The following is a 72,089-nucleotide window of genomic DNA, read 5'->3' on the forward strand; positions in this document are numbered from 1 at the left end:
CTCTGGACCCAGAAAAGGAGGATTGCAAATCGATAGTGTGTATACTATTATGGGAAAATCTTATTGGGCAAACCAGACTAATTTATATTGAAATTGCTAAAATAGTAACTAATTTATAGTGGAATGGCTAAAAGAGTACCTTAATCTTATAGGGACAACTTGTAGGCGCGTATTTCCTTGTAGTGCATTTCATGAGTACAGGCTCATAGTACTGAAAAATAGTAGTACATCACAGGTCAATCCTTGTATTTAGTTTGTTCTTTCCCTTTCCGTATGGAATTTGCAAAACAAAAATGTTTGTTCTATCCATATTTCATACATATAATAGGCAGAATAGAACTTGTTCCTGACTTTTAGTGCGGAATAGTAACCAAAAAAATACATCTAGAGAAGCACCGTGTCCTGAACTAATGATAACCACAATACCAATATCCTTCTTAGTTGAAAAAGGCAAACTTCTAATACAAAAATATTTCCCATGATTTTTTAAATAGGATACATGGAGATACCATGTTACCACAAAGGCAGTAAAAAAGATAATACAATTATGCTTTATTTGGTGTGAGAGTGCATACGAGTATAGAATATAATTTGTATTGGCCACTATACTGGGATAACAATACATCAGCTCCCAACTGTAACAGAAGTACCTATATTATTTTTGGGAAGTAAGGGAAATCATCTAACTTACCGCCAAATAGTGGTTGAAATATTCATCATTTGGTACTAAAAACACCTTGTTGACGATATAGTCATACATAATAATCATATCTGACAATCAGAACTTGAAGATCAGCTTTTATTTCAGAAGGGAAAAGACAACAATCTGTAAATATAAATCAATGAGTAACCATTAAAAAGGAAAATAAATAATTCTGCTCAGTTTCAAAGCCAACATGATATTACATAAGAAACCATATACATACCCTGCCTGCAGTATGTGTACTGCAAGCCATGTATACTAAGTTAAGATGTACAATTGTAAAAGCCATGTATATATAGTGCGTGATATTCAACTTGAATTACAATCGCTTATATGTTGTGTTAAATTAATTGGTGCACTTTATTGTTGTTTAAAGCATATCAATTTGCATAGTATAGAGAGGCTCGATCATTACCCCTGCCGAAAATGTTATTGGACGAAAACGACATCAGAAAGGCAGGAAGGCACATGAATGAATCAGCATTCGTGTGCGTACTTTGCTGAAACTGGGCACCTCCGGAAAGCGATGAATTGCCATCAGTCACCAAAGAGCTAACACCAATGCTTGGGGTAGAGGAATTTGTAGTACTAACTGGAAAGCTACCATTCATGTCCCTGGGAACAAGTCCAGGGTTGGAGCATGGGGCGCCGGACATGGAGGTCAGCAGTGTTGAACTGAACCACCACCTTGAAGACTGTTGCTTAATAGGATAGAACGTCACTGGAAACTAGCAAGGATCTTCCAATATTTTTGCTAGAAGCTGCAAAGTGTAATTATCATTAAGACTTTGACGTAATGCAAGCGAATCAAGAAAATAGTCACCACAAAATTTCTTAACCAATGAGCTTATGAACCAACAGTCCCAGGACGCCTAATTCTAAGTTACTAACTTCTACGTAAGTCTCAAAAATCAACAGGACTCGTTTCAGGACATCAGAGATAAAAATAACCATCATCAAAAAGCAAGTGTCAATCCGATCTAGATAACACAAATAGAGAGGAAACGGGGCAAGAGAAGTAGACAGGGACAAGATATTTCATTTGTATTACATACTAGCACATGGATACAACCAAGGCAAAGAACGTGCAGGCTTGGTGGGCAGGTTTGAGCCTGTTCATGGCCTTACCTTGGATTCACCGTTGGCCGCAGGGGAGCGGTGTCGAGGGGCGGCGCCCCGGGATCCAGGGCCGCATGGGAGTGGTGATAAGGGATTGCACGCCGGGATGGAGGGTCATAGGGGAGTGGTGAGGGGCAGCGCGCTGGCATGTAGGTCGCTGCCGCGCAAAGGAGTCGCAATGCGTGATGAGGGCCGGCGGCCGGTGTGGGAGGACTGGAGAGGAATAGCGGAGGCTGGGGATAGGGAGGAAAGACCTAGACTAATCCTGAAAGCCAACTTGGGCCGGGCTAGACAAAAGGCTGGGTTAGTGTGTTGGGCTGGGAGTATGTACAAAGATGTCTACAACGCATATTCTACAATGCTTATATGCGTATCTCTTGTGAATTTTGCAACATACACTCAAAACGTTGTACAATATGTGTTGCTTTATAAAGGGTATCCTTGTAGTGTAACTATGCTCAATTCTATCAATTGCTCGACAGTAATTCGTTTACCCACCGTACTACTTATGCTCTTGAGAAAATCCACTAGTGAAACCTATGGCCCCCAGGTCCATCTTCCATCATATTAATCTTCCAACACTTAGCTATTTCTATTACCGTTTATTTTACTTTGCATCTTTATTTCTCTTTATCATAAAAATACCAAAAATATTATCTTATCATGTCTATCATATCTCACTCTCGTAAGTGACCGTGCAGGGATTGACAACCCCTTTATTGTGTTGGTTGCGAGGTTCTTATTTGTTTGTGTAGGTGCATGGGACTCGATCGTGATCTCCTACTGGATTGATACCTTGCTTCTCAAAAACTAAGGAAAATACTTATGCTACTTTACTGCATCACCCTTTCCTCTTCAAGGGAAACCCAACGTAGTGCTCAAGAGTTAGCAAGAAGGATTTTTGGCGCCGTTGCCGGGGAGATTCGCGCCAAGTCAAGTCAAGATTTGACTCCCGACAACGAGCAATTTCCGGCGCCATTCCCGGGGAGTCTACACAGAAGTCAAGACATACCAAGTACCCATCACAAACTCTTATCCCTGGCATTACATTATTTGCCATTTTCCTCTCGTTTTCCTCTCACCCACTTCACCCTTGCCGTTTTATTCGCCCTCTCTTTTTCCGTTCGCCTCTTTTTCGCTTGCTTCTTGTTTGCTCTGTATTGGATTGCTTGCTTGTCACGATGGCTCAAGACAATACTAAATTGTGTGAGTTGCCAATACTAACAACAATAATTTTCTTAGCACTCCGGTTGCTCCTCTTACCGATGCTGAATCTTGTGAAATTGATGCTGCTTTGTTGAATCTTGTCATGAAAGATCAATTCGCCGGCCTTCCTAGTGAAGATGCCACTACCCATCGAAATAGCTTTGTTGATTTGTGTGATATGCAAAAGAAGAAAGATGTGGACAATGATATTGTTAAATTGAAGATATTTCCTTTTCCCCTTAGAGATCGTGCTAAAGCTTGGTTTTCGTATTTGCCTAAAAATTGTATTGATTCATGGGATAAGTGCAAAGATGCTTTTATCTCCAAGTATTTCCTCCCGCTAAAATCATCTCTCTTAGAAACGATATTATGAATTTTAAGCAACTTGATCATGAACATGTTGCACAAGCTTGGGAGAGGATGAAATTAATGATACGTAATTGCCCTACACATGATTTGAATCTTTGGATGATTATACAAAACTTTTATGCCGAATTGAATTTTGCTTCTAGAAATCTTTTAGATTCGGCCGTGGGAGGCACATTTACTGAAATCACTTTAGGAGAAGCTACTATACTCCTAGATAATATCATGGTTAATTATTCTCAATGGCACACCGAAAGATCTACCAATAAAAAAGTGTGTGCGATAGAAGAAATTAATGTTTTGAGTGGAAAGATGGATGAACTTATGAAATTGTTTGCTAATAAGAGTGTTTCCTCTAATCCTAATGATGTGCCTTTATCTACCTTGATTAAGAATAATGATGAATCTATGGATGTGAATTCTGTTGGCAGGAATAATTTTGGTAATGATGTCTACTACACAACCTTCTTCTTGTAGACGTTGTAGGGCCTCCAAGTGCAGAGGTTTGTAGGACAGTAGCAAATTTCCCTCAAGTGGATGACCTAAGGTTTATCAATCCGTAGGAGGTGTAGGATGAACATGGTCTCTCTCAAGCAACCCTGCAACCAAATAACAAAGAGTCTCTTGTGTCCCCAACACACCCAATACAATGGTAAATTGTATAGGTGCACTATTTCGGCGAAGAGATGGTGATACAAGTGGTATATGGATGGTAGATAAAGGTTTTTGTAATATGAAAATATAAAAACAGCAAGGTAACTAATGATAAAAGTGAGCACAAACGGTATTGCAATGCGTTGAAACAAGGCCTAGGGTTCATACGTTCATTAGTGCAAGTCCTCTCAACAATAATAACATAATTGGATCATATAACTATCCCTCAACATGCAACAAAGAGTCACTCCAAAGTCACTAATAGCGGAGAACAAACAAAGAGATTATGGTAGGGTACGAAACCACCTCAAAGTTATTCTTTCCAATCAATCCGTTGGGCTATTCCTATAAGTGTCACAAACGGCCCTAGAGTTCATACTAGAATAACACCTTAAGACACAAATCAACCAAAACCCTAATGTCACCTAGATACTCCAATGTCACCTCAAGTATCCGTGGGTATGATTATACGATATGCATCACACAATCTCATATTCATCTATTCAACCAACACATAGAACCACAAAGAGTGCCCCAAAGATTCTACCGGAGAGTCAAGACGAAAACGTGTGCCAACCCCTATGCATAGGTTCATGGGCGGAACCCGCAAGTTGATCACCAAAACATACATCAAGTGGATCAATAGAATACCCCATTGTCACCACAGGTATCCCACGCAAGACATACATCAAGTGTTCTCAAATCCTTAAAGACTCAATCCGATAAGATAACTTCAAAGGGAAAACTTGTTGGAAATATGCCCTAGAGGCAATAATAAAAGCATTATTATTATATTTCCTTGTTCATGATAATTGTGTTTATTCATGCTATAATTGTGTTATCCGGAAATCGTAATACATGCATCAATAATAGACACCAACATGTCCCTAGTAAGCCTCTAGTTGACTAGCTCGTTGATCAACAGATAGTCATGGTTTCCTGACTATGGACATTGGATGTCATTGATAACGAGATCACATCATTAGGAGAATGATGTGATGGACAAGACCCAATCCTAAACATAGCACAAGATCGTATAGTTCGTTATCTAGAGTTTTCCAATGTCAAGTATCCTTTCCTTAGACCATGAGATCGTGTAACTCCCGGATACCGTAGGAGTGCTTTGGGTGTACCAAACGTCACAACGTAACTGGGTGACTATAAAGGTATACTACGGGTATCTCCGAGAGTGTCTGTTGGGTTGACACGGATCAAGACTGGGATTTGTCACTCCGTATGACGGAGAGGTATCACTGGGCCCACTCGGTAATGCATCATCATTATGAGCTCAAAGTGACCAAGTGTCTGGTCACAGGATCATGCATTACGATACGAGTAAAGTGACTTGCCGGTAACGAGATTGAACGAGGTATTGGGATACCGACGATCGAATCTCGGGCAAGTAACATACCGATTGACGAAGGGAATTGTATACGGGGTTGCTTGAATCCTCGACATCGTGGTTCATCCGATGAGATCATCGAGGAGCATGTGGGAGCCGACATGGGTATCCAGATCCCGCTGTTGGTTATTGGCCGGAGAGCGATCTCGGTCATGTCTACATGTCTCCTGAACCCGTAGGGTCTACACACTTAAGGTTCGATGACGCTAGGGTTGTAGGGATATGTATATGCAGTAACACGAATGTTTTTCGGAGTCCCGGATGAGATCCCGGACGTCACGAGGAGTTCCGAAATGGTCCGGAGGTAAAGAATTATATATAGGAAGTGCTATTTCGGCCATCGGGACAAGTTTCGGGGTCACTGGTATTGTACCGGGACCACCGGAAGGGTCCCGGGGGTCCACCGGGTGGGGCCACCTGCCCCGGGGGGCCACATGGGCTGTAGGGGGTGCGCCTTGGCCTACATGGGCCAAGGGCACCAGCCCCAAGAGGCCCATGCGCCTAGGGTTCAAGAAGGGAAGAGTCCCAAAGGGGGAAGGCACCCCCTAGGTGCCTTGGGGGGGAGGGATTCCTCCCTTGGCCGCACCCCCCTAGGAGATTGGATCTCCTAGGGCCGGCGCCCCCCCTTGGACTCCCTATATATAGTGGGCAAAGGAGGGCCTCTCATAACACATCTTTGGTGCCTCCCTCTCCCTCTCCAACACATCCTCCTCCTCCATAGTGCTTGGCTAAGCCCTGCCGGAGTACTGCAGCTCCACCACCACCACGCCGTCATGCTGCTGCTGGATCCATCTTCCTCAACCTCTCCTTCCCCTTGCTGGATCAAGAAGAAGGAGACGTTACGCTGACCGTACGTGTGTTGAAGGCGGAGGTGCCGTCCGTTCGGTGCTAGGATCTCCGGTGATTTGGATCACGTCGAGTACGCCTTCCTCATCCCCGTTCTTTGAACGCTTCCGCGCGTGATCTTCAAAGGTATGTAGATGCAATCCAATCACTCGTTGCTAGATGAACTCCTAGATGGATCTTGGTGAAACCGTAGAAAATTTTTTGTTTTCTGCAACGTTCACAACAGTGGCATCATGAGCTAGGTCTATGCGTAGTTCTCTTGCACGAGTAGAACACAATTTGTTGTGGGCGTTGATGTTGTCAACTTTCTTGCCGCTACTAGTCTTATCTTGCTTCAACGGTATTGTGGGATGAAGCGGTCCGGACCAACCTTACACGTACGCTTACGTGAGACCGGTTCCACCGACTAACATGCACAAGGTGCATAAGGTGGCTGGCGGGTGTCTGTCTCTCCTACTTTAGTTGGAGCGGATTCGATGAAAAGGGTCCTTATGAAGGGTAAATAGAAGTTGACAAATCACGTTGTGGCTTTCATGTAGGTAAGAAAACGTTCTTGCTAGAACCCTACTTCAGCCACGTAAAACAAGCAACAATAATTAGAGGACGTCTAACTTGTTTTTGCAGCAAGTGCTTTGTGATATGATATGGCCAAAGTTGTGATGAATGATGAATGATATATATGTGATGTATGAGATGTTCATGCTATTGTAATAGGAATCACGACTTGCATGTCGATGAGTATGACAACCGGCAGGAGCCATAGGAGTTGTCTTTATTTTTTGTATGACCTGCGTGTCATTGAGAAATGCCATGTAAATTACTTTACTTTATTGCTAAACGCGTTAGCCATAGTAGTAGAAGTAATAGTTTGCGAGAAACTTCATGGAGACACGATGATGGAGATCATGATGATGGAGATCATGGTGTCATGCCGGTGACAAGATGATCATGGAGCCCCAAGATCGAGATCAAAGGAGCTATGTGATATTGGCCATATCATGTCACTTTTATTATTTGATTGCATGTGATGTTTATCATATTTATGCATCTTGTTTACTTAGAACAACGGTAGTAAATAAGATGATCCCTCATAATAATTTCAAGAAAGTGTTCCCCCTAACTGTGCACCGTTGCGACAGTTTGTTGTTTCGAAGCACCACGTGATGATTGGGTGTGATAGATTCTAACGTTCACATACAACGGGTGTAAGACAGATTTACGCATGCAAAACACTTAGGTTGACTTGACGAGCCTAGCATGTACAGACATGGCCTCGGAACACAGAAGACCGAAAGGTCGAGCATGAGTCGTATAGAAGATACGATCAACATGAAGATGTTCACCGACGTTGACTAGTCCGTCTCACGTGATGATCGGACACGGCCTAGTTAACTCGGATCATGTTATACTTAGATGACTGGAGGGATGTCTATCTGAGTGGGAGTTCATTGAATAATTTGATTAGATGAACTTAATTATCATGAACTTAGTCTAAAATTTTACAATATGTCTTGTAGATCAAATGGCCAACGTAGTCCTCAACTTCAACGCGTTCCTAGAGAAAACCAAGCTGAAAGACGATGGCAGCAACTACACGGACTGGGTCCGGAACCTGAGGATCATCCTCATAGCTGCCAAGAAAGATTATGTCCTACAAGCTCCGCTAGGTGACGCACCTGTTCTCCCTGCAGAACAAGACGTTATGAACGCTTGGCAGGCACGTACCGGTGACTACCCCCTCATTCAGTGCGGCATGCTTTACAGCTTAGAGCCGGGGCTCCAAAAGCGTTTTGAGAGACACGGAGCATATGAGATGTTCGAAGAGCTGAAAATGGTTTTCCAAGCTCATGCCCGGGTCGAGAGATATCAAGTCTCCGACAAGTTCTTCAGCTGTAAGATGGAGGAAAACAGTTCTGTCAGTGAGCACATACTCACTATGTCTGGGTTGCATAACCGCTTGACTCAGCTGGGAGTTAATCTCCCGGATGACGCGGTCATTGACAGAATCCTCCATTCGCTTCCACCGAGCTACAAGAGCTTTGTGATGAACTTCAATATGCAGGGGATGGAAAAAAACCATTCCTGAGGTATTTGCAATGCTGAAATCAGCAGAGGTAGAAGTCAAAAAGGAACATCAAGTGTTGACGGTGAATAAAACCACTAAGTTCAAGAAAGGCAAGGGTAAGAAAACCTTCAATAAGGACGGCAAGGGAGTTGCCGCGCCCGGCAAGCAAGCTGCCGGGAAGAAACCAAAGAATGGACCCAAGCCTGAGACTGAGTGCTTTTATTGCAAGGAAAGTGGTCACTGGAAGCGGAACGGCCCCAAATACTTAGCGGACAAGAAGGCCGGCAAAACAAAAGGTATATGTGATATACATGTAATTGATGTGTACCTTACCAGTACTCGTAGTAGCTCCTTGGTATTTGATACCGGTGCAGTTGCTCACATTTGTAACTCAAAACAGGAGCTGCGGAATAAGCGGAGACTGGCGAAGGACGAGGTGACGATGCGCGTCGGGAATGGTTCCAAGGTCGATGTGATCGCCGTCGGCACGCTACCTCTACATTTACCTACGAGATTAGTTTTGAACCTCAATAATTGTTATTTAGTGCCAAGTTTGAGCATGAACATTGTATCAGGATCTCGTTTAATTCGAGATGGCTACTCATTTAAATCCGAGAATAATGGTTGTTCTATTTATATGAGAGATATGTTTTATGGTCATGCTCCGATGGTGAATGGTTTATTGTTAATGAATCTCAAGCGTAATGCTACACATATTCATAGTGTCAATACCAAAAGATGTAAGATTGATAATGATAGTCCCACCTACTTGTCGCACTGCCGCCTTGGTCACATAGGTGTCAAACGCATGAAGAAGCTCCATGCTGATGGACTTTTAGAGTCTCTTGATTACGAATCATTTGACACGTGCGAACCATACCTCATGGGTAAAATGACCAAGACTCTGTTCTCAGGAACAATGGAGCGAGCAACCAACTTATTGGGAATCATACATACTGATGTGTGCGGTCCAATGAGTGTTGAGGCTCGCGGTGGCTATCGTTATGTTCTCACCCTCACTGATGACTTGAGTAGATATGGGTATGTCTACTTAATGAAACACAAGTCTGAGACCTTTGAAAAGTTCAAGGAATTTCAGAGTGAGGTTGAGAATCAACGTGACAGGAAAATCAAGTTCCTGCGATCAGATCGTGGAGGAGAATACTTGAGTCATGAGTTTGGCACACACTTAAGAAAATGTGGAATAGTTTCACAGCTCACGCTGCCTGGAACACCTCAGCGTAATGGTGTGTCCGAACGTCGTAATCGCACTCTAGTAGATATGGTCCGATCTATGATGTCTCTTGCCGATTTACCGCTATCTTTTTGGGGGTATGCTTTAGAGACTGCCGCATTCACTTTAAATAGGGCTCCGTCAAAATCCGTTGAGACGACACCGTTTGAATTATGGTTTGGGAAGAAACCTAAGCTGTCGTTTCTAAAAGTTTGGGGATGCGATGCTTATGTCAGGAAACTTCAACCTGAAAAGCTTGAACCCAAGTCGGAAAAATGCGTCTTCATAGGATACCCTAAAGAAACTATTGGGTATACCTTCTACCTCAGATCCGAAGGCAAGATCTTTGTTGCCAAGAATGGGTCCTTTCTAGAGAAAGAGTTTCTCTCTAAAGAAGTAAGTGGGAGGAAAGTAGAACTTGATGAAGTATTATCTCTTGAACCGGAAAATGGCGCAACTCAAGAAAATGTTCCTGAGGTGCCTGCACCGACTAGAGAGGAAGTTAATGATGATGATCAAGATACTTCTGATCAAGCTCCTACTGAAATTCAAAGGTCCACAAGGACACGTTTCGCACCAGAGTGGTACGACAACCCTGTCTTGGAAATCATGTTGTTAGACAACGGTGAACCTTCGAACTATGAAGAAGCGATGGCGGGCCCGGATTCCGACAAATGGTTAGAAGCCATGAAATCCGAGATAGGATCTATGTATGAAAATGAAGTATTGACTTTGACTGACTTGCCCGTTGAGCGGCGAGCCATACAAAATAAATGGATCTTTAAGAAGAAGACAAACACGGATGGTAATGTGACCATCTATAAAGCTCGGCTTGTCGCTAAGGGTTATCGACAAGTTCAAGGGGTTGACTACGATGAGACTTTCTCACCGGTAGCGAAGCTGAAGTCCGTCCGAATCATGTTAGCGATTGCCGCATTCTATGATTATGAAATATGGCAAATGGACGTCAAAACAACATTCCTTAATGGTTTCCTTAAGGAAGAATTGTATATGATGCATCCAGAAGGTTTTTTCGATCCTAAGAATGCTGACAAGGTGTGCAAGCTCCAACGCTCGATTTATGGGCTGGTGCAAGCATCTCGGAGTTGGAACATTCGCTTTGATGAGATGATCAAAGCGTTTGGGTTTTCGCAGACTTATGGAGAAGCCTGTGTTTACAAGGAAGTGAGTGGGAGCTCTGTAGCATTTCTCATATTATATGTAGATGACATACTTTTGATGGGAAATGATATAGAACTCTTGGACAGCATAAAGGTCTACTTGAATAAGAGTTTTTCAATGAAGGACCTTGGAGAAGCTGCTTATATATTAGGCATCAAGATCTACAGAGATAGATCAAGACGCCTCATAGGTCTTTCACAAAGCACATACCTTGATAAGATATTGAAGAAGTTCAATATGGATCAGTCTAAGAAGGGGTTCTTGCCTGTGTTGCAAGGTGTGAAATTGAGCTCAGCTCAATGTCCGACCACGGCAGAAGATATAGAAGAGATGAGTGTCATCCCCTATGCCTCAGCCATAGGTTCTATTATGTATGCCATGCTATGTACCAGACCTGATGTAAACCTTGTAGTAAGTTTGGTAGGAAGTTACCAAAGTAATCCCGGCGAGGAACACTGGACAACGGTCAAGAATATCCTGAAGTACCTGAAAAGGACTAAGGAAATGTTTCTCGTTTATGGAGGTGACGAAGAGCTCGTCGTAAAGGGTTACGTTGACGCTAGCTTCAACACAGATCTGGATGACTCAAAGTCACAAACCGGATACGTGTATATTTTTAATGGTGGGGCAGTAAGCTGGTGCAGTTGCAAGCAGAGCGTCATGGTGGGATCTACATGTGAAGCGGAGTACATGGCAGCCTCGGAGGCAGCACATGAAGCAATTTGGGTGAAGGAGTTTATCACCGACCTAGGAGTCATACCCAATGCGTCGGGGCCGATCAAGCTCTTCTGTGAAAACACTGGAGCTATTGCTCTTGCCAAGGAGCCCAGGTTTCACAAGAAGACAAGGCACATCAAGCGTCGCTTCAACTCCATTCGTGAAAATGTTCAAGATGGAGACATAGATATTTGTAAAGTACATACGGACCTGAATGTAGCAGATCCGTTGACTAAACCTATCCCTAGAGCAAAACATGATCAACACCAGAATTCCATGGGTGTTCGATTCATCACAATGTAACTAGATTATTAACTCTAGTGCAAGTGGGAGACTGCTAGAAATATGCCCTAGAGGCAATAATAAAAGCATTATTATTATATTTCCTTGTTCATGATAATTGTGTTTATTCATGCTATAATTGTGTTATCCGGAAATCGTAATACATGTGTGAATAATAGACACCAACATGTCCCTAGTAAGCCTCTAGTTGACTAGCTCGTTGATCAACAGATAGTCATGGTTTCCTGACTATGGACATTGGATGTCATTGATAACGAGATCACATCATTAGGAGAATGATGTGATGGACAAGACCAAATCCTAAACATAGCACAAGATCGTATAGTTCGTTTGCTAGAGTTTTCCAATGTCAAGTATCCTTTCCTTAGACCATGAGATCGTGTAACTCCCGGATACCGTAGGAGTGCTTTGGGTGTACCAAACGTCACAACGTAACTGGGTGACTATAAAGGTATACTACGGGTATCTCCGAAAGTGTCTGTTGGGTTGACACGGATCAAGACTGGGATTTGTCACTCCGTATGACGGAGAGGTATCACTGGGCCCACTCGGTAATGCATCATCATTATGAGCTCAAAGTGACCAAGTGTCTGGTCACGGGATCATGCATTACGGTACGAGTAAAGTGACTTGCCGGTAACGAGATTGAATGAGGTATTGGGATACCGACGATCGAATCTCGGGCAAGTAACATACCGATTGACGAAGGGAATTGTATACGGGGTTGCTTGAATCCTCGACATCGTGGTTCATCCGATGAGATCATCGAGGAGCATGTGGGAGCCGACATGGGTATCCAGATCCCGCTGTTGGTTATTGGCCGGAGAGCGATCTCGGTCATGTCTACATGTCTCCTGAACCCGTAGGGTCTACACACTTAAGGTTCGATGACGCTAGGGTTGTAGGGATATGTATATGCAGTAACCCGAATGTTGTTCGGAGTCCCTGATGAGATCCCGGATGTCACGAGGAGTTCGGTCCGGAGGTAAAGAATTATATATAGGAAGTGCTATTTCGGCCATCGGGACAAGTTTCGGGGTCACTGGTATTGTACCGGGACCACCGGAAGGGTCCCGGGGGTCCACCGGGTGGGGCCACCTGCCCCGGGGGGCCTCATGGGCTGTAGGGGGTGCTCCTTGGCCTACATGGGCCAAGGGCACCAGCCCCAAGAGGCCCATGCGCCTAGGGTTCAAGAAGGGAAGAGTCCCAAAGGGGGAAGGCACCCCCTAGGTGCCTTGGGGGGGAGGGATTCCTCCCTTGGCCGCACCCCCTAGTATATTGGATCTCCTAGGGCCGGCGCCCCCCCTTGGACTCCCTATATATAGTGGGGAAAGGAGGGCCTCTCATAACACATCTTTGGTGCCTCCCTCTCCCTCTCCAACACATCCTCCTCCTCCATAGTGCTTGGCGAAGCCCTGCCAGAGTACTGCAGCTCCACCACCACCACGCCGTCGTGCTGCTGCTGGAGCCATCTTCCTCAACCTGTCCTTCCCCTTGCTGGATCAATAAGAAGGAGACGTTATGCTGACCGTACGTGTGTTGAACGTGGAGGTGCCGTCCGTTTGGTGCTAGGATCTCCGGTGATTTGGATCACGTCGAGTACGCCTTCCTCATCCCCGTTCTTTGAACGCTTCCGCGCGTGATCTACAAAGGTATGTAGATGCAATCCAATCACTCGTTGCTAGATGAACTCCTAGATGGATCTTGGTGAAACCGTAGGAAATTTTTTGTTTTCTGCAACGTTCACAACAAAACTCAATCCATTACAAGAGAGTAGAGGGGAAGAAACATCATAAGATCCAACTATAATAGCAAAGCTCGCGATACATCAAGATCGTACCACCTCAAGAACATGAGAGAGAGAGAGAGGTCAAACACATAGCTACTTGTACGTACCGTCAGCCCCGAGGGAGAACTACTCCCTCCTTGTCATGGAGAGCACTAGGATGATGAAGATGGCCACCGGAGAGGAATTCCCCCCCTCCGGCAGGGTGCCGGAACGGGTCTAGATTGGTTTTTAGTGGCTACAGAGGCTTCTGGCAGCGGAACTCCCGATCTATTGTGCTCCCTGAAGTATTTAGGGTATATGGGTATATTTAGGAGGAAGAAGTACGTTGGTGGATCTCCGGACTGTCCACGAGGCAGGGGGCGTGCCCGGGGGGTGGGCGCACCCCCCACCCTCGTGGGCAGCCCGGGACTCTCCTGGTCCAACTCCGATACTCCGTGGGCTTCTTCTGGTCCAAAAATAAGTCCCGTGAAGTTTCAGGTCAATTGGACTCCTTTTGATTTTCCTTTTCTGCGATACTCTAAAACAAGGAAAAACAGAAACTGGCACTGGGCTCTAGGTTAATAGATTAGTCCCAAAAATCATATAAAATAGCATATAAATGCATATAAAATATCCAAGGTTGATAATATAATAGCATGGAACAATCAAAAGTTATAGATACGTTGGAGACGTATCAACATCCCCAAGCTTAATTCATGCTCGTCCTCGAGTAGGTAAATGATAAAAACAGAATTTTTGATGTGGAATGCTACCTAACATATTTATCCATGTAGTTCTCTTTATTGTGGCAAGAATATTCAGATCCATAAGATTCAAGACAAAAGTTTAATATTGACATAAAAATAATAATACTTCAAGCATTCTAACCAAGTAATCATGTCTTCTCAAAATAACATGGCCAAAGAAAGCTATCCCTACAAAATCATATAGTCTGGCTATGCTCTATCTTCACCACACAAAATATTTAAATCATGCACAACCCCGATGACAAGCCAAGCAATTGTTTCATACTTTTGATGTTCTCAAACTTTTTCAATCTTCACGCAATACATGACCATGAGCCATGGACATAGCACTATAGGTGGAATAGAATGGTGGTTGTGGAGAAGACAAAAAGGAGAAGATAATCTCACATCAACTAGGCGTATCAACGGGCTATGGAGATGCCGATCAATAGATATCAATGTGAGTGAGTAGGGATTGCCATGCAACGGATGCACTAGAGCTATAAATGTTTGAAAGCTCAACAAAAGAAACTAGTGGGTGTGCATCCAACTCGCTTGCTCACGAATACCTAGGGCATTTTGAGGAAGCCCACCATTGGAATATACAAGTCAAGTTCTATAATGAAAGATTCCCACTAGTATATGAAAGTGACAATATAGGACTCTCTTTATCATGAAGATCATGGTTGTACTTTGAAGCACAAGTGTGGTAAAAGGATAGTAGCATTGCCCCTTCTCTCTTTTTCTCACATTTTTTTATTTTTTTATTAGGGCATTTTCTCTTTTTTATGGCCTCTTTTTTTCTCTTTTTTATTTTTCGTCCGGAGTCTCATCCCGACTTATGGGGGAATCATAGTCTCCATCATCCTTTCCTCACTGGGACAATGATCTAGTAATGATGATCATCACACTTTTATTTACTTACAACTCAAGAATTACAACTCGATACTTAGAACAAAATATGACTCTATATGAATGCCTCCGACGGTGTACCGGGATGTGAAATGACTCATGAGTGACATGTATGAAAGAATTATGAACGGTGGCTTTGCCACAAATACAATGTCAACTACATGATCATGCAAAGCAATATGACTCTATAGTAAACGGAACGGTGGAAAGTTGCATGGTAATATATCTCAGAATGGCTATGGAAATGCCATGATAGGTAGGTATGGTGGCTGTTTTGAGGAAGGTATATGGTGGGTGTATGATACCGGCGAAAGGTGCGCAGTATTAGAGAGGCTAGCAATGGTGGAAGGGTGAGAGTGCGTATGATCCATGGACTCAACATTAGTCATAAAGAACTCATATACTTATTGCAAAAATCTACAAGTTATCAAAGCAAAGTATTACGCGCATGCTCCTAGGGGGATAGATTGGTAGGAAAAGACCATCGCTCGTCCCCGACCGCCACTCATAAGGAAGACATTCAATAAATAAATCATGCTCCGACTTCATCACATAACGGTTCACCATACGTGCATGCTACAGGAATCACAAACTTTAACACAAGTATCTATCAAATTCACAACTATTCAACTAGCATGACTCTAATATCACCATCTCCATATCTCAAAACAATCATCAAGTATCAAACTTGTCTTAGTATTCAATGCAATTATATAATAGTTTTTATTATATCCCTCTTGGATGCCCATCATATTAGGACTAAATTCATAACCAAAGCAAATTACCATGCTGTTTAGGACTCTCAAAATAATATAAGTGGAGCACAGGAGTTCATCTATTTCTTCAAAATAAAACCACCGCCGTGCTCTAAAAAGATATAAGTGAAGCACTAGAGCAAATGACAAACTACTCCGAAAGATATAAGCGAAGCTTAATGAGTAGTCGAATAATTATGCAACTATGTGAAGACTCTCTAACATTTAAGAATTTCGGATCTTGGTATTTTATTCAAGCATCAAGCAAAACTAAATAAAATAAAATGACGCTCCAAGAAAAACACATATTCTTTCACTAGTGTTCATACTTTCACTAGTGCAAGTCCTCTCAACAATAATAACATAATTGGATCATATAACTACCCCTCAACATGCAACAAAGAGTCACTCCAGAGTCACTAACAGCGGAGAACAAACAAAGAGATTATGGTAGGGTATGAAACCACCTCAAAGTTATTCTTTCCAATCAATTCGTTGGGCTATTCCTATAAGTGTCACAAACGGCCCTAGAGTTCGTACTAGAATAACACCTTAAGACACAAATCAACCAAAACCCTAATGTCACCTAGATACTCCAATGTTACCTCAAGTATCTGTGGGTACGATTATACGATATGCATCACACAATCTCAGATTCATCTATTCAACCAACACATGGAACCACAAAGAGTGCCCCAAAGATTCTACCGGAGAGTCGAGACAAAAATGTGTGCCAACCCCTATGCATAGGTTCATGGGCGGAACCCGCAAGTTGATCACCAAAACATACATCAAGTGGATCAATAGAATACCCCATTGTCACCACGAGTATCCCACGCAAGACATACATCAAGTGTTCTCAAATCCTTAAAGACTCAATCCGATAAGATAACTTCAAAGGGAAAACTCAATCCATTACAAGAGAGTAGAGGGGGAGAAACATCATAAGATCCAACTATAATTATTGGTGAGGGATCTTGCACTAGTGAAAGTATGAACCCTAGGCCTTGTTTCAACGCATTGCAATACCATTTACGCTCACTTTTATCATTAGTTACCTTGCTGTTTTTATAATTTCAGATTAAAAAAACCTTTATCTACTATCCATATTGAACTTGTATCACCATGTATTCGCCGAACTAGTGCACCTATACAATCTACCATTTGCAAGGATGGCATTGCAATAGCAATTATTCTACTTCAATTAAAACTCATTTTATGCATTTAGTTGAAGTAATTTACTATAAAGAACTCATGCATATTATTTCATCCATACTACATTTGTGCAGTAAATTAAATGTCATCTTGGTATCATGTGCAATAGAAATCATTTCTTATGCTCGTGTTTAGTATGATGCATTCTTTATTTAGATACATTAAAACTGAGCACCCTCCCATCCCTCTCAGGCCATCAGCATTTCTAATCATTGGATCATCACTTTTAGTCATTTTTGGCCGTCGAATTCGTTGTTAGTCCCACCTAAATCTTGTGTGCAGGCTGACTCACGCGTCAGGCTGTGCTGGCCTTTTCGGGTCGCTGCTCTGGTGGCTTTTTGGGTGTCTTACGTTCAATTGGGCTTACTAGAATGCAGCGTGTGTTATGGGTATGTGTAACTATTTTGCAATTTTTATTGATTGCAAAGTTGTTGAGTATATGTTTCCTTTGCAGCAACCAATCTATACATTGTTTGGTCATCTCTATCCCTCTGTGCTATGAAGTTTGATTTAATTGTTTCCACTGGATCATTTGTATTGTTTTTTCATTTTATTGCTAATATTATTGCTTGTTTACTCTCTTATCGTGACAGGAAAATTGAAATGCTTAATTCTGATCCCAATCAAGACAAACTATGTGTTCTGCAAATAAATCATTAGAATTTCATTTTTAGTCATATCTGTAAGATATTTTGACGACCAATAAAATAGCCTGGTACACATTTTGTTGTATAGTTGATGTCAAGGGTACTAATTACTGCGTGTGTTTATGATTAAAAAAAGCAATAGATGAGGGGATCGATGAGAGTTTCTCATTCGAACTACATGTATCTTCATATGCTGAATCGAGTCATACAATAATCAATGAGGGGATCCATGAATTGCGGAAGGCAGAGGCCACAAGCTGGAGCGCGGGATACTGCCGTCATTGTTGCCTCTGCTTGCATAATCTACTGCCATGCCCATAACCCCTCGGTACATACCTATTAGGCACACAGATGAATGTGATATTTTCCTATAGTTGCTTATTTTACCGGCTTGTGAGAATATCTCGTGTAAACTAATAGATGAGGGTAAAATGGTGATTAAGGCTCCTTTATCTCGTGTCGGTTGCCTGGTTGTGATGCTTTTAAATGAAAAATGGATAATTGCATTGACTGACAGATTCCTAATTCCAGTGGCGAATCTAGAAAGAAAATGAAGGGTGGGCTCAAAGTTTAAGCCGAGAAAACTGAACGCTCTTTTGGAGAAAAAATCGATTATCTTCTAATCATTTTGTGCAAATAAATTCAAAATTTCCGAGATCACTACTGAAAACATGTTATTTACTAGATTTTTTTGGGTTTTTTTAATATCAAATTTTGAACAAAAAATTGAATTGCGAGATAACCATTATCTCCAAATCCATTCGTCCAAATAAGCTCAAAGTTTCCCAGATTACTACTGGAAATATGTATTGTTTACTATAATGTTTCTGGACTTTTGTACAAAAAAGATCAAATTTTGAACCAAATTTTAAATATGTTCACTATAATAGACATTATCTCCTAATCATCTTGCCAGCCCAAATAAGCTCAAAAATTCCGATTACAATTGAAAACATCGCCTAATTCGCTTACATAGGTCGCATGGGCCGGCGAGCCAGCTTTTTCTAGGCTGGGCCTGCCGATGCATACGACTAGAAAACAATTTCGCGATTTTGCAGGGTAGGCTCGAGCCTATCGAAGCCTCATCGGTAGATTCGCCACTGCCTAATTCAATATATACATATTCTCGTTATCTAATGCATAAATGCCACCACATTAGGTGTTCTTGAGCTTATTTTGAGCTTGCACATTTTTGTTGGGTGCTTGAGGCTACCTAGATTCTGGTGAGAGGGGAGCTTGCACATTAGAAGCTAATACTTTTTTCCTATAAAAAGATACTCAAGTTTTTACATAGCATCAAGTGGCTGGTTTGCGATCGTCTTCACCATTTACTTTAGGTATCTCTCAGTTATAAAATTGGGTAAACTCATTCGGAAGAAGTGAAGAAACATGACTACGCTTGTGATCATTTATCTTAACTTTTTTTGTGAACTATATCTCAATATATTCTTGTATGTTTTAAAGCAGGTGCCTAAATTGCTCCACCATTAGCATGTGGGGCGTATTGTAATCATCACAGACACAGATACATGCATGCACATGCACGGAGAACTAAACAATTTAGGCAATTCTCATCTGACACACATGTTTTATGTCACAAGTTCAAAGATATAGTAAGGATAGTTCCATAATCACACTCAATTTAGGATTGTCAATTGATAGATGGTGTTCTCTTAGTTATATTAGGAAACCCCCTCTTTGCACTACTAGGGAAAAGTCTAGCAGCAACGCGGGTTCTAGGTATATCTGTAGCGCGGGGACCGGCACTACTAATAAGGTGCTACTGCTATACAAGTGTAGCAGCAGCGCGCTTCGTGGAAGCTCGCTACTGCTAATAGCTCTAGTGCACTTTGCCTGGATGCGCTACTACTACTACTGTGGCGCTGCTGCTAACTTTTCTCCACTCACTACTGCTAATTTTAGTAAATTTTGTTATTTTTTTCTGCATATTTGTTTTGTATTTGAATATGCTTTATAGAATAATCTTTAGCATATGATACACATACAAATGTAATCATATCATATACATACAAATAGTCTCATTAAATCATGTCATCATCATAATCATCATCCAACACAAAGTGGTCACTCGTCATCATCTCGAAAATAGCGATACAAATCTTGATTACTTGCAACTACATCGCCATCCATCTAAACAATGATATACGCGAGAAGAGCTATCACTTTGCGTGAACCTAAACTAACTACTAGCTGTCTCTCGGAAACCGGAAACCGGTACACCTGGGCCTGACATTCCGGCCACTCGTTGTATACTCCTGGCATAGCACTTCTTCGCCATCGATGATCTATACACCTGCATCATCACATGAGTCGATGATATGCAACATATATAGTTGAGCAACAGAAAGAGACAGACTTGGCAAAAATAGAAGCAACATATCACAAGCATAAATAACAAAGTTCATCGTACCCAAAATTCCCTAACTAGAGTGATCTTCGCTAGTCGAGGAGGGCAGTTTAATTACATCACAAATAAAGTTTCATCATGCATAATTCAAAGTTTCGTCATACAGATAGTATGGACTAAATAGACACATTGTCATATATCGACAATCACTCCATGTCGTGCCATCCATGCAAGTCAGGGAGATAGTCCCCGAGCTTAGTGAAAGGCTTCAAGTCGAGACGCTGAGCGGCTACGCGTGTTTGGACGTCTTCCCGCGACATTTGTCCTTCTTCGTAGAACATCCCTATTTTTTCGACGACCTCCTTCATGATGATTTGGGAAAGTTCGCGCTGGATGTGATAGAACTCAACTCGAAGTCGATGATCCTCGATATCTCCTAAGTTCTTTGCCCATTGCAGAATATGGGCATCGCCGGATGTAGGTGACATGTGAAGGTTCTGGTGATCCCGTCTGTACTCCAGCATCTGGTGTAGGACATATAATCCATCATTAAGAGAATCACTCGGTTGGTGGATAAAGCAGAAGTCGGTCTTATGGCCAAAGGCGGGCCTGCCGTCCTTTTTCTTCTTTTCCTTGACCTCTCCACCCCGTGCACCCTAGTAAGACATAGCACTGTCGAGAACAGACTTGATGTGGGTGTAATCCTTTTTGTTAATGTTCTTCGACGAGTCCAAGTAAAGAGCGTGGGAGTATCGGGGGTAGAGGATGATGAGGACGGCGTGCCCGCCGCTGCGCAAAATAAGTACACCTCAAATTAATTAGCCTCCACCGTGCAAATGAATGATTGAAATCAAAGGAAGGATATCCGCGCGGATGACTTACATGGGATGATAAGGCACGAGAATCGTCTCCTTGTCCTTATTGGCGAGCATGAAATTGACGATGTATTCCCTCGCGTATTCACAGTGCTTTGCGCAGACTCCCAAGAAGGCCTCGTGCATGAAGTACGGGTCAGCGACACAGATATGAGGTATCTGCTCAACCCCGATGAGGTAGTTCATGTGGAAAGCATAAAGGTGGACAAACGCAAAATCCAGCTTCTTTAAGTGAAACATGTCGAAGATGTAATCGAGTCGAAGGAAGAACTTCTCCGTGGGGAATGTGTCGATGTACGACAATCCCCGCGGCACGTTAACCACGTAGAGTGGGTATCCTGGAATTTTTGAGGCGATGAGGCCTTTCTCTATCCGCAGCACATCGTCATGAAGTCTCATTAGATCGCCGAATCTGGACCCTAGCGCCACTTTTGGTAGGATTGGTTGACCGGGGATATGCCATTTTACTGCACCGGGGATATCTATACGGTCTTGAACCCGAGGCTGCTGAGGCGGCTGGATCATAGAAGCATCTTTTTTGCCTTTCCTCGGTCTCTTCCTCGACTTCTTAACTACCAGAAGGTTGTCCATAATACGTTCAGATTCCGGAGGGGGCAATTCAGGCACCGACTCATGAAGCTAAAACCCTAAGTAGGCGCCAGTATAGACATACTGTTGAGTGCCATCGTCATCCTCATCCTCATCTATGGCAAAGTCACCAGCACTAATGGAGTAGGCAAGGTGTTGGTGTTCATACCTAACTACGTGCTCGTGGGTGTGCTCCCGGCTGCCTCCAAACGAAGCAGACTCTTTGGCCACAACAGGACCCACCAATTGCAACAATCACCAAGCTGCCATGGGGTATCATCATCATCCCCCACTAGCACCGGAGGAGGCAAATTCTCGTGGCCCCATTTGGCACTGGCCACGGAAACCTTGAAGACTTCCAGGGGGGATCGGCCGGCTGTGGAACAATGGTTCCTTCGGCTCCATTATCATCGCCTTCCCCACGTCCACCTTCTGGTCGCCGATGGTGTACAATATGGTGCACAGGGTTTCATCGGCCTGCAAAGAAAAGTCTGCAACGTGAGACATCCGAAAGGCAATGAAAACGGGAGATTATACATTTATTGAAGGGGGCCAGTGTGACAGATACCGTGAGGGCGTCGAGCTCAACCGAAGATGAAGCACCGCCGAGCACGTCTGGTGCCGGAGCCAGCGCCGGAGCAGGTGCGGAAGCCGGTGCGGGAGAAGGTGCAGGAGCCGATGCGGGAGCAGGTGCAGCTGCAAGTGCTGGTGCAACACTAGTCGAGCTGCTCCTGAGGAATTCAGCAAGGGAAAAGTCCGCTGCATTTTTTCTGGATTTTGCCTGCTCCAGTTGAAAACGACCGGAACCAAGGTAGTAGACATATATACAAGCACCTGTTTTGCGACAGCTACCGCTGTTGCGACTATCTCAGATGATTTCTTTTCAACCGCAATCTCAACCTTCTTGTCGATGTTTTCTTCGGTTAACCTCCGTCTTTCCTTTCTCTCCTCCGTGGTCTCATGGTAGTACTTCTTCCATGTGGCGCCGTCTCCGACACCGTGCACGCGTCCATATGACGGTTGAGTCACCACCGGGAGTCCTTTCAATATGTTCAACACCCGGTTGAATGGAGTGTCCCACTTGGGCCCCGCCAACACCTCAGACAGCGAGTCGCTTTCGGCCGCAATCCTGTGCTGCTCTCTGCAAAAGGCACAAGGATCGTTTACAAATATGACTAACATGTACTCGAATTGATCAGAAACTAAAATTACCAGCAGTCTCATGAACTCCGTCGTGACTGCGTTCGTCTCGAAAACCTTCTTCACAGGGTCTCAACGCTGCCGGGCCCTGAGGACGTCACGCTTCTGTGGGACGGTGAACTCCGGTCTGGGATGCCCAGACTCGTGGCTTCCGCGTCCTCATTGGCCCATATGGACCTCTTCCTGCCGTAACCACGGCTTCTGAGGTGGTGGCACCCAATGTTCTTCTGTTGAAGCCCCTTCATGTACTCCGACTTTTTTTGGCAGCTTTGGCCTCGCAAGCCGCCTTGAATATTTCAAAGTGCTCTGCCATGATTGTCGGATTATCCTTTACAATCTCGGAGTAGGGTTCCTTTTGGTTGACGATCCGATATTTCACCCTTGCTTTCCAGGCGGCCAACACGTCGCTAAACTTTCTCATGGCGTGTTTATTTATCTTCTTCATTGCCGGGTCCTTATCTGGATCTTTATAACCCCTTTCATTCTGCCCCGGGAACAAGAATATCTTGTGCAACTTCTTTAGGAGGGAGGGCCTCATATTATCTATCTTGTTTAGTTTCTCATCGTTGATGGTGGCGATTGTCCGTATGATGCAGCCTATTTGATTGACGTAGCACGCGCGCACTTCCTCGGGTGCGTTTGGCTCAAAATTGTCGTCGTCCACCTCCGTGAGCACAAGTCTAGTAGTCCAGAGCTTGTTAGGAAGTCGTCACCTCTTTGCTTTCGGTTCTATACTGGCTCCGTTCCCCGAGGCAGCGCCGGTCTCAGTCTCAGCGCCGGTCTCGATGCCGGTGTGAGTCTCAGCGCCGGTCTCAGTCTCAGCGCCAGTCTCAGCACCGGTCTTCATGTCAGTCTCAGTCCCCGATGCGACCGGTGGGCCCAGCAACAACATCGGCTGATCGTCGGCAAGGCTCAAAAATTCGTCTGCCGCCAGGTAGATGTCGTCGCAATCACTAGAACCCTGTCCTTCGTCGTTGCTAGCCATGTTTCCTACGATTAAATCTAGTCAATTAATTCTAGACCTAATAAAATGTATAATGACATAAAAGGCATATGTTTTGCAGGAACATTGACTCCTTCCCGGTGCGACAAATCCCAGGCACTCGATATGTCCTTGTTTGTAGCACAAGTCATGCCGAAATTCACGAAAAATTTCGGCATGACTTTTGCTAAAAAGTGGACAAATCGAGAACCTGAAATTTGCCGGAATAGAAATGAATCAACATTCCGGCAAAACATAGGCCACTCAGCTTCATTCCCTGGAAACAACAAAGCCACTCGGGCACAATCGAACCACTTCAATGAAAAGATATAACATGAGCAAACACTATTGAGGAATTTGCATATAACATGGCCACTTTAATGAAAAGATATAATAAACAATAAGGAATATGCAAATGAACATCAATGACATATATCATATAACAACAATCTTGTTTTTTGTTTACATAGCAACAATTAGTTTAACCAAGTTTTTTAAAAGAAAAACAATTCTGTTTTTTGTTTATAGCTAAATGCCATAGCTATTGTTTTTTATTTATAGCTAAATACTTTTGTTTTTGTCTAAAGCTAAAAGTCTAGGAACTCCATTTTCTCTAACCCTTCTGACCTCACCGAAATTTCCACAGCAAGATCTTAGTACCTACACCCAATTTCCTCAAAAATATTCAGGTCCATAGTCCAAATAATTCAAATTTTATTTAAATGAAATTTGGAACAGATTCAGGTCCATTGTCACAATAAATTATTATAGCTAATTCTTTTTTTATAGCCTCTGTTAATTTAAATCTAAATGTTACTATTATTTACATACCCTATATTAATTTAAAGCAAAATGGAATTACTATTTAGGCATTTTCATAAAAAATTTCCCTAGCTAATTTCCTAAAAAATTGCTAATCATTTTTCCTAAATGCTAAAAAATACGTACTGCCCTAAACAAATATAGGGTACATATGAACATGAACACAACATCAACATATATATGAATTGCTCTAGCAGAGAGAGAGAGATAGAGAGAGAGAGAGAGAGAGAGAGAGAGAGAGGAGGGTTGGGGAGAGGAGAGGCAGAGCCTTACGGTCGGCGGCGAGGGTAGGCTCTGGCTCGGGCGGCAGCGGTTGATACGTCTACAATGTGTCTATAATTTTTTATTGTTCCATGCTATATTATATTCTGTTTTGGATGTTTAATGGGCTTTATTATACACTTTTATATTATTTTTGGGACTAACCTATTAACTGGAGGCTCAGCCCAAATTGCTGTTTTTTTTCCTATTTAAGTGTTTCGAAGGAAAAGGATATCAAACGGAGTCCAAATGCAATGAAACCTTCAGGAACGTGATCCAAAGGACTTGGAGTCTATGTAAAGCAATCAACAAGGAGGACACGAGGTAGGGGGCGCACCCACCTCCCCCAGGCACGACCTCCACCCTCTTGGGCCCCTTGTTGCTCCACCGACGTACTTCTTCCTCCTATATATACCCATATACCCTGGAAACATCAGAGGCGGAGCCAAAACCCTATTTCCACTGCTGCAACCTTCTGTACCCATGAGATCCCATCTTGGGGCCTTTTCCGGCGCTCCGCCGGAGGGGGCATTGATCACGGAGGGCTTCTACATCAACACCATAGCCTCTCCGATGATGTGTGAGTAGTTTACCTTAGACCTTCGGGTCACGGTTATTAGCTAGATGGCTTCTTCTCTCTCTTTGGATCTCAATACAAAGTTCTCCTCGATCTTCTTGGAGATCTATTCGATGTAATCTTCTTTTGCGGTGTGTTTGTCGAGATCTGATGAATTGTGGGTTTATAATCAAGTTTATCTATGAAAAATATTCGAATCTCCTCCGAATTCTTTTATGTATGATTGGTTATCTTTGCAAGTCTCTTTGAATTATTAGTTTGGTTTGGCCTACTAGATTGATCTTTCTTGCAATGGGAGAAGTGCTTAGCTTTGGGTTCAATCTTGTGTGTCCTTTCCCAGTAACAGCAGTGGCAGCAAGGCACGTATTGTATTGTTGCCATCGAGGATAAAAAGATGGGGTTTATATCATATTGCATGACTTTATCCCTCTACATCTAGTCATCGTACTTAAAGCATTACTCTGTTCTTATGAACCTAATACTCTAGATGCATGCTAGATAGCGGTCGATGTGTGGAGTAATAGTAGTAGATGCAGAATCGTTTCGGTCTACTTGTCACGGACGTGATGCCTATATACATGATCATACCTAGATATTCTCATAACTATGCTCAATTCTATCAATTGCTCGACAATAATTCATTTACCCACCGTACTAATGCTCTTGAGAAAAGCCACTAGTGAAACCTATGGCCCCCGGGTCCATCTTCCATCATATTAATCTTCGAACACTTAGCTATTTCTATTACCGTTTATTTTACTTTGCATCTTTATTTATATTTATCACAAAAATACCAAAAATATTATATTATCATATCTATCATATCTCACTCTCGTAAGTGACCATGAAGGGATTGACAACCCCTTTATCGTGTTGATTGCGAGGTTCTTATTTGTTTGTGTAGGTGTGTGGGACTCGATCGTGATCTCCTACTGGATTGATACCTTGGTTCTCAAAAACTGAGGGAAATACTTATGCTACTTTACTGCATCACCCTTTCCTCTTCAAGGGAAAACCAACGCAGTGCTCAAGAGGTAGCAAGAAGGATTTCTGGCGCCGTTGCCGGGGAGATTCGCGCCAAGTCAAGTCAAGATTTGACTCCCGACAATGAGCAATTTCTGGCGCCGTTGCCGGGGAGTCTACACACAAGTCAATACATACCAAGTACCCATCACAAACTCTTATCCCTGGCATTACATTATTTGCCATTTGCCTCTCGGTTTCCTCTCCCCCACTTCACCCTTGCCGTTTTATTCGCCCTCTCTTTTTCCGTTCGCCTATTTTTTGCTTGCATCTTGTTTGCTCTGGGTTGGATTGCTTGCTTGTCACGATGGCTCAAGACAATACTAAATTGTGTGACTTTGCCAATACTAACAACAATAATTTTCTTAGCACTCCGATTGCTCCTCTTACCGATGCTGAATCTTGTGAAATTGATGCTGCTTTGTTGAATCTTATCATGAAAGATCAATTCGCCGGCCTTCCTAGTGAAGATGCCGCTAACCATCGAAATAGCTTTGTTGATTTGTGTGATATGCAAAAGAATAAAGATGTGGACAATGATATTGTTAAATTGAAGATATTTCCTTTTTCCCTTAGAGATCGTGCTAAAGCGTGGTTTTCGTAAAATTGTATTGATTCATGGGACAAGTGCAAAGATGCTTTTATCTCTAAGTATTTCCTCCTGCTAAAATCATCTCTCCTAGAAACGATATTATGAATTTTAAGCAACTTGATCATGAACATGTTGCACAAGCTTGGGAGAGGATGAAATTAATGATACGTAATTGCCCTACACATGGTTTGAATCTTTGGATGATTATACAAAACTTTTATGCCGGATTGAATTTTGCTTCTAGAAATCTTTTAGATTCGGCCGCGGGAGGCACTTCTGTGGAAATCACTTTAGGAGAAGCTACTACACTCCTAGATAATATTATGGTTAATTATTCTCAATGGCACACCGAAAGATCTACCAATAAAAAAGTGCGTGCGATAGAAGAAATTAATGTTTTGAGTGGAAAGATGGATGAACTTATGAAATTATTTGCTAATAAGAGTGTTTTCTCTGATCCTAATAATGTGCCTTTGTCTACCTTTATTGAGAATAATAATGAATCTATGGATGTGAATTTTGTTGGTAGTAATAATTTTGGTAATGATGTCTACTATACAACCTTCTTCTTGTAGACGTTGTTGGGCCTCCAAGTGCAGAGGTTTGTAGGATAGTAGCAAATTTCCCTCAAGTGGATGACCTAAGGTTTATCAATCCGTAGGAGGCATAGGATGAACATGGTCTCTCTCAAGAAACCCTGCAACAAAATAACAAAGAGTCTCTTGTGTCCCCAACACACCCAATACAATGGTAAATTGTATAGGTGCACTATTTCGGCGAAGAGATGGTGATACAAGTGGTATATGGATGGTAGATAAAGGTTTTTGTAATATGAAAATATAAAAACAGCAAGGTAACTAATGATAAAAGTGAGCACAAACGGCATTGCAATGCGTTGAAACAAGGCCTAGGGTTCATACGTTCACTAGTGCAAGTCCTCTCAACAATAATAACATAATTGGATCATATAACTATCCCTCAACATGCAACAAAGAGTCACTCCAAAGTCACTAATAGCGGAGAACAAACAAAGAGATTATGGTAGGGTACGAAACCACCTCAAAGTTATTCTTTCCAATCAATCCGTTGGGCTATTCCTCTAAGTGTCACAAACGGCCCTAGAGTTCGTACTAGAATAACACCGTAAGACACAAATCAACCAAAACCCTAATGTCACCTAGATAATCCAATGTCACCTCAAGTATCCGTGGGTATGATTATACGATATGCATCACACAATCTCATATTCATCTATTCAACCAACACATAGAACCACAAAGAGGGCCCCAAAGATTCTACCGGAGAGTCAAGACGAAAACGTGTGCCAACCCCTATGCATAGATTCATGGGCGGAACCCGCAAGTTGATCACCAAAACATACATCAAGTGGATCAAAAGAATACCCCATTGTCACCACGGGTATCCCACACAAGACATACATCAAGTGTTCTCAAATCCTTAAAGACTAAATCCGATAAGATAACTTCAAAGGGAAAACTCAATCCATTACAACAGAGTAGAGGGGAAGAAACATCATAAGATCCAACTATAATAGCAAAGCTCGCGATACATCAAGATCGTACCACCTCAAGAACACGAGATAGAGAGATCAAACACATAGCTACTGGTACATACCCTCAGCCCCGAGGGAGAACTACTCCCTCCTCGTCATGGTGAGCACTAGGATGATGAAGATGACCACCGGAGAGGAATTCCTCCCTCCGGCAGGGTGCCGGAACGGGTCTAGATTGGTTTTTAGTGGCTACGGAGGCTTCTGGAAGCGGAACTCCCGATCTATTGTGCTCCCCGAAGTATTTAGGGTATATGGGTATGAATAGGAGGAAGAAGTACGTTGGTGGATCTCCGGGCTGTCCACGAGGCAGGGGGGCGCGCCCGGGGGGTGGGCGCACCCCCCGCCCTCGTGGGCAGCCCGGGACTCTCCTGGTCCAACTCCGATACTCCGTGGGCTTCTTCTGGTCCAAAAATAAGTCCCGTGAAGTTTCAGGTCAATTGGACTCCATTTGATTTTCCTTTTCTGCGATACTCTAAAACAAGGAAAAAACAGAAACTGGCACTGGGCTCTAGGTTAATAGATTAGTCCCAAAAATCATATAAAATAGCATATAAATGCATATAAAATATCCAAGATTGATAATATAATGGCATGGAACAATCAAAAGTTATAGATACGTTGGAGACGTATCAGCATCCCCAAGCTTAATTCCTGCTCGTCCTCGAGTAGGTAAATGATAAAAACATAATTTTTGATGTGGAATGCTACCTAACATATTTATCCATGTAGTTCTCTTTATTGTGGCAAGAATATTCAGATCCATAAGATTCAAGACAAAAGTTTAATATTGACATAAAAATAATAATACTTCAAGCATACTAACCAAGTAATCATGTCTTCTCGAAATAACATGGCCAAAGAAAGCTATCCCTACAAAATCATATAGTCTGGATATGCTCTATCTTCACCACACAAAATATTTAAATCATGCACAACCCCGATGACAAGCCAAGCAATTGTTTCATACTTTTGATGTTCTCAAACTTTTTCAATCTTCACGCAATACATGAGCATGAGCCATGGACATAGCACTATAGGTGGAATAGAATGGTGGTTGTGGAGAAGACAAAAAGGAGAAGATAGTCTCACATCAACTAGGCGCATCAACGGGCTATGGAGATGCCGATCAATAGATATCAATGTGAGTGAGTAGGGATTGCCATGCAACGGATGCACTAGAGCTATAAATGTTTGAAATCTCAACAAAAGAAACTAGTGGGTGTGCATCCAACTCGCTTGCTCACAAAGACCTAGGGCATTTTGAGGAAGCCCGTCATTGGAATATACAAGTCAAGTTCTATAATGAAAGATTCCCACTAGTATAGGAAAGTGACAACATAGGAGACTCTTTATCATGAAGATCATGGTTGTACTTTGAAGCACAAGTGTGGTAAAAGGATAGTAGCATTGCCCCTTCTCTCTTTTTCTCACATTTTTTTATTATTTTATTTGGGCATTTTCTCTTTTTTATGGCCTCTTTTTTTTCTCTTTTTTATTTTTCGTCCGGAGTCTCATCCCGACTTATGGGGGAATCATAGTCTCCATGATCCTTTCCTCACTTGGACAATGCTCTAGTAATGATGATCATCACACTTATATTTACTTACAACTCAAGAATTACAACTCGATACTTAGAACAAAATATGACTCTATATGAATGCCTCCGGTGGTGTACCGGGATGTGCAATGACTCATGAGTGACATGTATGAAAGAATTATGAACGGTGGCTTTGCCACAAATACAATGTCAACTACATGATCATGCAAAGCAAATATGACTCTGTAGTAAACGGAACGGTGGAATGTTGCATGGAAATATATCTCAGAATGGCTATGGAAATGCCATGATAGGTAGGTATGGTGGCTGTTTTGAGGAAGGTATATGGTGGGTGTATGATGCCGGCGGAAGGTGCGCAGTATTAGAGAGGCTAGCAATGGTGGAAGGGTGACAGTGCGTATGATCCATGGACTCAACATTAGTCATAAAGAACTCATATACTTATTGCAAAAATCTACAAGTTATCAAAGCAAAGTATTATGCGCATGCTCCTAGGGGGATAGATTGGTAGGAAAAGACAATCGCTCGTCCCCGACCGCCACTCATAAGGAAGACATTCAATAAATAAATCATGCTCCGACTTCATCACATAACGGTTCACCATACGTGCATGCTACGGGAATCACAAACTTTAACACAAGTATCTATCAAATTCACAACTACTCAACTAGCATGACTCTAATATCACCATCTCCATATCTCAAAACAATCATCAAGTATCAAACTTCTCTTAGTATTCAATGCACTTATATAAAAGTTTTTATTATATCCCTCTTGGATGCCCATCATATTAGGACTAAATTCATAACCAAAGCAAATTACCATGCTGTTTAGGACTCTCAAAATAATATAAGTGAAGCACGAGAGTTCATCTATTTCTTCAAAATAAAACCACCGCCGTGCTCTAAAAAGATATAAGTGAAGCACTAGAGCAAATGACAAACTACTCCGAAAGATATAAGCGAAGCTTAATGAGTAGTCGAATAATTATGCAACTATGTGAAGACTCTCTAACATTTAAGAATTTCAGATCTTGATATTTTATTCAATCATTAAGCAAAACTAAATAAAATAAAATTATTCTCCAAGCAAAACACATATCATGTGGTAAATAGAAATATAGCTCCAAGTAAAGTTACCAATGAACGAAGACGAAAGAGGGGATGCTTTCTGGGGCATCCCCAAGCTTAGGCTTTTTGGTGTACTTGAATATTACCTTGGGGTGCCTTGGGAATCCCGAAGCTTAGGCTCTTGCCACTCCTTATTCCATAGTCCATCGAATTTTTACCCAAAACTTGAAAACTTCACAACACAAATCTTAACAGAAAACTCGTAAGCTCCGTTAGCGAAAGAAAACAAAACACCACTTCAAGGTACTGTAATGAACTCATTCTTTATTTATATTGGTGTTAAACCTACTGTATTCCAACTTATCTATGGTTTATAAAATCTTTTACTAGCCATAGATTCATTAAAATAAGCAAACAACACACGAAAAACAGAATCTGTGAAAAACAGAACAGTCTGTAGTAATCTGTAACTAACGAAAAATTATGGAACCCCAACAATTCTAAAATAAATTTCTGGGCGTGAGTAATTTATCTATTAATCATCTTCAAAAATAATTAACTAAATAGATCTCTCCAATAAAAAATGGCAGCAATTCTCGTGAGCGCTAAAGTTTCTGTTTTTTTACAGCAAGATCAACAAGACTTTCCACAAGTCTTCCCAACGGTTCTACTTGGCAAAAACACTAATTAAAACATAAAAACTCAATCATAACAGAGGCTAGATGAATTATTTATTACTAAACAGGAACAAAAATCAAGGAACAAAAATAAAATTGGGTTGCCTCCCAACAAGCCCTAACGTTTAATGCCCCTAGCTAGGCATGATGATTTCAATGATGCTCACATAAAAGATATGATTTGAAACATAAAGAGAGTATCATGAAGAATATTACTTGCATATTTAAGTCTAACCCACTTTCTATGCATAGGGATTTTCTGAGCAAACAACTTGTGGGAACAATAATCAACTAGCATAGGAAGGTAAAACAAGCATAACTTCAAAACTTTAAGCACATAGAGAGGAAACTTGATACTATTGCAATTTCTACAAGTGTATATTCCTCCCTCATAATAATTTTCAGTAGCATCATGAATGAATTCAACAATATAACCAGCACCTAAAGCATTCTTTTCATGATCTACAAGCATTGAAAATTTACTACTCTCTACACAAGCAAAATGTTTCTCATGAATAATAGTGGGAGCAAACTCAACAAAATAATTATCATGTGAGGCATAATCCAATTGAAAACTAAAATCATGATGACAAGTTTCATGGATATCATTATTCTTTATAGCATACAAGTCATCATAATAATCATCATAGATAGCAACTTTGTTCTCATAATCAATTGGAACCTCTTCTGAAATAGTGGATTCATCACAAAATAAAGTCATGACCTCTCCAAATACACTTTCATCAATATAATCATCATAAATAGCAGGCATGCTTTCATCATAATAAATTTGCTCATCAAAACTTGGGGGACAAAAAATATCATCTTCATCAAACATAGCTTCCCCAAGCTTGTGGCTTTGCATATCATTAGCATCATGGATATTCAAGGAATTCATACTAACAACATTGCAATCATGCTCATCATTCAAATATTTAGTGCCAAACATTTTAATGCATTCTTCTTCTAACACTTTGGCACAATTTTCCTTTCCATCATACTCACGAAAGATATTAAAAAGATGAAGCGTATGAGGCAAACTCAATTCCATATTTTTTTTGTAGTTTTCTTTTATAAACTAAAGTAGTGCTAAAACAAGAAACAAAAAGATTCGATTGCAAGATCTAAAGATATACCTTCAAGCCTAACCTCCCTGGCAACGGCGCCAGAAAAGAGCTTGATGTCTACTACACAACCTTCTTCTTGTAGATGTTGTTGGTGAAGGAAATATGCCCTAGAGGCAATAATAAAGTTATTATTTATTTCCTTATAATCATGATAAATGTTTATTATTCATGCTAGAATTGTATTAACCAGAAACATAATACATGTGTGAATACATAGACAAACAAAGTGTCACTAGTATGCCTCTACTTGACTAGCTCGTTAATCAAAGATGGTTATGTTTCCTAACCATGAACAACGAGTTGTTATTTGATTAACGAGGTCACATCATTAGTTGAATGATCTGATTGACATGACCCATTCCATTAGCTTAGCACCCGATCGTTTAGTATGTTGCTATTGCTTTCTTCATGACTTATACATGTTCCTATGACTATGAGATTATGCAACTCCCGTTTGCCGGAGGGACACTTTGGGTGCTACCAAACGTCACAACGTAACTGGGTGATTATAAAGGAGCATTACAGGTGTCTCCAAAGGTAGATGTTGGGTTGGCATATTTCGAGATTAGGTTTTGTCACTCCGATTGTCGGAGAGGTATCTCTGGGCCCTCTCGGTAATGCACATCACTTAAGCCTTGCAAGCATTGCAACTAAATGAGTTAGTTGCGGGATGATGTATTACAGAACGAGTAAAGAGACTTGCCGGTAACGAGATTGAACTAGGTATTGGAATACCGACGATCGAATCTCGGGCAAGTAACATACCGATGACAAAGGGAACAACGTATGTTGTTATGCGGTCTGACCGATAAAGATCTTCGTAGAATATGTAGGAGCCAATATGGGCATCCATGTCCCGCTATTGGTTTTTGACCGGAGACGTGTCTCGGTCATGTCTACATTGTTCTCGAACCCGTAGGGTCCGCACGCTTAAGGTTACGATGACAGTTATATTATGAGTTTATGCATTTTGATGTACCGAAGGTTGTTCGGAGTCCCGGATGTGATCACAGGCATGACGAGGAGTCTCGAAATGGTCGAGACATAAAGATTGATATATTGGAAGCCTATGTTTGGATATCGGAAGTGTTCCGGGTGAAATCAGGATTTTACCGGAGTACCGGGAAGGTTACCGGAACCCCCCGGGAGCTAAATGGGCCATGATGTGCCTTAGTGGAAAAGAGAAGAGGCAGCCCTACATGGGCTGTGCGCTTCCCCCTTCCCCTAGTCCTATTAGGACTAGGAGAGGTGGCCGGCCCCCCCTCTCTCTTTTCCCCCTCCGCGAATCCTATTCCAACTAGGATTGGGGGGGGGGATCCTACTCCTAGAGGGAGTAGGACTCTCCTGGCGCGCCTCCTATGGCCGGCCAGCCTCCCCCCTCTAGTCCTTTATATACTGAGGCAGAGGCACCCCAGAAAGACACAAGTTGATCCACGTGATCTATTCCTTAGCCATGTGCGGTGCCCCCTGCCACCATATTCCTCGATAATACTGTAGCGGAGTTTAGGCGTAGCCCTGCTGCTGTAGTGCATCAAGATCGTCACCACGCCGTCGTGCTGATGGAACTCTTCCCCGACTCTTTGCTGGATCGGAGTCCGGGGATCGTCATCGAGCTGAACGTGTACTCGAACTCGGAGGTGCCGTAGTTTCGGTTCTTGATCTGTTGGATCGTGAAGACGTACGACTACTTCCTCTACGTTGTGTCAGCGCTTCCGCAGTCGGTTTGCGTTGGGTACGTAGACAACACTCTCCCCTCTTGTTGCTATGCATCACATGATCTTGCATGTGCGTAGGAAATTTTTTGAAATTACTACGAAACCCAACAGTGGTATCAGAGCCTAGGTTATTTATGTTGATGTTATATGCACGAGTAGAACACAAGTGAGTTGTTGGCCATATAAGTCATATTGCCTACCAGCATGTCATACTTTGGTTTGGCGGCATTGTTGGACGAGACGACCCGGACCAACATTACGCGTACGCTTACGCGAGACCGGTTCCCCCGACGTGCTTTGCACATAGGTGGCTTGCGGGTGACTGTCTCTCCAACTTTAGTTGAACCAAGTATGGCTACGCCCGGTCCTTGCGAAGGTTAAAACGGAGTCTATTTGACAAACTATCGTTGTGGTTTTGATGCATAGGTGAGATTGGTTCTTGCTTAAGCCCGTAGCAACCACATAAAACTTCCAACAACAAAGTAGAGGACGTCTAACTTGTTTTTGCAGGGCATGTTGTGATGTGATATGGTCAAGACATGATGCTGAATTTTATTGTATGAGATGATCATGTTTTGTAACCGAGTTATCGGCAACTGGGAGGAGCCTTATGGTTGTTGTTTTATTGTATGCAATGAAATCGTGATGTAATGCTTTACTTTATTACCAAGCGGTAGTGATAGTCGTGGAAGCATAAGCTTGGCGAGACGACAACGATGCTACGATGGAGATCAAGGTGTCACGCCGGTGACGTTGGTGGTCACGACGGTGCTTCGGAGATGGAGATCACAAGCACAAGATGATGATGGCCATATCATATCACTTATATTGATTGCATGTGATGTTTATCCTTTTATGCATCTTATCATGCTTTGATTGACGGTAGCATTATAAGATGATCTCTCACTAAATTATCAAGAAGTGTTCTCCCTGAGTATGCACCGTTGCGAAAGTTCTTCGTGCTGAGACACCACGTGATGATCGGGTGTGATAGGTTCTACGTTCAAATACAACGGGTGCAAAACAGCTGCACACACGGAATACTCAGGTTATACTTGACGAGCCAAGCATATACAGATATAGCCTCGGAACACGGAGACCAAAAGGTCAAGCATGAATCATATAGTAGATATGATCAACATAGTGATGTTCACCAATGAAACTGCTCCATCTCACGTGATGATCGAACATGGTTTAGTTGATTTGGATCACGTGATCACTTAGAGGATTAGAGGGATGTCTATCTAAGTGGGAGTTCTTAAGTTATATGATTAATTGAACTTAAATTTATCATGAACTTAGTCCTGGTAGTATTTTGCAAATTATGTTATAGATCAATAGCTCGCGTTGTTGCTTCCCTATGTTTATTTTGATATGCTCCTAGAGAAAATTGTGTTGAAAGATGTTAGTAGCAATGATGCGGATTGGATCCGTGATCTGAGGTTTATCCTCATTGCTGCACAGAAGAATTATGTCATTGATGCACCGCTAGGTGACGGACCTATTGCAGGAGCAGATGCAGACATTATGAACATTTGGCTAGCTCAATATGACGACTACTTGATAGTTTAGTGCACCATGCTTAATGGCTTAGAATCGGGACTTCAAAGACGTTTTGAACGTCATGGAGCATATGAGATGTTCCAGGAGTTGAAGTTAATATTTCAAGCAAATACCCGAGTTGAGAGATATGAAAGTCTCCAACAAGTTCTATAGCTAAAAGATGGAGGAGAATCGCTCAACTAGTGAGCATGTGCCCATATTGTCTGAGTACAACAATCGCTTGAATCAAGTGGGAGTTAATCTTCCAGATAAGATAGTGATTGACAGAATTCTCTAGTCACCATCACCAAGTTAGTAGAACTTCGTGATGAACTATGATATGCAAGGGATAACAGAAACGATTCCCAAGCTCTTCGTAATGCGGAAATTGACGAAGGTAGAAATCGAGAAAAACATCAAGTGTTGATGGTAGACAAGACCACTAGTTTCAAGAAAAGGGCAGAGGGAAGAAGGGGAACTTCAAGAAGAACAGCAAGCAAGTTGCTGCTCAAGTGAAGAAGCCCAAGTCTGGTCCTAAGTCTGAGACTAAGTGTTTGTACTGCAAAGGGACTGGTCACTAGAAGCGGAACTACCCCAAGTGATTGGCAGAAAAGAAGGATGGCAAAGTGAACATAAGTATATTTGATATACATGTTATTGATGTGTACTTTACTAGTGTTTATAGCAACCCCTCAGTATTTGATACTAGTTCAGTTGCTAAGATTAGTAACTCGAAACGGGAGTTGCAAAATAAACAGAGACTAGTTAAGGGTAAAGTGACGATGTGTGTTGGAAGTGGTTCCAAGATTGATATGATCATCATCGCACACTCCCTATACTTTCGGGATTAGTGTTGAACCTGAATAAGTGTTATTTGGTGTTTGCGTTAAGCATGAATATGATTTGATCATGTTTATTGTGATATGGTTATTCATTTAAGTAAGAGAATAAATTGTTGTTCTGTTTACATGAATAAACCCTTATATGGTTACACACCCAATGAAAATAGTTCATTGGATCTCGATCGTAGTGATACACATAATCATAATATTGAAACCAAAAGATGCAAAGTTAATAATGATAGTGCAACTTATTTGTAGCACTGCCGTTTAGGTCATATTGGTGTAAAGCGCATGAAGAAACTCCATGCTGATGGGATTTTTGGAATCACTTGATTATGAATCACTTGATGCTTGCGAACCATGCCTCATGGGCAAGATGACCAAGACTCTGTTCTCCGGAGTGAGCAACTGACTTATTGGAAATAATACATACTGATGTATGCGGTCCGATGAGTGTTAAGGCTCACGGCAAGTATCGTTATTTTCTGAACTTCACAGATGCGTTCTCCGGAGTGAGCAACTGACTTATTGGAAATAATACATACTGATGTATGCGGTCCGATGAGTGTTAAGGCTCACGACAAGTATCGTTATTTTCTGAACTTCACAGATGATTTGAGCAGATATGGGTATATCTACTTGATGAAACATAAGTCTGAAACATTTGAAAAGTTCAAAGAATTTCAGAGTGAAGTGGAAAATCATCGTGACAAGAAAATAAAGTTTCTATGATCTGATCATGGAGACAAATATTTGAGTTACGAGTTTGGTCTTCAATTAAAACAATGTGGAATAGTTTCACAAACTCATGCCACATGGAACACCACATCATAATGGTGTGTCCGAACGTCATAACCGTACTTTATTGGATATAGTGCAATCTATGATGTCTCTTACCGATCTACCACTATCGTTTTGGGGTTATGCATTAGAGACAGCTGCATTCATGTTAAATAGGGCACCATCTAAGTCCGTTGAGACGACACAATCTGATCTGTGGTTTGGCAAAAACCAAAGTTGTCGTTTGTTAAAGTTTGGGACTGCGATGCTTATGTGAAAAATTTTCAACATGATAAGCTCGAACCCAAATCGAAGAAGTAAATCTTCATAGGATATCCAAAGGAAACTATTGGATACACCTTCTATCACAGATCTGAAGGCAAGACTTTTGTTGCTAAATTTGGAAACTTTCTAGAGAAGGAGTTTCTCTCGAAAGAAGTGAGTGGGAGGAAAGTAAAAAACTTGATAAGGTAATTGTACCTTCTCCCTTATTGGAAAGTAGTTCATCACAGAAATCTGTTCCTGTGACTACTACACCAATTAGTGAGGAAGCTAATGATGATGATCATGTAACTTCAGATCAAGTTACTACCGAATCTCGCAGGTAAACCAGAGTGAGATCCGCACCAGAGTGGTACGGTAATCCTGTTCTGGAAGTCATGTTACTAGACCATGACGAACTTGCGAACTATGAGGAAGCGATGATGAGCCCAGATTCCGCAAAATGGCTTGAGGCCATGAAATCTGAGATGGGATCCATGTATGAGAACAAAGTATAGACTTTGGTTGACTTGCCCGATGATCGGCAAGCCATAGGAAATAAATGGATCTTCAAGAGGAAGACGGATGCTGATAGTAGTGTTACTATCTACAAAGCTAGAATTGTCGCAAAAGGTTTTTGACAAGTTCAATGTGTTGACTACGATGAGATTTTCTCACTCGTATCTATGCTTAAGTCTGTCTGAATCATATTAGCAATTGCCGCATTTTATGAAATCTGGCAAATGGATAAACAAAACTGCATTCCTTAATGGATTTACTAAAGAAGAGTTGTATACGATGCAACTAGAAGGTTTTGTTGATCCTAAAGGTGTTAACTAAATATGCAAGCTCCGGCGATCCATCTATGGACTGGTGCAAGAATCTCGGAGTTGGAATATACGCTTTGATAAGTTGATCAAAGCATATAGTTTTATACAGACTTGCGGTGAAGCCTGTATTTACAAGAAAGTGAGTGGGAGCACTACATCATTTCTGATAAGTATATGTGTATGACATATTGTTGATCGGAAATAATGTAGAATTATTCTGCAAAGCATAAAGGAGTGTTTGAAAGGAGTTTTTCAAAGAAAGACTTCGGTAAAGCTGCTTACATATTGAGCTTCAAGATCTATAGAGATAGATCAAGACGCTTGATAAGTTTTTTCAATGAGTACATACCTTGACAAGATTTTGAAGTAGTTCAAAATGGAGCAGTCAAAAGAAAGAGTTCTTGCCTGTATTACAAGGTGTGAAGTTGAGTAAGACTCAAAGCCCGACCACGGGAGAAGATAGAAAAAGAATGAAAGTCATTCCCTATGCCTTAGCCATAGGTTCTATAAAGTATGCCATGCTGTGTACCAGATCTATTGTATACCCTACACTGTGTTAAGCAAGGGAGTACAATAGTGATCTAAGAGTAGATCACTGGACAGCGGTCAAAATTATCCTTAGTGGAATAAGGAAATATTTCTCAATTATGGAGGTGACAAAAAGGTTCATCGTAAAAAGTTACGTCGATGCAAGTTCTGACATAGATCTGGATGACTCTAAGTCTTGATCTAGATACATATTGAAAGTGGGAGCAATAAGCTAGAGTAGCTCCGTGCAGAGCATTGTTGACATAAAAATTCGCAAAATACTTACGGATCTAAATGTGATAGACCCGTTGACTAAAATTATCTCACAAGCAAAAAACATGATCACACCTTAGTACTCTTTGGGTGTTAATCACATAGCGATGTGAACTAGATTATTGACTCTAGTAAACCCTTTGGGTGTTTATCACATATCGATGTGAACTATGGGTGTTAATCACATGGTGATGTGAACTATTGCTGTTAAATCACATGGCGATGTGAACTAGACTATTGACTCTAGTGCAAGTGGGAGACAGAAGGAAATATGCCCTAGAGGCAATAATAAAGTTATTATTTATTTCCTTATAATCATGATAAATGTTTATTATTCATGCTAGAATTGTATTAACCGGAAACATAATACATGTGTGAATACATAGACAAAAAAAGTGTCACTAGTATGCCTCTACTTGACTAGCTCGTTAATCAAAGATGGTTATGTTTCCTAACCATGAACAACGAGTTGTTATTTGATTAACGAGGTCACATCATTAGTTGAATGATCTGATTGACATGACCCATTCCATTAGCTTAGCACCCGATCGTTTAGTATGTTGCTATTGCTTTCTTCATGACTTATACATGTTCCTATAACTATGAGATTATGCAACTCCCGTTTGCCGGAGGAACACTTTGGGTGCTACCAAACGTCACAACATAACTGGGTGATTATAAAGGAGCATTACAGGTGTCTCCAAAGTTAGATGTTGGGTTGGCATATTTCGAGATTAGGTTTTGTCACTCCGATTGTCGGAGAGGTATCTCTGGGCCCTCTTGGTAATGCACATCACTTAAGCCTTGCAAGCATTGCAACTAAATGAGTTAGTTGCGGGATGATGTATTACAGAATGAGTAAAGAGACTTTCCGGTAACGAGATTGAACTAGGTATTGGAATACCGATGATCGAATCTCGGGCAAGTAACATACCGATGACAAAGGGAACAACGTATGTTGTTATGCGGTCTGACCGATAAAGATCTTCGTAGAATATGTAGGAGCCAATATGGGCATCCAGGTCCCGCTATTGGTTATTGACCGGAGACGTGTCTCGGTCATGTCTACATTGTTCTCGAACCTGTAGGTTCCGCACGCTTAAGGTTACGATGACAGTTATATTATGAGTTTATGCATTTTGATGTACCGAAGGTTGTTCGGAGTCCCGGATGTGATCACGGGCATGACGAGGAGTCTCGAAATGGTCGAGACATAAAGATTGATATATTGGAAGCCTATGTTTGGATATCGGAAGTGTTCCAGGTGAAATTGGGATTTTACCGGAGTACCGGGAAGGTTATCGGAACCCCCCGGGAGCTAAATGGGCCATGATGGGCCTTAGTGGAAAAGAGAAGAGGCAGCCCTACATGGGATGTGCGCCTCCCCCTTCCCCTAGTCCTATTAGGACTAGGAGAGGTGGCCGGCCCCCTCTCTCTCTTTTCCCCCTCCGCGAATCCTATTCCAACTAGGATTGGGGTGGGGGGAATCCTACTCCCAGAGGGAGTAGGACTCTCCTGGCGCGCCTCCTATGGCCGACCAGCCTCCCCCCCTCTAGTCCTTTATATACTGAGGCAGAGGCACCCCAGAAAGACACAAGTTGATCCACGTGATCTATTCCTTAGCCGTGTGCGGTGCCCCCTGCCACCATATTCCTCGATAATACTGTAGCGGAGTTTAGGCGTAGCCCCGCTGCTGTAGTGCATCAAGATCGTCACCACGCCGTCGTGCTGACGGAACTCTTCCCCGACACTTTGCTGGATCGGAGTCCGGGGATCGTCATCGAGCTGAACGTGTGCTCGAACTCGGAGGTGCCGTAGTTTTGGTGCTTGATCGGTTGTATCGTGAAGACGTACGACTACTTCCTCTACGTTGTGTCAGCGCTTCCGCAGTCGGTCTGCGTTGGGTACGTAGACAACACTCTCCCCTCTCGTTGCTATGCATCACATGATCTTGCGTGTGCGTAGGAAATTTTTTGAAATTACTATGAAACCCAACAGTTGGGCCTCCAAGCACAGAGGTTTGTAGGACAGTAGAAAATTTCCCTCAAGTGGATGACCTAAGGTTTATCAATCCATAGGAGGCGTAGGATGAAGATGGTCTCTCTCGAGCAACCCTGCAACTAAATAACAAATACTCTCTTGTGTCCCCAACACACCTAATACAATGGTAAATTGTATAGGTGCACTAGTTCGGCGAAGAGATGGTGATACAAGTGGTATGGATGGTAGATAAAGGTTTTTGTAATCTGAAAATATAAAAACAGCAAGGTAACTAATGATAAAAGTGAGCACAAATGGTATTGCAATGCGTTGAAACAAGGCCTAGGGTTCATACTTTCACTAGTGCAAGTCATCTCAACAATACTAACATAATTGGATCATATAACTACCCCTCAACATGCAACAAAGAGTCACTCCAGAGTCACTAATAGTGGAGAACAAACAAAGAGATTATGGTAGGGTATGAAACCACCTCAAAGTTATTCTTTCCAATCAATTCGTTGGGCTATTCCTATAAGTGATACAAACGGCCCTAGAGTTCGTACTAGAATAACACCTTCAGACACAAATCAACCAAAACCCTAATGTCACCTAGATACTCCAATGTCACCTCAAGTATCTGTGGGTATGATTATACGATATGCATCACACAATCTCAGATTCATCTATTCCACCAACACAAAGAACCACAAAGAGTGCCCCGAAGATTCTACCGGAGAGTCAAGACGAAAACGTGTGCCAACCCCTATGCATAGGTTCATGGGCGGAACCCACAAGATGATCACCAAAACATACATCAAGTGGATCAATAGAATACCCCATTGTCACCACGAGTATCCCACGCAAGACATACATCAAGTGTTCTCAAATCCTTAAAGACTCAATCCGATAATATAACTTCAAAGGGGAAACTCAATCCATTACAAGAGAGTAGAGGGGGAGAAACATCATAAGATCCAACTATAATAGCAAAGCTCGCGATACATCAAGATCGTACCACCACAAGAACACGAGAGAGAGAGAGAGAGAGAGAGAGGGAGATCAAACACATAGCTACTGGTACATACCCTCAGCCTCGAGGGAGAACTACTCCTTCCTCGTCATGGAGAGCACCGGGATAATGAAGATGGCCACCGGAGAGGGATTCCTCCCCCCCTCCGGCAGGGTGCCGGAATGGGCCTAGATTGGTTTTCGGTGGCTATGGAGGCTTCTTGCGGCGGAACTCCCGATCTATTGTGCTCCCCGAAGTTTTTAGGGTATATGGGTATATATAGGAGGAAGAAGTACGTCAGTGGATCTCCGGGCTGTCCACGAGGCAGGGGGGCACGCCCCCCACCCTCGTGGGCAGCCCGGGACTCTCCTGGTCCAACTCCGATACTCCGTGGGCTTCTTCTGGTCCAAAAATAAGTTCCGTGAAGTTTCAGGTCAATTGGACTCCGTTTTATTTTCCTTTTCTGCAATACTCTAAAACAAGGAAAAACAGAAACTGGCACTAGGCTCTAGGTTAATAGGTTAGTCCCAAAAATCATATAAAATAGCATATAAATGCATATAAAACATCCAAGGTTGATAATATAATAGCATGGAACAATCAAAAATTATAGATACATTGGAGACGTATCAGGTAACAGCACGTATAGAGGAAACTTTAATACTAGGCCATTCCCTAGTAATTCCTCTAGTAATTATGGTAATTTGATACGTCTCCGTTGTATCTACTTTTCCAAACACTATTGCCCTTGTTCTGGACTCTAACTTGTATGATTTGAATGGAACTAACCCGGACTGACACTCTTTTCAGCAGAATTACCAAGGTGTTGTTTTATGTGCAGAAAACAAATATTCTCAGAATGACCTGAAACTCCACGGAACATCTTAGAAAAAATAATAAAAAATCCTCGCCAAAGATGAAGACCAGGGGGCCCACACCCTTCTCTTGAGGGTGGGGGGCGCGCCCCCCCTAGGGCGCGCCCCCTACCTCGTGGGCCCCCTGTTGCGTCTCCGGCGCCAACTCCACCTCCATATATTGAGTTTTAATGAGGAAAAAATGAGAGAGAAGAAATCATCGCGTTTTACGATACGGAGCCGCCGCCAAGCCCTAAAACCTCTCGGGAGGGCTGATCTCGAGTCCGTTCGGGGCTCCAGAGAGGGGGATTCATCGCCGTCGTCATCATCAACCATCCTCCATCACCAATTTCATGATGCTCACCGCCGTGCGTGAGTAATTACATCGTAGGCTTGCTGGACGGTGATGGGTTGGATGAGATTTATCATGTAATCGAGTTAGTTTTGTTAGGGTTTGATCCCTAGTATCCATTATGTTCTGAGATTGATGTTGCTATGACTTTGCTATGCTTAATGCTTGTCACTAGGGCCCGAGTGCCATGATTTCAGATCTGAACCTATTATGTTTTCATGAATATATGTGAGTTCTTGATCCTATCTTGCAAGTTTGTAGTCACCTACTATGTGTTATGATCCGGCAACCCCGAAGTGACAATAATCGGGACCACTCCCGGTGATGACCATAGTTTGAGGAGTTCATGTATTCACTATGTGCTAATGCTTTGTTTCGGTTCTCTATTAAAAGGAGGCCTTAATATCCCTTAGTTTCCAATAGGACCCCGCTGCCACGGGAGGGTAGGACAAAAGATGTCATGCACGTTCTTTTCCATAAGAACGTATGACTATATACAGAATACATGCCTACATTACATTGATGAATTGGAACTAGTTCTGTGTCACCCTATGTTATGACTGTTACATGATGAACCGCATCCGGCATAATTATCCATCACTGATCCGGTGCCTATGAGTTTTCCATATACTAGTTTACGCTTATTTACTTTCCCGCTGCTACTGTTACAATCACTACAAAATACCAAAAACATTACTTTTGCTGTCTTTACTTTTGTTGCCGCTACCGCCACTATCATATTACTTTGCTACTAAACACTTTGCTGCAGATACTAAGTTTCCAGGTGTGGTTGAATTGACAACTCAGCTGCTAATACTTCAGAATATTCTTTGGCTCCCCTTGTGTCGAATCAATAAATTTGGGTTGAATACTCTACCCTCAAAAGTTGTTGCGATCCCCTATACTTGTGGGTTATCATAATTCCTACAGCAATTCTTACACCTCGTTCAGATGTTGATATTGGGGCCTTGAAATTGATATTGGTATTGGGCAGCCCGAATGCCATTGTTTGGATGGTTAGGGTATTGACTGGCTCAACTGGGCCAAGATATTGGGTGGCTCCATTCACAGCCCGCGTTGCTGTTGCCGAATTCAGAGCATAGGAGCTCGACTTTGCCTGATATTCGGGATCGAGCGCCTAACTTACTGCTTCGCCCGCTGGAGGCGGGAAAATAAATAGGCAACCGAGGGAGAGAGGAGACAAACAGAGACACGACAGGGAGCTCCGGCGGCGCAGGTCCGACCTCTCCACCCTCCTCCTCCTTCTCTCTTCTCTCCTCTCCTCTCTCCGGAGGGTCCGCTCCTCCCCCCGCGTGCGCCCATGGCCCACCTCCATGCGCGTCCACTTGACCCATCCCGCGCGCTCATCCCTCTGGCCGCCGCCTGCTTGACCCACTGTACACCCACCTCCCATGGCAGATGGCACGACCGCTGCTTCCCCCCATGGCTGCTTCTTCCTGTAGCCCTAGTGCCACCGTCCCCTAGCTCACTCCCTAACCCTACACAGAAGCTCTAATCCCCTCTAATCCTCGCCCACATGTGCTAGTATTCTGAGTTTTTTTCTTAACCTTTTGCAGCTCATAGTCGTGAGATATTGATACAAATTTTGCTTTTGGTCCTTCCGTTTTGTTACTCCGCAGGCCAAGACATGGAAGACAATGCATTAGTAGCTGATGCTGAAGTGTTTATTTAATTTGGCATACGAGCTAATGTACATGTTGGAAACCACTATCGAAATTGATCCAACTGATTCTTCAGATTCCGTTGTGGAGTGCTTGAACTGCACAGATCTGAATTTGATCTTTGTAGTGTCGTGTATGTACGAGTTGATGTATGTATGAGCTCATTTATACAGTTGGTGTTTGTCTGAACTATGAAAGCTCATGCGTTTCAGATTCAGAGCGCTAGTTCACATGGTAGTTGCTACTGTCCAGAGTGTTGTCGCAGGCAGAGGTATTCACAGCCAATTCATGCGTTTGCGTTTCAAAACAATCAAAAAAATACTTGCTACTGCTCCTTACACATATATAGTTGGTACTGAAAACCAATGACAAAATGTATAGGTACCAGTGTACTGAGGCAATTCCAATGTAGACAATGACCACCCAAACAAGCTTCAGAATTTAGCCTCTCATGCGAATTCCAAATGTCAATATCGTGCACATCCAAACAACAGAATTCAAGTTCAATGTCAATATCAAAGTCTGAGAGATTTGATATTGGAGCCGATTAAATTCCATGGCCCTGAATATCAACATCCAAACGGAGCATTATGGAATTTTAATAAGATGCCCTCTGAATTTGAGACTAGTGTTAAGGATTTTATGAATTCGCAAAAGAATTTCAATGCTTTGCTTGAAGAAAAATTGCTTAAGGTTGATGAATTGGCAAGGAACGTTGATAGAATTTCTCTTCATGTTGATTCTTTGAAACTTAGATCTATTCCACCTAAGCATGATATCAACGAGTCTCTCAAAGCCATGAGAATTTCCATTGATGAGTGCAAAGAAACAACCGCTAGGATGCATGCTAAGAAAGATTGCTTTGTGAAAGCATGTTCTTCTAGTTTCTATGAAAATAAAGATGAAGATGTAAAAGTTATTGATGTGTCTCCTATTAAATCTTTGTTTTTCAATATGAATCACCAAAGACTTTATTGCAAAACAAAGATTTAATGGGGGACACATCAATTACTTTTAGATCTTCATCTTTATTTTCATAGGAACTAGAAGAACACGCTCTTATAAAGGCATCTTTCTTAGCTGGCATCCTAGCGGTTCTTTCTTTGCACTCGTCAATGGAAATTTTCATGGATTTGAGAGACTCATTGATATCATGCTTAGGTGGAATAGATCTAAGTTTGAAAGAATCAATATCAAGAGAAATTCTATCAACGTTCCTAGCCAACTCATCAATCTTAAGCAATTTTTTTCTTCAATCAAAGCATTGAAATTCTTTTGCGAAGTAATAAATTCTTTAATATTAGATTCAAAATTAGAGGGCATCTTATTATATTTTCCATAAGAATTGTTGTAGGAATTACCATAATTATTAGAGGGATTACTAGGCTAAGGCCTAGGATTAAAATTTCCTCTATACGCGTTGTTACCAAAATTGTTCCTACCAACAAAATTCACATCCATAGATTCATTATTATTTTCAATCAAAGTAGACAAGGGCATATCATTAGGATCAGAAGAAACACTTTTACTAGCAAATAATTACATAAGTTCATCCATGTTTCCACTCAAAACATTAATTTCTTCTATCGCATGCACCTTTTTATTAGTAGATCTTTCAGTATGCCATTGAGAATAGTTAACCATAATATTATCTAGGAGTTTAGTACCTTCTCCTAAAGTGATTTCCATAAAAGTGCCTCCCGCGGCCGAATCTAAAAGATTTCTAGAAGCAAAATTCAATCCGGCATAAATTTTTTGTATAATCATCCACAAATTCAAACCATGAGTAGGGCAATTACGTATCATTAATTTCATCCTCTCCCAAGCTTGTGCAACATGTTCATGATCAAGTTGCTTAAAATTCATAATATCGTTTCTAAGGGAGATGATCTTAGCGAGAGGAAAATACTTAGAGATAAAAGCATCTTTGCACTTATTCCATGAATCAATACTATTTTTAGGCAAAGATGGGAACCAAGCTTTAGCACGATCTCTAAGCGAAAACGGAAATAGCTTCAATTTAACAATATCATTTTCCACATCTTTCTTATTTTGCATATCACACAAATCAACAAAGCTATTTAGATGGGTAACGACATCTTCACTAGGAATGCCGGAAAACGGATCTTTCATGACAAAATTTAGCAAGGCAGCATTAATTTCACAAAGTTCAGCATCGGTAAGAAGAGCAATCGGAGTGCTAATAAAATCATTGTTGTTGGTATTGGTAAAGTCACACAATTTAGTTTTATCTTGAGCCATCGTGACAAGCAAGCAATCCAACACACAAGCAAACAAAAGGCAAGTGGGCAAAAGAGGCAAATAGAGAAAGAGAGGGAGGATAGACAGAGAGGGCGAATAAAATGGCAAGGGTGAAGTGGGGGAGAGGAAAACAAGAGGCAAATTGCAAATAATGTAATGCGGGAGATAGGGATTGTGATGGGTACTTGGTATATTGACTTTGGCGTAGACTCCCTGGCAACGACGCCAGTAATCCTTCTTGCTACCTCTTGAGCACTCCATTGGTTTTTCCCCAAAGAGGAAGGGATGATGCAGCAAAGTAGCGTAAGTATTTCCCTCAGTTTTTGAGAACCAAGGTATCAATCCAGTAGGAGGCTACGCGCGAGTCCCTCGTACCTGCACAAAACAAATAAATCCTCGCAACCAACACGATAAGGGGTTGTCAATCCCTACACGGCCACTTACGAGAGTGAGATCTGATAGATATGATAAGATAATATTTTTGGTATTTTTATGATAAAGATGCAAAGTGAAATAAAAGCAAAGTAAAAAGCAAAGGAAATAACTAAGTATTGGAAGATTAATATGATGAAGATAGACCCGGGGCCATAAGTTTCACTAGTGGCTTCTCTCAAGAGCATAAGTATTCTATGGTGGGTGAACGAATTACTGTTGAGCAATTGACAGAATTGAGCATAGTTATGAGAATATCTAGGCATGATCATGTATATAGGCATCACGTCCGAGACAAGTAGACCGACTCCTGCCTGCATCTACTACTATTACTCCACTCATCGACCGCTATCTAGCATGCATCTAGAGTATTAAGTTAATGAAAACAGAGTAATGCATTAAGCAAGATGACATGATGTATAGGGATAAACTCATGCAATATGATGAAAACCCCATCTTGTTATCCTCGATGGCAACAATACAATACGTGCCTTGCTGCCCCTACTATCACTGGGAAAGGACGCCGCAAGATTGAACCCAAAGCTAAGCACTTCTCCCATTGCAAGAAAGACCAATCTAGTAGGCCAAACCAAACTGATAATTCGAAGAGACTTGCAAAGATAACCAATCTTACATAAAAGAATTCAGAAAAGATTCAAATATTGTTCATAGATAGACTTGATCATAAACCCACAATTCATCGGTCTCAACAAACACACCGCAAAAAGAAGATTACATCGAATAGTTCTCCTCAAGAGAGGGGGGTAACATTGTAATGAGATCCAAAAAGAGAGAAGAAGCCATCTAGCTAATAACTATGGACCCGTAGGTCTGAGGTGAACTACTCACACTTCATCGGAGGGGCTATGGTGATGACGTAGAAGCCCTCCGTGATGGATACCCCCTCCGGCAGAGCTCCGGAACAGGCCCCAAGATGGGATCTTGTGGATACAGAAAGTCGCGGTGGTGGAATTAGGGTTTTGGCTCCGTATCTGATCGTTTGGGGGTACATAGGTATATATAGGAGGAAGGAGTACGTCGGTGGAGCAACAAGGGGCCCACGAGGGTGGAGGGCGCGCCTGGGGGGGTAGGCACGCCCCCTACCTCGTGGCCTCCTCTTTTGTTTCTTGAAGTAGGGTCCAAGCCCCCTAGATCATGTTTGGCAAGAAAATCACGTTCCCGAAGGTTTCATTCCGTTTGGAATCCGTTTGATATTCCTTTTCTTCGAAACCCTGAATAGGCAAAAAACAGCAATTCTGGGCTAGGCCTCCGGTTAATAGGTTAGTCCCAAAAATAATATAAAAGTGGATAATAAAGCCCAATAATGTCCAAAACAGTAGATAATATAGCATGGAGCAATCAAAAATTATAGATACATTGGAGACGTATCAGTGACCTACTGTGACAAACACATATCATCATGGAAGGTTTTTTTGTACTGCACTTGTTTGTCAGCCTCCCAAATTTCCATGATAAGCCTCTAATATCCACCATCCCAGGAAACCGTTGTTCATTAATAAAACTTGCATATGGACTTTCCGGACCACTTGGATAATTAATCAACAATCCGGGCCAATGTTCCTCATGAGTGTTGGTCGACAACAGAGTCGTGTGCGGCTTCCTCTAGGAAACTCGGGTATTAGTTGTTGTACGCTGTGCTCATCCAATTGTGGCCATACACGTGGCTCCTATCAGGGTTTCGGCACATAGGGAGGTCTTGCTGGTTTTGTTTTATCACTATCGAGATTTCTTCTGCACCGGGATTCCGAGGATACTTTGGGATATCTCGACATTAAGGTATTTCCATAGTTGATTGTGATAGTTTGTGATGGACTAAGTTGGGACACCCCTGTAGGGTTAAATCTTTCGGAGAGCCGTGCCCGCAGTTATGTGGCGACTTGAAAAAATCTATAATATCCGGCTATAGAGAACTTGACACTAAATCCAAATTAAAACACACCAACCGCATGCTTAACCGTGATCGTCTCTTTTCGAGGGTGTTCGGGAAGAGAACGCGGTGGAGTTACATATGACTCGCAAGTAGGTGTTCAGGGTATTTTCTTGATCATTACTAATTCACATCCGTTATGCGCTGTTTACTCTTCTTATTCTTGTACTCGTAAGTTAGCCACATACAACTGCTTAGTGCTTGCTACAGACTCACCACTTTACCATTCCATACCCATTAAGTTTTGCTAGTTTTGATACCCATGGTAATAATATTTGCTTAGTCACCGTGGCTCACAGATTACTAGCACAACAGGTGCAGGTACAGGTAAAGCGATGATTTGAGGTGAGAGCGATGCTTATTCTATTTGGTGTTCTTCTTCTGTTTCTTCTTCTTCGTTGATTATAGGATGGGTTCCCGGTTGGAAACCTGCGATTAGAAGGGTGGATGTGGTTCTTCTTTCGTTTAATTTAATCCGTAGTCGGATCCTACTCTTCTGTATGATTATTGCTATGTATTGATGTATTTATAATGTAGCTTGTGGTGACTGTAAGTATTTATCTAGTATTCTAATCTATTCACTACATGATATATTTTAATAATATTCACCTTACAAAGCGTCTCTGATATGCGCTTCTATCCTTAGCGAAAATTCCAAGTACCTTGAGGATAGAACCGCATATTGGCGTTATACCGTGTGGGTCAAGGGATGAAAATGTTCGCGACAACGCCGGCTTTTGAGAACGAAAAAAGATGACATGATTTAAGATTTGTGTTGCCAACCATCTACCAGAAGGGCGTTCAGGACGAAATGCATAGTTATCTTTTCCGTAAACAATTACAAGTTCCTTCTATGCTGAGATATTATTGTGCATATTATCCAGCTGAAAATGGAAGTCTCGATTTGGTCCATCAATTCTATAATCAACCACTAAAACAATATTGTTCTTTCCTTCAGTGCTGATTGAAAAAGATTTTTTGTGCAGATTATCCGGCTCAACAAATGCCTTATCCTATAAACTGGAACAACCTTTTACAATTGTCATTGCACATACCATCTTTTGCTCTAGGGTTGTAGACGAGTCGAGTTCGAGTGAGCTAGACTAGGCTCAGCTCAGCTCATACTAGTAACGATTTATAGTTGATGTCAAGCTAGTTTCAGCCTGCCATGGTTCCTAACAAGTGAAAAGTAACTTTGCATGATTATAGGCCACGATAATACAATTGTTACTATATTGATGTGTCTTTATGGGTCATCTGTTTGGGTATTAATATGGGAAAGTATCAACAGAGTCAGCAGTGTGTTTTTGCTGCCATGATAAACTTTGATATATACCATGTGATGCTTTCACCACTTTTTTTTCTAAAATAACAATTGTTAATTTCGTCATGAGATGAAATAGCAAAATCTGTGATGCTACTTATGTTGAATTCTTATATCAAGAAAGCAAGATTGTTTTCATTTCAAAAAATATTGTTTTTAATGTTGGACTTCTTGCATTTCCAACCTGAAGATAGCTAGTATCTTATTTAGAATGACACACTTCATTTGTTAGAATTGTATCATTAGTATTTCTATCTATCTATTCATTATATCTACACATCTGTTTATTCATTCAAGGAGATCTGGTTGTCATAGTTTTGAAATGAGCTGATCTGATATAAGAGCTCTTGCATATTTGCGAATAAATACACAGTAATACAGAAAACTTATTCTGGTTGTTTCTTTCCATGTTGGTGGCCATCACCTAAATGAACAATTTTCTAAGAGAGAAAAAGAGGCAAAAGATGAAGTTTTTTTCGAGAGTACGCCAAAGGCGTACCATATCTTTATAGAAGGCGGAAATATTTATAAGAAGTTGTGAGTGATGTGAACATCACACAAAAGAAGAAAAAACTGCCTACACCCACACCTAACAAGCAAAGCCTACTCTCTCACAACACGATCTAACACTCCACCACCTAATCCAGCCTCCTTCCATTCTTTGATCTCATCCGTGATGTGTTTGTGTAGCTCATCCACTGTTTGTTGTTGATTTATCCGGTTGAACACCCTCGCGTTTCTTTGCTTCCATAGCGACCATGCCACGGCAACCACCAGCGTGTCAAAAGCTCTCTTGTTAGCCCTTGTAAAGTTGCTTCTAGCTTGCAACCACCACTCCAACAGATTATCATGTCCTTGCAGCCAAGTTACCACCAAATTCAATCCATTGAAGAATTTGTGCCACACCTGTCTAGCGTAGGGGCATTGGATGTGTATGTGCTCGGCATTATCTTCCTCTTGCAAGCATGTGTAGCATCGCGAGGGGTGATCTTGCAACCCATGTCGAGCTCGTCGGTCCGACGTCCAAATCCAATGCTGGACAGCTAGCCAAACATGGATTTTGCATTTCAATGGCGCCGCACTCCTCCAAATACATGCTGCGTAAGGCACCCTTTCCAGCCCTTGGCATAGCCTGATATAAACTGATTGAGCCGTGTACTGCCCCGAAGTGTCAGCCGGCCATGTAAATTTGTCTGAGGTGTTAGTATCCCATGGGATATTGGTGATGGCATGGCAAAGGTTGAGAAACTGGATGTGACCAATAAAGGTAAGCGCTACCTCCAAGTCCTGAATCCAACTGTTATCATCCAAAGCTTGTTGAACCATGCGACGGTTCCGTCTTCGCAAATCCACCATGTCGTGTATCAGAGGTGCAATATCCAGAATCGATGCAGCATGCAGCCAGCGGTCTCGCGAGAAGAGAGTTTTGGATCCGTCTCCCACCGTGATGCAAACTAAGCTATCAAAAACTTGTCTAGCTTCCAAGTCGACTATCATATGCATATCCCGCCATGGCCTATCCGGGTCGGTTCTCCACAACCATTCCCATATAACTCGAACTGCCAAAGCTTGTAGCTACAAGTTTTTGACGCCCAGCCCTCCGAAACAGACCGACCTGCAAATAGTGTTCCAAGCAACAAGACACTTCCCACCATTCACTTTCTCCTCTGTTGTCTAGAAGAAAGCTCGCATCCACTTGTCCAATTCCTCAAAACCCCACTTCGAAGCATCCATTACCATGAAGTGATGCACCGGCCTCGCCGACATGACTGACTTAACAAGGATCAGACGACCTGGACTGTTGGGGAACGTAGTAATTTCAAAAAAATTCATACGCACACGCAAGATCATGGTGATGCATAGCACGAAGAGGGGAGAATTTCGTCTATGTACCCTCGTAGACCATAAGCGGAAGCGTTATGACAACGCGGTTGATGTAGTCGTACGTCTTCACGATCGATCGATCCTCAGTACCGAACGTACAACACCTCCGCGTTCAGCACATGTTCAACTCGGTGACGTCGCGTGAACTCCTGATCCAGAAGAGCTTCCGGGGAGAGCTTCGTTAGCACGACGACGTGATGACGGTGTTGATGAAGCTACCAACGCACGGCTTCGCCTAAGCATCGCTACGATATGACCGAGGTGGATTATGGTGGAGGGGGCACCGCACACAGCTAAGAGATCAATGATCAATTGTTCTGTCTCCAAGGGGTGCCCCCATCCCCGTATATAAAGGAGTGGAGGAGGGGGAGGGGCCGACCTCCTATGGTGCGCCCCATGAGGAGTCCCCTTCCAATTAGGAGTAGGAGTAGGAGAGGAATGGAGAGAAGAAGAGAAGGAAAGGGGGGCGCCGCCCCCCCTCCTTGTCCAATTCAGACTAGAGGGGAAGGGGGCGCGGCTGCCCTGGCCACCCCTCCTCTTCTCCCACTAAGGCCAATTAGGCACAATATACACCCCGGGGGGTTCCGGTAACCCCCCGGTACTCCAGTATATGTTCGAAACCTCCCGAAACACTTTCGGTGTCCGAACATAGTCGTCCAATATATCCATCTTTACATCTCGACCATTTCGAGACTCCTCATCATGTCCGTGATCATATCCGGGACTCCGAACTACCTTCGGTACATCAAAACATAAAACTCATAATACCAATCATCACAGAACTTTAAGCGTGCGGACCCTACGGGTTCGAGAACTATGAAGACATGACCGAGACACGTCTGTGGTCAATAACCAATAGCGGAACCTGCATGCTCATAGTGGTTCCTACATATTCTATGAAGATCTTTATCGGTCAAACCGCATAACAACATACGTTGTTCCCTTTGTCATTGGTATGTTACTTGCCCGAGATTCGTTCGTCGGTATCTCAATACCTAGTTCGATCTCGTTACCGGCAAGTCTCTTTTCTCGTTCTGCAATGCATCATCTCGTAACTAACTCATTAGTCACATTGCTTGCAAGGCTTGTAGTGATGTGCATTACCGAGAGGGCCCAGAGATACCTCTCCGACAATCGGAGTGACAAATCCTATTCTTGATCTATGCCAACTCAACGAACACCATCGGAGACACCTGTAGAGCACCTTTATAATCACCCAGTTATGCTGTGATGTTTGGTAGCACACAAAGTGTTCTTCCGGTAATCGGGAGTTGCATAATCTCATAGTCATAGGAACATGTATAAGTCATGAAGAAAGCAATAGCAGTAAACTAAACGATCAAGTGCTAAGCTAACGGAATGGGTCATGTCAATCACATCATTCTCCTAATGATGTAATCCCGTTAATCAAATGACAACTCATGTCTATGGCTAGGAAACTCAACCATCTTTGATCAACGAGCTAGTCAAATAGAGGCATACTAGTGACACTATGTTTGTCTATGTATTCACACATGTATTATGTTTTCGGTTAATACAATTCTAGCATGAATAATAAACATTTATCATGATTATAGGGAAATAAATAATAACTTTATTATTGCCTCTAGGGCATATTTCCTTCAGTCTCCCACTTGCACTAGAGTCAATAATCTAGTTCACATCGCCATGTGATTTAACAGCAATAGTTCACATCACCTTTATAATCACCGAGTTATGTTGTGACATTTGGTAGCACACAAAGTGTTCTTCCGATAATCGGGAGTTGCATAATCTCATAGTCATAGGAACATGTATAAGTCATGAAGAAAGCAATAGAGTAAACTAAACGATCAAGTACTAAGCTAACGGAATGGGTCATGTCAATCACATCATTCTCCTAATGATGTGATCCCGTTAATCAAATGACAACTCATGTCTATGGCTAGGAAACTCAACCATCTTTGGTCAACGAGCTAGTCAAGTAGAGGCATACTAGTCACACTATGTTTTTCTATGTATTCACACATGTATTATGTTTCCGGTTAATACAATTCTAGCATGAATAATAAACATTTAGCATGATATGACGAAATAAATAATAACTTTATTATTGTCTCTAGAGCATATTTCCTTCAGTCTCCCACTTGCAATAGAGTCAATAATTTTGATTACACAGTAATGATTCTAACACCCATGGAGTCTTGGTGCTGATCATGTTTTGCTCGTGGAAGAGGCTTAGTCAATGGGTCTGCAACATTCAGATCCGTATGTATCTTGAAAATCTCTATGTCTCCCACCTGTACTTGATCCCGGATGGAATTGAAGCATCTCTTGATGTGCTTGGTTCTCTTGTGAAATCTAGATTCCTTTGCCAAGGCAATTGCACCAGTATTGTCACAAAAGATTTTCATTGGACCCGGTGCACTAGGTATGACACCTAGATCAGATGTGAACTCCTTCATCCAGACTCCTTCATTTGCTGCTTCCGAAGCAGCTATGTACTCCGCTTCACACGTAGATCCCGCCACGACGCTTTGTTTAGAAATAGTCCAACTAACAGCTCCACCGTTCAATATAAACACGTATCCGGTTTCCGTTTTAGAATCATCCAGATCAGTGTCTAAGCTTGCATCGATGTAACCATTTACAACGATCTCTTTGTCACCTCCATAAACGAGAAACATATCCTTAGTCCTTTTCAGGTATTTCAGGATGTTCTTGACCACTGTCCAGTGATCCACTCCTGGATTACTTTGGAACCTCCCTGCTAAACTAATAGCAACGCACACATCAGGTCTGCTACACAGCATTGCATACATCATAGAGCCTATGGCTGAAGCATAGGGAACACTTTTCATTTTCTCTCTATCTTTTGCAGTGGTCAGGCATTGAGTCTTACTCAACTTCACACCTTGTAACACAGGCAAGAACCCTTTCTTTGCTTGATCCATTTAGAACTCCTTCAAAAACTTATCAAGGTATGTGCTTTGTGAAAGTCCAATTAAGCGTCTTGATCTATCTCTATAGATTTTGATGCCCAATATATAACCAGCTTCTCCGAGATCTTTCATTGAAAAAATCTTATTCAAGTATCCTTTTATGCTATCCAGAAATTCTATATCATTTCCAATCAACAATATGTCATCCACATATAATATTAGAAATGCTACAGAGCTCCCACTCACTGTCTTGTAAATACAGGCTTCTCCAAAAGTCTATATAAAACCATATGCTTTGATCACACTATCAAAACGTTTATTCCAACTCCGAGAGGCTTGCACCAATCCATAAATGGATCGCTGGAGCTTGCACACTTTGTTAGCACCCTTTGGTTTGACAAAACCTTCTGGTTGCATCATATACAACTCTTCTTCCAAAAATCCATTCAGGAATGCAGTTTTGACATCCATTTTCCAAATTTCATAATCATAAAATGCGGCAATTGCTAACATGATTCAGACATACTTAAGCGTCGCTACGGGTGAGAAAGTCTCATCATAGTCAATCCCTTAAACTTGTCGAAAACTTTCGCAACAAGTCGAGCTTTGTAGACAGTAACATTACCGTCAGCGTCAGTCTTCTTCTTGAACATCCATTTATTCTCGATAGCTCGCCGATCATCGGGCAAGTCAACCAAAGTCCACACTTTGTTCTCATACATGGATCCCATCTCAGATTTCATGGCCTCAAGCCATTTTGCGGAATCTGGGCTCACCATCACTTCTTCATAGTTCGTAGGTTCATCATGGTCAAGTAACATGACTTCCATAATAGGATTACCGCACCACTCTGGTGCGGATCTTACTCTGGTTGACCTACGAGGTTCGGTATTAACTTGATCAGAAGTTTCATGATCATCATCATTAGCTTCCTCACTTACTGTTGTAGGAATCACTGGAACTAATTTATGTGATAAACTACTTTCCAATGAGGGAGCAGGTACAGTTACCTCATCATGTTCTACTTTCCTCCCACTCACTTCTTTCGAGAGAAACTCCTTCTCTAGAAAGGATCTATTCTTAGCAATGAATATCTTTCCTTTAGATCTTTGATAGAAGGTGTACCCAATTGTCTCTTTTGGGTATCCTATGAAGACACATTTCTCCAATTTGGCTTCAAGATTATCAGGTTGAAGCTTTTTCACATAAGCATCGCAGCACCTGACTTTAAGAATGACAACTTGGGTTTCTTGCCAAACCACAGGTCATAAGGTGTCGTCTCAACGGATTTCGATGGTTCCCTATTTAATGTGAATGCAGCCGTCTCTAAAGCATAACCCCAAAATGATAGCGGTAAATTACTAAGAGACATCATAGATCGCACCATATCTAGTAAAGTACGATTACGACATTCGGACAAACCATTACGCTGTGGTGTTCCGGGTGGCGTGAGTTGCGAAACTATTCCACATTGTTTCAAATATAGACCAAACTCGTAACTCAAATATTCTCCTCCACGATCAGAACGTATAAAGTTTATTTTCTTGTTACGATGATTTTCCACTTCACTCTGAAATTCTTCGAACTTTTAAAATGTTTCAGACTTATGTTTCATTAAGTAGATATACCCATATCTGCTCAAATCATCTGTGAAGGTGAGAAAATAACGATACCCGCCGCGAGCCTCAATATTCATTGGACCACATACATCAGTATGTATGATTTCCAATAAATCTGTTGCTCGCTCCATTGTTCCGGAGAACGGCATTTTACTCATCTTTCCCATGAGGCATGGTTGGCAAGTACCAAGTGATTCATAATCAAGTGATTCCAGAAGTCCATCAGTATGGAGTTTCTTCATGCGCTTTACGCCAATATGACATAAACGGCAGTGCCATAAATAAGTTGCACTATCATTATCAACTCTGCATCTTTTCGCTTCAACATTATGAATATGTGTATTACTACTATCGAGATTCAACATAAATAGACCACTCTTCAAGGGTGCATGATCACAAAAGATATTACTCATATAAATAGAACAACAATTATTCTCAGATTTAAATGAATAACCGTCTCGCATCAAACAAGATCCAGATATAATGTTCATGCTTAATGCTGGCACCAAATAATAATTATTCAGGTCTAAAATTAATCCTGAAGGTAGATGTAGAGGTAGCGTGCCAACGACCATCACATCGACTTTGGAACCATTTCCCACACGCATCGTCACCTCGTCCTTAGCTAATGTTTGCTCAATCAGTAGTCCCTGTTTCGAGTTGCAAATATTAGGAACAGAACTAGTATCAAATACCCAGGTCTACTACGAGCTCTAGTAAGGTACACATCAATAACATGTATATCACATATACCTTTGTTCACCTTGCCATCCTTCTTAAGCGCCAGATACTTGGGGCAGTTCCGCTTCCAGTGACTAGTCTGTTTGCAGTAGAAGCACTCAGTCTCAGGCTTACGTCTAGACTTGGGTTTCTTCTCCTGAGCAGCAACTTGTTTGCCATTCTTTTTGAAGTTCCCCTTCTTCTTCCCTTTACCCGTTTTCTTAAAACTGGTGGTCTTGTTGACCATCAACACTTGATGCTCCTTCTTGATTTCTACCTCCGCAGCCTTTAGCATTGCGAAGAGCTTGGGAATTGTCTTATCCATCCCTTGCATATTATAGTTCATCACGAAGCTCTTGTAGCTTGGTGGCAGTGATTGAAGAATTCTGTCAATGACACTATCATCCGGAAGATTAACTCCCAGTTGAATCAAGTGATTGCACTACCCAGACATTCTGAGTATATGTTCACTGACAGAACTATTCTCCTCCATCTTGTAGCTGTAGAACTTATTGGAGAGTTCATATCTCTCAATCCAGGAATTTGCTTGAAATATCAACTTCAACTCGTGGAACATCTGATATGCTCCATGACGTTCAAAACGTCATTGAAGTCCCGGTTCTAAGTCGTAAGGCATGGCACACTGAACTATCGAGTAGTCATCACTTTGCTCTGCCAGACATTCTTAACGTCATCAGTAGCATCTGCAGCAGGCCTGGCACCCAATGGTGCTTCCAGGATGTAATTCTTCTGTGCAACAATGAGGATAATCCTCAAGTTACGGACCCAGTCTGTGTAATTGCTACCATCATCTTTCAACTTTGCTTTCTCAAGGAACGCATTAAAATTCAATGGAACAACAGCATGGACCATCTATCCACAACAACATAGACAAGAAAAATACTATCAGGTACTAAGTTCATGATAAATTTAAGTTCAATTTAATCATATTACTTAAGAACTCCCACTTAGATAGACATCATCTAAGTGATCACGTGATCCAAATCAACTAAACCATAACCGATCATCACGTGAAATGGAGTAGTTTTCGATGGTGAACATCACTATGTTGATCATATCTACTATATGATTCACGCTCGACCTTTCGGTCTCAGTGTTCCGAGGCCATATCTACATATGCTAGGCTTGTCAAGTTTAACCCGAGTATTCTGCGTGTGCAAAACTGGCTTGCACCAGTTGAATAAGAACGTTGAGCTTATCACACCCGATCATCACGTGGTGTCTCGGCACGACGATCTTTTGCAATGGTGCATACTCAGGGAGAACGCTTGTACCTTGAAATTTTTAGTGAGAGATCATCTTATAATGCTACCGTCAATCAAAGCAGAATAAGATGCATAAAGGATAAACATCACATGCAATCAATATAAGTGATATGATATGGCTATCATCATCTTGTGCCTTTGATCTCCATCTCCAAAGCACCTTCATGATCACCATCGTCACCGGCGCGACACCTTGTTCTCCATCGTAGCATCATTTTCGTTTCACCAACTATTGCTTCTATGACTATCTCTACCGCTTAGTGATAAAGTAAAGCAATTACATGGCGATTGCATTTCATACAATAAAGAAACAACCATATGGCTCCTGCCAGTTGCCGATAACTCTGTTACAAAACATGATCATCTCATACAATAAAATATAGCATCATGCCTTGACCATATCACATCACAACATGCCCTGCAAAAACAAGTTAGACGTCCTCTACTTTGTTGTTGCAAGTTTTACGTGGCTGCTACGGGCTGAGCAAGAATCGTTCTTACCTACACATCAACACCACAACGATAGTTCGTCAAGTTAGTGTTTTAACATTCAACAAGGACAGGGCGTAGTCACACTCAGTTCAAGTAAAGTTGAAGAAACTGACACCCGCCAGCCACCTGTGTGCAAAGCACATCGGTAGAACCAGTCTCGCTTAAGCATACACGTAATGTCGGTCCGGGCCGCTTCATACAACAATACCATCGAACCAAAGTATGACATGCTGGTAAGTAGTATGACTTGTATCGCCCACAACTCACTTGTGTTCTACTCGTGCATATAACATCTACGCATAAACCTGGCTCGGATGCCACTTATGGGAATGTCGTAATTTCAAAAAAAATCCTACGCACACGCAAGATTATGGTGATGCATAGCAACGAGATGGGAGAATGTCGTCTACGTACCCTCATAGACCTTAGCGGAAGCGTTATGACAACGCGGTTGATGTAGTCGTACGTCTTCACAATCGACCGATCCTCAGTACCGAACGTACAGCACCTCCGCGTTCAGCACACGTTCAGCACATGTTCAGCTCGGTGACGTCCCGCGAACTCACGATCCAGTAGAGCTTCCGGGAAGATCTTCGTCAGCATGACGGCGTGGTGACGGTGTTCATGAAGCTACCGACGTAGGGCTTCGCCTAAGCACCGCTACGATATGACTGAGGTCGATTATGGTGGAGGGGGCACCACACACGGCTAAGAGATCAATGGTCAATTGTTGTGTCTCCAAGGGGTGCCCCCTCCCCGTATATAAAGGAGTGGAGGAGGGGGAGGGGGCCGGCCTCCTATGGCGCGCCCCATGAGGAGTCCTACTCCCACCAGGAGTAGGACTCCCCACTTCCAAGTAGGAGTAGGAGTAGGAGAGGAAGGGAGAGAAAAAGAGAAGGAAAGGGGGGCGCCCCCCCTCCTTGTCCAATTCAGACTAGAGGGGGAGGGGGTGCGCGGCTGCCCTGGCCGCCCCTCCTCTTCTCCCACTAAGGCCCACTAGGCCCAATATACTCCCCGGGGGGTTCCGGTAACCCCCCGGTACTCCGGTGTATGTCTGAAACCTCCCGAAACACTTCCGATGTCCGAACATAGTCATCCAATATATCGATCTTTACATCTCGACCATTTCAAGACTCCTCGTCATGTCCGTGATCATATCCGGGACTCCGAACTACCTTCGGTACATCAAAACACAAAAATTCATAATACCGATCGCAGGGATGGCAGTTTTGCCCATGGGTACGGGTACCCGCGGGTACCCTACCCGAAAACAATGGGTATGGGCAAGACATGGAGAGATTTTCTACCCACGGGTAATGGGTACCCATACCCGCAAAATATATGGGTAGGGCATGGGTAAGAAATTATGCCCATGGGTAACCCAATGGATACCCAGAAAAAATTAATAAATGAAAATAACTCCTATAACATGTGGGGTTAACATCCAACTCATATGGTCCAACCCTAAATCTCGTATTCCTTAAACAAGTCATAGCTCATAGGCTCATAATCACCTGCTCGCCACTCCTCAAACGTCCTATGTGACTCCTCAAAAGATGAAATATCGACTCTTAGCTACCAGACTCTTGTCGAACACTAGATCCAGTGATCCCCAATTCCCACCACCGCCTTCCACTACGTCGGCCTTCCACCAACCCTTGCTCATACTCCCCTAATGCCTCCAAGAGGCTACCCACTGGAGGAGGTCACATACGTGCTATACTACTCTACCATGATCACTTGAATTTTGAACTCATTTCTCTACCTCTTAAGAATTTGAATGCTATATATTGTACCCAATGGATACCCATTGGGTATAGGATACCCGATGGGCATGAGCATGGCTGTCAGTTTATACCCATGAATATTGAAGTGGGTGGGTATAAAAAGTTCCTATGGGTATGGGTTTGGGTAGAAGGAGGTTGTACCCGCCCATACCCTACCCATTGCCATCCCTAACCGATCGTCACAGAACTTTAAGCGTGCGGACCCTACGGATTCGAGAACAATGTAGACATGACCGAGACACATCTCCGGTCAATAACCAATACAGGAACCTGCATGCTCATATTGGTTCCTACATATTCTACGAAGATCTTTATCGGTCAAACCGCATAACAACATACGTTGTTCCCTTTGTCATCGGTATGTTACTTGCCCGAGATTCGATCGTCGGTATCTCAATACCTAGTTCAATCTTGTTACCGGCAAGTCTCTTTACTCGTTCCGCAATGCATCATCCTGTAACTAACTCATTAGTCACATTGCTTGCAAGGCTTGTAGTGATGTGCATTACCGAGAGGGCCTAGAGATACCTCTCCGACAATCGGAGTGAAAAATCATATTCTCGGTCTATGCCAACTCAACGAACACCATCGGAGATACCTGTAGAGCACCTTTATAATCACCGAGTTACGTTGTGACATTTGGTAGCACACAAAGTGTTCTTCCGATAATCGGGAGTTGCATAATCTCATAGTTATAGGAACATGTATAAGTCATGAAGAAAGCAATAGAGTAAACTAAACGATCAAGTGCTAAGCTAACGGAATGGGTCATGTCAATCACATCATTCTCCTAATGATGTGATCCCATTAATCAAATGACAACTCATGTCTATGGCTAGGAAACTCAACCATCTTTGGTCAACGAGCTAGTCAAGTAGAGGCATACTAGTCACACTATATTTTTCTATGTATTCACACATGTATTATGTTTCCGGTTAATACAATTCTAGCATGAATAATAAACATTTATCATGATATGAGGAAATAAATAATAACTTTATTATTGCCTCTAGGGATTATTTCCTTCCTGGACGTTGTATGAGGCCCCTCTGCCAGACCGGCACTAGCTTTTTTGCCTTGTCCATGATCGGTTGCCATTCCACACGCGTTAGTTGCCGGATCGCCAGTTGAAGTCCAACATACTTGCAAGGAAACTCCCCAATATTTCACTGTAACATAGCCTCAACGCGTGCTTGGTCAAGCTCATTGCCGCGGATGAGGATGGCCGATGACTTTTGGTAGTTTATACATAGCCCCGAGGCTTTTCCAAAGGCATGAAGCACGCTTCTGACAAAACTCAAATCCCCTTCCGAAGGCCTGACGAATAGAGCAACATCATCCGCATAAATTGACACTCTTTGCATGGCCGTGATTCCACGGAAAGAGCTCAAAACTCCCTCTGTCGCACCCTTGCTGAAAATCTTTGTGAGGACATCCATGGCTATCACAAACAGCAAGGGAGACACCGGGTCCCCTTGTCTAAGCCCACAAGCATGTCCTATGCTTTTCCCAGGAATGCCATTCACCACCACCCTCATCGAAGCAGTTCTGAGCAGGATCAAAATCCAGCCAATCCATTTGCACCGAATCCCTTCTTTCTCAAGACCTCGAAGAGAAAAGGACAAGATAGGGAATCAAAAGCGCGTGAGATGTCAAGCTTGAGGAACACCCCTGGTTCTCTTCTTTCATGAATTTTCCTAGCCACTTGCCTTACCAACAAGAAATTGTCATGCAAATTCCGTCCTTGGATAAATGTCGATAGGTTTGCAGCAACGACCTCTTTCATCCTCTTTCTTGCCCTAAGCGCAAGCATTTTGGCGAACAGCTTAGCTGATGGGTCGGTAATCTCCAACAAGTTCAACATACAGTTTTTTAGGAATAAGCACAATGTGCGCTCTATTAAGTTTGCCAAATCCTCTGTCGTCTCCCACATATAACTTCATCATTACTACCATAACATCATGCTTAATGATGGGCCAAGCCCTATGGTAGAAAGCACCAATGAAACCATCCGTACCGGGGGCGTTATCCGGTGGCAGCTCTTTAATTGTGTTCCAAATTTCCTCTTCCGTGAACATGCCCTCGAGCTCATGCAGGTCGCATCCTTCGATGTCCAGGTAATCCAGGTTGAGGCTGTCATCCCTAGCAGTCACCCCTCCCAACAGTTCCTCATAGGCTTCCGTGAAGATCTCGCCCTTACGCTCTTGATTAGTGGCAATCTCCTCTCCTTTCTTAATTTTAAGGATGTAATTTTTAGCTCTTCTTCCGTTGGCCACAATCTGAAAGAGTTTAGTGTTGGCATCCCCTTCTTTCAACCATCTAATCCTTGGGATCCATGCATGTCTCTAGCCGGGGTGCCATGTCGCTATCACCAGGGGTCCCACCCGCAGCATCTGCCTCCACCAGCCGGGGCGCCATGTTGCTATCGCCAGGGGACCCACCCGCGCCAGCAACATCCACCATCTTGGGGTCTACCCGATCAGGACCTGCCCCACTACCGAGCCCAGTGCCTGGGGTCTAGTAGCGGTTGGGATTGGAGAGAAGGATTCGTTGCCGCCCAATCCATTTGTCGCAGCATCCATCGTGTCAGCAGCAACATCCGTGGTTGGCGGGGGATCCAGACTCGCGTGTGTTTCCAGAATCCCCGCCGGACCCACCATGTGCAGTGGCACACTGACCACGAGCGAATTGGTGGGTGAGATGCTTCAACTAGCGCCCCCACCCCCACCTGATCCGCGCCCATCCCGTTTGAAATATTTGGAGGCATCCCACCAAACTCTGCGCGGCTGTTGGTCTGGTCATTGAGCCGGTCAAAAGCTGACTCTTTGGTTGTCAACCTATCCCACACCCGACCAGCTGGCTCTCTCCGAATGACAGGGGTGGGGTCCATCGATGGGAGGCTCCGATCCGAATGAGACCGCCGGTGCCGCCCTGCCCGCCGCCACCGCCGGTGCCACGGCCACCACCATGTGAATCACGGACTCTGAATTGCGACGCAATGCTGCGCGACATGGAGCTGCTGCTACCGCTGCCGCCAAAACCGTCCTGAGAGTCTGGGATTCCGCTCTGACCGCTATCTGGAGATTCACCTAGGAACACCGGCTCCCCTGCTTCTCTGTAATCAGCAACCGCGTTGACGTGAATGAGCACCTTATACTGCAGCAATGGCGGTGGCATCTCTGAGCCCGGCTCCGGCATAGCAAGCCAGCGAATCGTAGGGATCTCCTCCGGGTCTGCCATCCACGCAGAGAGCCTGAAGGACGACAGGTCCGCCCTCGAGCTAGTCTCCGGCGCCACCGAATCCACTTTGCACGATGAGCCCAGCAACTCCTCAGCAGTTTCCCTCGCCCAGGTGTGCGGCGGGATTCCCTTGAGCTCAATACAGACCTTGAACCCCAACACCGAGTGAACTGCCTCCGACTGCCGATTCCATGGCTGAAAGAACAACCGGTCACCATGGTACTCCACCGACGGGCACGCCGCCACTCTGTTCCGAACCTCCGCAGTAGCAAACACCACCAAGAAATCCTCTGGCCGATACGGGTGGACGGAGAGTTGATCCGCAGAGATGTCAAGCCTACCTCCCAAGATCTCATACACCCTTTGCACCGGCAGCCGGCGCCGAGCCCCACCCACATATGCCACCATTGCAAAGTGTAGCCGGCGCTCCAAATCCTGTGTGGATTGCGAACGCCGGACAATGTAGAGCTAGGACGCGCCCTCCTTAGGGTCGACGGCGACCTAAAGCCGGGGCGGAGCGAGCTGGGGCCACGCTGCCGGCCTCAAGGCAGGGGCAGGGGCGGGGCAGCGGAGGGAGCTGCGCCCGCTGGGGGACGCGATCGGGGCTGGAGCGCGGTGAGGATCTGCGAGCCACCTTGGCAATGGCCTCCCGCCGCAGCTCATCCGGTGATGACGGACTCCGAGGATGCTTGCAGTCGCAGGAACCATGGCCTGGCAGCCCACAGCGGATGCACACCTCCAGGTTGGTGCAGTCGCGTCTGAAGTGGCCTTTCTCGAGGCAGTGAAAGCACTTGTCTTTCATCTCCGGGATCACCTCCGGACGTGGCGGAGGCGAGGAGCGACCAGCCCAAGCACCAGAATCGCCATCTTGGGCCTCCAAGCCGTGGCGGATGCGCTGCACCTAGCCCTCCGCCGCCGCTGGCACCGACCGCATCGCCGAGTCGACCGCCGGCAAATCACGAGCCTCCGAGTCCGCCGAGCCCTCCGACAGCCCGAGACCCGAGACGATCGGAAGCTCGCCCTCCGGGCGGAACAACGAGGAAACAGATCTAGGGTTGGAACCCATGGTTACACATGGAAACATGCCACACTCTTGGAGCTCACTAATCTCGTAATATTTCATATTATACTTTTGACTTCATAAAATACAATGGGTGTGTGACAGTTATAATAAGGGCTTGGGCAAATATGTCAATCACATCCCAAGTGCTATGGCATGGATGATAGTTTAATAAGCACAGTTGTTGTGATTATCAGGTTTTAGTGGTTGCCCTTCTAGCAAGGAAAATAAATGCAATGTTATCTTTTGTTTTTTTAATACCTGGATAAGAATGCCGTTTTGTTGTCACACAGGTAAGGCTTTATATTGTGAGTATATATTTAATGATTTGTTTCTACAATTCCAATTTACAAATTCCTAGTGAAATACTTGTTGCCTTTTTGCTATGCACTAGCAAGATGCCCGTGCGTTGCACGAAACATGAAGATGTATTTATATGAGTAGTTTATCTTGTGGGAGAAAAGAATGAACGAGGGAAGGCCGTATCTGCAAATGTGGAGAGGAGTGCGGGTAAATTGTCAAAGTTTCCTTCCTATCCGTTAGATATAGATCGAACGGTCTATATTGCAGGATGGCAGGCACACCATCATCACCAACTCTACTTTCTAGAAGAGTAGAGATATCATGTCAAGTAATTTTACAGGGCAATTGCAATGATCCAACATAAATCATGTTGTGATGTAGTACCAAACATTTAACTTGGGAGGAGATAAAAGAATTTGGTCGTTCCTAATCAAATAATCACTATGCCTTTAGAAAAGCTCAGGATCCATAAGATATTCATACCTAGAGAAACTCACCTTCCTCCTTGGTTACTTCAAGTGTCCTCGCTGTATTTACCTCCAGAACTAACTATGCTACAGTATAAGCTATCTGTGATGGGCGAGGGGGAGGAGGTATGGGGCAGGAGATTCACATATATAGGAGGGCCATGGGCGGAGATCCAGACCGTAGGCTTTGTTTTTTCCAATTAGATTGCATGTTCCTGTATGGAGCAGATCTCTTTCCTTTTTCCCTCGATGTACATTTCTGTAGGGAATGATATGAACATGATCTACTGCTTATTTTACCAAATGGGGTTAAGTCTTGTGAGGACATCACCATTCAAACAATTGTCATCGAAAAACCAGATTAAGTATATGCATATCCAATGTGTTGAACTGAAGAAATTATGTGCAATTACCTGGCTCTGGGGTCTTTTGTGAATGTTGATTAACATTAGAGATATCACATAGAGGGGGTTGGTGCAGATATGGCACCTCCATGCTATTTCGGCGCTCTGAAATGTAATAAAATAAGCTTTCTTTTTTTGTGGGAACTAAAAATTTGCTTGTGCCTGTTCATATGACACCGGTGGTTCCCTTATGTATAGTGGAAAGCTATTTTGAAAAACTCTAGAGGATAAACCAGTACTGCAGCCAGATATATATAGTGCTTTCCATTTTATTTTACACAAACAGCACTTGAGAGTATCTGCACTATAACGTATAAAAAGGTATATATCGGTTTTAGAATAATCACCAAACCAAACCAGCTCAGCTACCTTAATGCCCACGTGTTGCCACGGAACAAGAAAAAAATGCCATGGAAAGTATCAAAACAAATGTCGTAATTAACAAATACTCCCTGTGTAAACTAATATAAAAGCGTTTAGATTACTACTATAATGATCTAAACGCTCTTATATTTTATATTAGTTCACAGATGGAGTATGTGTCAAACATGATGACATGTGATTTTTGTTTGTAAAGCGATAAATATTGATTTTCCTCCTACGTAACTTGCTCCAGTAAATAAAAAGAAGAAAAAGTCGTAGTACATCTCGTATAGAACTCAAAATTCCAAGTAAAGCCGAAGACCTACGGTTGTGCCAGCCGAGGCTGACAAACAAGCAACCAGCAAACAATAAACAATGGGATGACCAATTTAGTTTCTTTTTTTTTAGTTCCGTTTCCTTGATAATAACACATTTATTGGCCTTCTTTGTAACACATAGAAACAACATGACCATTTGGATAGATGCCATAAAAAGAAGACAAATGCTCCAACAAACTTTGTAGAAGACAATAGTGAAATCTGCACTGGTTTTGAAGTCCATATTGTTTCATCTGTACATAAACATCAATCTTGTACTCACCTGTGGTGCTAACCTGTGGCTTCACCTTTGATGGGAAACTTTGGCTCGCAATTGAGAATTGGAACCACGGTGGATCCTGCTCCGGTGGCAATCATTCCGTCGCTTGCAGGGATCCTCGCCGAAACTTGGAACCCTAATCCGTCAGCACCGTCGGTCGTCGCGGCTCGGTTTTCCCTGTCGTCGCAGAAGCTCACGCCAATGGCCACACATCGTCGATGCCCTGTCGCGCTATTGCGTCGGCACCAAGCTCGCGACCCCGTTCCCGCGCCATCTTGTGTAGTTGGATCAGGCTCGGAGGCCTCTCATCGCCCAGTTCTTGGTCCGGTCGGCCACGTAGATGGCCTGCCTGGATCTCTCCACCATGACTCCGAGCAATTCTCTGCCAACATCCACTCCGTACCTCCCAACGCCTCGTTGCGCGGAACTGGCCGCTCTGACCATCCGCCTTGCCACCTCGCGCGCTTTGTGGCTGTTTGGGTACCTCGTGTTGTTTGGTGTGCTAGTTGTGCTGATTGGCTCGGAAGAGAGGAACGATGAATGAGCAGGGATGGTGAAGGCATGGATTGATTATCATTTATTAGAAAAAATATTGTTAGGAAAGATATTGTACTGACTAGCACAAATGCCCATGCATTGCAACGGGAGAAAATACGAGTTCCTATGAACCATGGTTGGCCAGATCGAGGAAAACTATGTCACTGGAAAATGGTCGCTGATGACAAAATAAAAGATGCATTATTTGAGGATCATGACGTGGAGCTTAGGACATGGTTATGATTTGGAGTTAATTGATCTAATTGACAATATTTTTTTATGAAAACTTCCGAGCCCTTGTGTTGCAACGGTAGAGAAAAATTAGCCCGCACTAAGATTTAGTGAGACTTATGTATCAAAATACATCCACAATTTATGTGAAATTTAGTCTTTACCAAAATATGTAGAAACATGAATGAAATGTTTTCAGCAGTCATCTTATTATTTGATTTTGAGCATTAAATTGGATTTTTATATTGAGTAAAAACAGATCAAAAGGTACATATCTATGAGAACTTTAAATATACGATGAATCTTGAAATTCAAAATCACATATTTATAGTTCAAACCTAAATTTTAACCTAATTGGAGTTTATGTTTTTAGGAATAAAAAACTGAAATAAATACTAATGAAATTATTTTATTTGGACTGTGAGTAATTTTCGGATTCCACAAAAGAAAAATCAGAATGTTTTAAGTCCTTATTAACCTTCAAAATATTCTAATATGTTTTTGTGAGGATTCAGTGCATGCATGTATGTTAGAGGATCCGGCCACACCATCTTGAACCTCATCAGTGCATGCATGTTAGAGGATACGGCCACACCATCTTGAACCTCCTGCCTGTGAGAGTAGCTGTGTGCCGAGCGCAGCCGTGTCCTTCAGTTTGCCCAGCTAACCATTACTCTGCTGGCTCCGACCTCGCTCGTGCTCTCCCTTCCTCTCGCTTTAGTGATCGTGTCTAGAGCGCGTCCGGCACCATCCTCCTCACGGACAGCAGTTTAAATACATAGCCATCAATCGACATTTATCCCTTGTCTCTCTTGAATGAGGTGGACAGCAGCCTAAGCCGATTCACCCAAATATCCATCCAGCAGCCAGCTCTTGAATCTTATATTCTTAAGAAATTGATCCCCACTACTACCAATTCTCTCAACATGCACAATGTCCACATCGTCTTCATGCCACGTCAGCATCACATGACTCTAATTCTTAACATGTATGAAGCCATGTTATTCTGTCATTACCAACGTACATAACTTATTAGGCTAGCGGGCCATGAAGCGTCCTCCGTTTTTGCAGGCCGAACAATAGTTTTTTTTTCCTGCATTAGAGAATAAGAACAACCGTTTTTTCCCTCGGTCTCCCTTCTATACATGCGCCGCTTGAGGTAAAGAAATCCACTAGCTAGATAACTGAAGGAAGAGAGCGCTTGAAATCAGGAACATGCAATCGTGCTTGTATGCACGACCCAAAGCAAATATCGTGCTCTGCTGCAGTTAATTAGGGAAGATAAATAACCGAGGCGTTAGGATGTGGAGCACAAAAGGTAGGTCCGAACTCCAGAGTTATGGATCTCCATGGTTGTTGTCTTTTCCCCTTCAACATTCGCAGTCAAAGTTTAAATTGCAGCTCTCAAGCAACGTACACGCATTTACTACCACTATGAAAGAAAGAGAGGGGCAGATCTAAACAATCATATTCATCCATCATCAAAATCTAATGGATCTTAATCATTCCGTGTTTAACGCTATCAACCACGCAATAAGCCACACTCGATCGATCGCTTAAGCAACCCCGCGGTAAAAAACCGCCCGCCCGCACGATCTCCTCCTTCTCCCGCACGACCTCCTCCTCCTCCTCCTCCCGAGCCGTTCGACTCCCGCAGCCGCGCCCTTCACCGCCGCCTCGCGCCGCCGGAGCCACGGGAAGCAGCCGCAGGTCGCCCGGAGCCTGCCCCCGCCGCGGGTCGCCGGGAGCCTCCCCAGTCGCCGCCCGCCTCTCCTAATCAAGGCCTCCGCCGTCAATCCTCCCCTCCGCCGCTGCCAATCCCCCACTCGGCCTCCTCTGCTTGGGTCGAGGGCCGCCCCCGGTTCCTCGCGCCCTCCCTCGGTGGCGCCGCCCCCGGCTCCGTGCCGGCCGTCGTGCCCCAACGCGGCCTCCATCCACGGCGCCCCAGTCGCCCACCGCGTCCCATGGATCCTCCGAGCGACACCGCCGACGCGGATCCCAACTACCTGCCCCTGAATCTGCGCATTGAGGCACGTTGTTGCTGGACACCGCTGCCTACGCCGACGCCATGTGCCCCACTAATCCTTTCCCATGAGGTACCTTATTTACTCTTCATCTACAAAATTCAGTGCACCCAAGATCGATGCGTCTTCTGCCATTGTGTATCTATATGTTGTTTCTAATGCTAATGACCAGATCAATACATGATGCATTTTTGCTGATTTTTCAGTACATACATCAACTGATGCACAGAGACACGTATAGGCCACATTGCCCTTTCCAAAAAATTCAATACATAAGAGTACAGATTGCATGACAACACTTGGCTGATAGATAGATGACCAAATAAACAATTCATCAACTAAGTACTACTCTTTGGTGACATTGCCAGGGCTGCTCTATTTTTCGTGCATTCAAAAGCACCCAC

Source organism: Triticum dicoccoides, chromosome 7A (assembly GCF_002162155.2).
Source record: "Triticum dicoccoides isolate Atlit2015 ecotype Zavitan chromosome 7A, WEW_v2.0, whole genome shotgun sequence".
Taxonomy (NCBI): domain Eukaryota; kingdom Viridiplantae; phylum Streptophyta; class Magnoliopsida; order Poales; family Poaceae; genus Triticum; species Triticum dicoccoides.